At 39.0% G+C, this 71643-nt stretch overlaps 3 protein-coding genes and 2 long non-coding RNA genes across 6 annotated transcripts in view; 2 read left to right on the forward strand and 3 right to left on the reverse strand.

Moving 5' to 3' along the window:
- Positions 1 to 5952: 5952 nt before the first annotated feature.
- rtn4rl2a (reticulon 4 receptor-like 2 a) lies at positions 5953 to 9820 on the reverse strand. The gene is made up of 4 exons (XM_007544410.2): positions 9607 to 9820; positions 8800 to 9026; positions 8454 to 8687; positions 5953 to 8303 (listed from the first exon to the last, which is right to left on the reverse strand). The coding sequence occupies exons 1-4, from the start codon at positions 9803 to 9805 to the stop codon at positions 7449 to 7451; spliced, it is 1515 nt and encodes a 504-aa protein (XP_007544472.2). The 5' UTR covers positions 9806 to 9820; the 3' UTR covers positions 5953 to 7448.
- A 26319-nt stretch (positions 9821 to 36139) lies between these two features.
- Positions 36140 to 43331, reverse strand: LOC103132607 (beta-crystallin B1-like). Its single transcript, XM_007544420.2, has 6 exons — positions 43283 to 43331; positions 41922 to 42013; positions 41482 to 41600; positions 40797 to 40929; positions 40554 to 40696; positions 36140 to 36856 (listed from the first exon to the last, which is right to left on the reverse strand). The coding sequence occupies exons 2-6, from the start codon at positions 42009 to 42011 to the stop codon at positions 36685 to 36687; spliced, it is 657 nt and encodes a 218-aa protein (XP_007544482.1). The 5' UTR covers positions 42012 to 42013; positions 43283 to 43331; the 3' UTR covers positions 36140 to 36684.
- Positions 36866 to 39396, forward strand: LOC103132602 (uncharacterized). Its single transcript, XR_475587.2, has 2 exons — positions 36866 to 37643; positions 38124 to 39396. It is a non-coding gene; the product is annotated as an uncharacterized LOC103132602 (long non-coding RNA).
- A 6949-nt stretch (positions 43332 to 50280) lies between the features above and the next one.
- LOC107834942 (uncharacterized) lies at positions 50281 to 55682 on the forward strand. 2 transcript variants are annotated; one of them, XR_001660780.1, is made up of 4 exons: positions 50281 to 50486; positions 50580 to 50676; positions 52929 to 53071; positions 53970 to 55682. It is a non-coding gene; the product is annotated as an uncharacterized LOC107834942 (long non-coding RNA). The 2 variants fall into 2 exon arrangements; XR_001660782.1 differs by lacking the exons at positions 52929 to 53071; positions 53970 to 55682 and adding an exon at positions 51877 to 52007 and having other exon boundaries at positions 50282 to 50486; positions 50580 to 50692.
- Positions 55683 to 65439: 9757 nt separating this feature from the next.
- unc93b1 (unc-93 homolog B1, TLR signaling regulator) overlaps positions 65440 to 71643 on the reverse strand; it is a 12923-nt gene continuing 6719 nt past the window's right edge. The window contains exons 8-13 of the mRNA XM_007544430.2: positions 71396 to 71520; positions 70537 to 70719; positions 70156 to 70429; positions 69516 to 69637; positions 69311 to 69433; positions 65440 to 68485 (exon numbers count right to left, since the gene is read on the reverse strand). Of these exons, the coding sequence (XP_007544492.1) occupies positions 68234 to 68485; positions 69311 to 69433; positions 69516 to 69637; positions 70156 to 70429; positions 70537 to 70719; positions 71396 to 71520 (1079 nt within the window). The 3' untranslated portion in view covers positions 65440 to 68233. The remainder of the gene's footprint in view (positions 68486 to 69310; positions 69434 to 69515; positions 69638 to 70155; positions 70430 to 70536; positions 70720 to 71395; positions 71521 to 71643) is intronic.

Consider the following 71643-nt stretch of genomic DNA (forward strand, 5'->3'; position numbering starts at 1 on the left):
ATCCAAAGGCATGTAGCTTATCCTTAACCACCATTTTGTATTTTCATTTGTCACTGCTTGACCTTTTCTGCAAAACCAGATCAAAAATAAATTTAAACATGCCACAGAACAAAACTTATGGTTGTAACAAATCAACTTTATTCTCCCGCAGCATTATTGGTTGAGAATTAAAAAAAAAAACATTTTCCCTCACGTCTTCCATCCATCTCTAACTTCTCTGTGTAATCAATTGAAGCCCATATGATGAAACATTGTTACAGCAGAAGAACACATTACCAAAAATGACTCTTGACTGAGGCCACAATGTGGTGACACGGCCGGTCATCGCCAGCAGAACAGAACAGAACAGAACAGAACGTGCGAGAGGATGACATAGGAGACAAAAAGAAGAGAGAAAGTGAAATGTGAAGGAGGAGTTGGTGAGAGAAAGAGACAAAGAAGTGGGAAGATGTGGATATGAACATAAAGCTTAGCTCAGAGCTGTAGGATACAAATAAGAGAGATGGTTTGTGAAAACCCAGTGGAACCGCTCCATGTGAGTCCAGAAAACGTGGCACACTAAATCAAAGAAGAAAGAGGAAGTTGATCCATGATGGCTTTATTCAGCCAAACTCTGAGAAAATCTAGAACCCAGAAGTGCAAGCTGTGGGTGGTCCGATCCTCTGCTGCTGTTTTATGATTATATGATAGAGAGATCAGACATGCCCACCCCCTGCTTTCCACAAATATTCTGGGCTTTTTCAGCTTCTGACGGTTATTAACATTAGCCAATAGGATTTCCTGTGGGGAAAATTGCTGCTGCCTGGTGAACATGACTGCACGAGGAGAGTTAAATCTTACTATGCCCATAGGACATTTGGGCTCAAATTTTACATGATAGCACCACAATACTCACATTTTTGACTCACAGGTTGCAGGTGTGAGGGGAGAGAATGGCAGATAGGGGCGAAGGAGAGCTAGTAAGGCCACTAAAATGAATCTAAGATTAAAGATTGACTAGACATAATGAATAAATAAATATAATTTAGAATCACTAAGAACTAAACTAAGGTAAAACAGAGACAAGGCTGATGTCTCTAAGGAACTAGAAACTAAGGAACACAAAATAATAATGAAACTAGAATCCATAAAATAAAAAAAAACTCAAAACAAACTATTACTAATTCTTTGCATATTAAAATGTTAAAAGTCACGCAAACCTGTTTAGTGTCTATTTACTGATACCCCCTATTGCAGCCATCTGCCTACAGATACCCTCAATCTAGTCCACATTCATGAAAACCAAACTGACATTAGCAATAAGACTTTGAGAAAAAAAAATGTTCACAGACAAAACAATCAAACAAAGAAGTCTAGCAGGAATGATTCAATTAGGGCATAATTTAGCACATGTGCAAACCAGCCATGTATCTGACAATGATCATCATTTCTAGAGAGGTAACACATTTGACAGCACAATAAGCTCTTAATGTAATTTAGGTTTGTCTGCAGCATCTGAGGCATAATGGTGTCAGATTGGTCTTATGTTGGACTCAGTGGGTTCATGAGAGAACCCACACATGTCACGTCATTCTGCTTTACAAAAGCCCAGCTACCCAGCCTCATGGATATCAAACCACTCCTCTACAGTGACACACTTTAGATAGACTGATTTCACATAAAATGATGTTTTTCCGAGCCTTTTTATCTGTTTACATTGATAATTTCCTGCTTACGACATTTAAGATTTGAGCACAGAAACCACATCAATAACACAACGTATTTAGCAGAGAAAACTCAGCTTAATTAAAAGTATGTTTAATACCCGCTTAAAGGTTGTTACCTTTAAAAGGTGCTTTTACTTTGAGTAAGAGCCTCTTCAGATCCCATATTCCAACTTATTAAAGGTGCCTATACATTTGATTATTGCAGAGCTCTTGACCTACCTCCGAATGCTTGTGTTTTGGAAAACACAGCAGATATCTGATATTTTAGGGCCACCTGGTTGGAAAAAAAAATCCTAGTGAGTTTGCCTGTTGATGTACAAGTGGGCGTGTATATGTGCGTGGTTCCCGCTCGTGTGATGCACGAAGAAACGTCTGTCTCCCAGTCGGCCTCTCTTAAGGCGCAGCAGCAACGCAGACCTCTTGCCAATGAGGGTGTATGTTCGCACGTGTTTTCTGTGCTTGCACACTTAAGCCGTCCAAATGTTCTCCACTGAAGAGAGATCCAAGAACATGACTCAAACGTCACACCTCCTCTGTTGCTATCTTACTGTCGCTATCTCTTTCACACAAGTCCTTATTTTCATCCCTCTGTCAGCGGTGAGCTCCGTTTTCCAGTCCTGGTTTGACATCAGTGACTTTTAGGTGTCCTTTTCTTGCACACCTACATATTTATTATCTACGTATTTACACAGTGGCCATTCTCTGTATTCTTTGACAGAAGTGATTATGTATGAGTCCAGCGTTTGGTAAGATAACATGAGACACAATCAGACGTCTTAATTTTTTTTAAAAAGGAAAAGAATGACTGTTGCCGTTGCCCTAAATTCACTTTTATTTGTGTTTTTTTTTTGTATGTGCTCTACATAAGCAAGCTAGTTATTATTTCAAAGTTGGCTATTATTTAGCTTCCCTGCATCTCACACACAACAAACAAACAATTATTGCTCGGGAGCACATCAAAAGATTTTATTCTCTCGGCTTCGTCGTGGAGCAGACCTCAGTTCTTACTGGCTGCTGAAAATGACACAAGAACAACTGAAAGGCAGAAGTACCCTGAGGGGAATTTTTACAGCAGAACATTGTAAATAAATCAAAGAGAGAAAAAAAATTCTCAGAAGATGAGCTTGGTTTAGACAGCAGCTCCAGAGCAAACCTGCAGACAATGTCAAACTGGCTACATGAAAGACTGAGAGAAAAGACCATGAATTCAAACTCTGTTTTTTTTTTGTTTTTGTTTTTTTGCAATTACATAAAGCAGCCTAAAAAGGACTCAAGCATAAGTGTGCAAATGTTTAAAGAAAAACACGGAGCATGACGTCAAGGTGCTGTAGCAAAACAGGAAACGTGTGAAAACTGGAGCACAGACACACTCAAGTAAAATATCTGCGGGGTGGCATAAATTCAACTCCTGAACACAAAATAAGATGAATAACTTGCAAATTGCACTCGCACATGCGAAGGTGAGAACGCATGAATGTGTGTGGGGAGAGGAGGGGAAGCGAGAGCAGCGAGGGCCCAGCAGGTGGAGAGAAGTGTGACAGAATAGTGACGCACTCAAACAAGCGCAGAGCTTTTCCACCCTGTCTCTGCACCGCTCCTTCTCTTCGACAAGTTAAATTGGGAGTCATTAATATTCATCTATTCAACATAACTGAGGCGTCGACAGACACTCGCTCGCAACCGCTCCCTCCAACTCGCTCACATTCCTAGAGATAATGTCCGTTCTGACTGCTGAGTGACATGGATGGCGTCCAATCAAACCCACACAGTTTATATGTACTCTACAAAAAAGGTGCGTCATGGAATTTTTTTCCCCCCTGCCAAACAGAAGCTCAGAGACCAATGGGAATCTAAAAGATGGGGCGAGTGATGCGCTGGTTTCGTCCTTATATAGGCATGACAAACTGGAGTAAGACATTTCTGAGTGAGCTTTATGCCACAGAGAGCAAACTGTGTGTTTGCAGGATGAAAAGCTTGTCTGTTTGCTTGCGATGCAATCTGCCGCAAACATATTGTAACTTTTAATGAAAATGAACTGATAATTTATTTTAGCAACTGCATGTCGTGAACGCATTGGCTTACACGTGCAACGCGTCAGAGTACAAAAGACCTGCTGTATCAATGTAATATGTAGTGCATTGCAAAAGTATTAGTTTGCGGTAAACTTTTTAGAATTTTGTCGAGTTAAAGACAAAAACACGTCCCAATAAATGAATACCCCTTTTTCGGGGTACAAATGTACAAACTCAGGTTTTCGTCCATTTTTCTTCACAAAATATACAGAATGGAGATTGTCTGTGAGCTTCAATTTATAACTTGCGCCACAAATAAATTCTTGATTAGATTCAGATCCATACTTTGACTTTTCCATTTCAACATATGCCTGGCCTTTCTGATTCAGTGGATGGCGATGTATTGGTTTGCAGTTCTGCTATGCCCTTGCAAATGCTGGATTGCACAGTGCACTCAATGCTTTATCCATTGTTTTTGAACAATGTTATTCACGATACTGCCAAAGATATTCCCTCACCCAGGTAAATCATTTCAGGTGCTCAGATCATTCACATATATCCAACATCTAGGCATGCAGACTGCTACTACCTAAGTTTGTAAAACAATTAGTCACTTTCAGAAATCTGATGTTATCTGTGCAATAAATGTCATGGTTTTGCAGATGCCAGGAGAACAGCTCTTGCCAGAGTTGTTTCAGTGAAACACGCCGCTTTGCACAAAATGCAAATTGTAGCTTTGAACAGTTGTACATTCAGTTAGGACAGCGTGGATATTTTTATTCCAAAATGTGCTTTTACAGTTCTAATGGCATATAATTCAGATTACAACAGGTGGTTTTAAAAAGTAGTAGAAATGTGTTTTTACAATGTTAAACCTCTTTGCTAATAATATTGGTTATTGTAAAATATACCTGAAAGCAACAATACTCAGTAAAAAATATATAATTTTCCTGTTGCCTCTGAACCTTTCAGATGTTGTTTGGGAAATGGGACAATTGTTGTCCATGTGTTAATATAGAAGAAACTTTTGTTATTCAACTTCAGCTCATGAAAGTTTAATGAAAAAGTTTTAATTAAGCAGTCTATAAATTGAAGTGAAATTCTTGCATTTCCAAACAGTGCTTGTCAGGTAGATGTATTTAAGCTCATGTTGCACTGTAAAAACTGACAATGAGTGACTTTTTTTTTGTAACTCGTGATGGCATGGCCTCACGTAGAATGACAAGATCATTTTGTCAATAAAATTACATTAATCTGTAAGCTAATAATTTAGATTGAATTATTTACATTATGTCTTAATGTGTATTAGTCCCATTTAAGAGAAAGATAAGATTCCTGCTGCTTGAGTTTGGTTTAGATTCACTGAGCAGAGAACTGCAGCCCTGCTCACTTTCTGTTACTTCTTTTGCTTTTATTAATAGTTGTGTAACTGAAAGGGATGGTCAGCTGCCTGCAAACACAAGGCCAGCAGTCTCTGCGTGTCTGTGTGTCGGTGTGTGTGAGTTTGCGCATGTGTGTGTGTGTGTGTGTGTGTGTGTGTGCGTGCTGTCCTCTTTTTGCTTTGGGTGCTTGACTGGATATTTGCCAAGACATAGAATAAAACTCCCACACGAACAGACTTTGTTAAAACAAGTATGAATTTATTCTTTCAAGAACATGTCTTTTTCTTTTACAGTAAAAATAAATAACAAGTCAGTGTTTAATATATTAATGACTATTTCTCTCTTCAGATACAAAACATAAAACATGCAGACTGTCAAACTAACAAAGGAAACTTTGGGGGGAAATGGTATAACTGGCACTTTGGTCATCTGAAAGTGACGTAATGGTCACTAGAGAGCACCCGGGCTCAGTTTGACCTCCTCTAGGAGACTTACTAAACAGCAAGATAGCACTGAATATTTCCCACAGGCTTTCCTCATTGTGGCGAGAAATATCAAAGGAGTGAAGAGCACCAGCTCTCTGATTGCATCTGTCTGCATGTGTGAAGATTTCTAACATCACCACCTACTCTTTCACTCCTACTACATCCTGGCCTTCCCCTGATAACCTTCGTTGAAGAATCTCTTCCACTACCTTTGAGGGATCGAGATGGTTTGAAATAAAGAGTGTAAAATGAGGTGAGCAGAGAGAGGAAATAAAGGCATCGTTGTACATCAGCATCGCCTTTGTTCCCTCAGTGTGGATGCCTATATTTGGAAACTTCCTGCTTCAGCTTTAACTCTTTCTGCTTCTTGATCAAAATGTCTTTCAGCCTCAGAATCCCCTGCTGAACTTGACTTTTTTGGAAAGCCTAATCTCCGCCAGCTGCAAGGGAGTCTTAAATTACTGGCTCCGGATTCCTGTGTTGCTCTCTTAGTTTGCTCACAAAAAGCATCCAATTTACACCTCGTCTGTCCGTTTGGCGCAACCCCTTGGTGAGTCAGTGAAGTGCTAAATCTAGTGACGTATTTGCCTTTGCAGAGTTGCCAACTTGTGAATCCATTCATTGCCTTTGATGCAACTCACAGATGCCTGTCATAGCCAGCGCTGCCCATGTGACTGTGTGGTCAGTTCTTTAGGTCCACAAGCTCTTTAGTCACGGTTTTGTCACCCAACAGCAATCTGCTACTTTTGTTTGTATCTTATATTTTTTGCTTTACCATATTCTCTCCCACATTCATATTGCTTCAAAATCACCAACGGCCCACAAAAAGAAAAACCGTTCCAGTTAGAAGATATTCATCAAAGAGAGGCATGATGCAGGAAATATCCAGTATATCTTTTATATCAAGATCATTCATTGGCATTCAAGTTAACAATCATCACACATTATATCAATATGTCACAGAAAGACATCCAAAATCAAAAATCTCCAGCTTTCCGAAAGAAAGCATTCTCTCCATGTGGTTGTCGCTAAACAACACCATATTTACAGAGGGTGGCGAATGGAGGACTACAGGTGAACCAGATTTATTACTTATCTCCTGCAGGTTGCTGCTTCTACTGCCAGCACTGACCTTCTTCTCCCACTCTTATTGCTGCTCAAACGCTCTCCCTCCCTTCCGTCTGCTGTCCCTGTCATCTTGGATTCCCCTCTGTCGTCTTTGTCTTCACAGTATTTTTGTGCTCCTATCTCTTCCCTGCTTCACTGTGCATGGTGCTCTGTCAAGTAGAGGCACAAGCCTTCACAGTTTTCCTGGATCCAAATGAAAAGTGATTGTGCTGGACCACAAAGTCAGCCTGAACACTCGCACAACACAAACCTATTTACATGACACTTTAAGTGGTTACAGTAGTGTAATTACTGTACACTGTTTCTAACAGTAATCGTAGTATTCATAGCAGCCAGGTAGCTGGATGCAGTAATAGCACTAGTAGTATTGACTAAAGTTGAGGTGACAGAATTGACAACATCGTACACAACTGCTATCAAATTGCCTTCTTACTGGTGATGGACTCAGCCCTCGTAGCCCTGCTCACAGGGAGTCGCAATGCAGGTAAGGCACAGAAAGCCATACCTGGTGATCATTGTAGATGATTGTAGATGAAGAACTCTTAGCAGCCCTGAATAAGTGTTAAGCCCTATAGGTGGTAGATTAAGAATCTAGCCATTCCCCCAATCTCCCATGCTGTTCCTTGAGGAATACCTGACAGCAGAGTGGGCAAAGGGGGTATAAAGAGTCTAACAGGGTTCCTTCAGCCTCTAAAACAGGCTGGAAGGGAAGGGGTGTGGCACTAAGAGTTCAATTCAGCCAAATAGTAGGTGGAGGCAGATGGTGAACACAGAGAGGGCTAGTAGAGAGAGTAAAGAGGGTGAGGATGATCTGGGAGGAGAGGAAGATGGAGGCAAATCAAACTCAGGTGGACATTCGAGCTCAAAGCACCGCACTGAGACACCTGGTTCTTCATTGCCGTAGTTTGCCCAGTACTCTTCAGGGTCAAGTTTGGGCAGAGCCAGCTCTTCATCCGCCAATTCATACTTGACCACCGAAGTGGTTGTAGAAGGACCTTTTCCATACAAGCCAGCCTTGACAGTCTCTGATGACTTCTCAAAGATGCCTTTTGTGGAGGACTGGGGCTTGTTTTTGTGGAACCACCAGCGGGTCTTGGTGCTGAAGGTGGTGGTGGTGGAGCCAGCAATGGAGCCAGGGTCAGGCAGGGGGCAGAGGGCGAAGTCCATCTCTCGGAGGAAGCGGAGATCCTGGCCACGGCGAATGGAAGGAGAGGCACAGATCACCTCGGATGATGAGACGCGGGCCTCACGGAACCACTCCCACAGGGCACGGGCCTCACAGCCGCAGGACCAGGGGTTGGCATTGAGGCGGAGGAACTCGATGCCCTGGGTGTCCCTCAGGGTCTGGCTTGGCAGCTCGGCCAGGGAGTTGTTGAAGAGGAAAAGCATCGTCAAGCGGCCCAGGTCGCGGAAGGCGCGGCGGTTCACCTGACGGATTCGGTTGTCATGGAGGAGAAGCCGGTCGAGGTTGACCAGGCCACGGAACACGTTCTCTGAGAGGGTTCGGATCCGGTTGCCATGGAGAAACAGCTGGCTCAGGTTGATGAGGTCAGAAAAGATGTCATCTTGCAGGAAGTGAAGGTTGTTTTCCTGAAAACCAAGAAAAGAAGATAAGCAAAAAAAAAAAAAGAACTCACCGTATCTGATCTGGAATGTGGGTAGCACGTGCACAGTGTGGGCAGCTGCATGTGTATGTGAATCAGAAATGTGAGAGCAGCAATGTGTCTCTAGCGCCCCTACCTGCAGGTAGAGGAACTGTAGGCTGTAAAGCTTGTGGAAGATGTCATGGGGCAGGGCAGTGAGCCGGCAGCGGTGCATGTGGAGGCTCTGGAGCTTCTCAAGGCCGCGGAAAGCTCCACCCTCAAGCCTGTGAAGTCCGGGGTTGTCTCCCAGATCCAACTCCTCCAAGTCCCTCAGCTCACTGAAAGCACCTGCCTCAATCCAAGTGATGTTGTTGGAGAACAGCCACAGAACCTACAAGAAGACGTATAAAAATCTTGAGCTATTTTTTTTCTTTAGATTTAAATGCTGGGAAAATAAAATACAATTAAAACACGTTTTGAAACTTTTTTTTTCCCCCTCCTACCTGAGTTCCGAAGCCAAAAGAGCCAACTCTGAGCTCCGTAATCCGGTTGTTCTGGAGGAACACGCGCTGGGACTCGTACGGCACTCCCACGGGGACGGCGGTGAAGTTCTGCGCCTGGCAGCTCACAGTCATGGGCGTCGGGTAACACACGCAGTGGTGCGGACACGCCGACGCCGGATTTGGCTTGCCGAGGATCAGCCAGACCACCAGCCAGAGGGAGAGACCGTCTGGAGGAGAGACAGAGAAGAGAAAGAGGTGAGAGCAGTCCGTGGTGCTGAATTCATCCTCTTTTATCCAGTGCAAATAGGATGGACGGTTCTGACGTTAAAGCAACTGCACTCATTTGAAATATGTGTTTAATTCTCCAGTTTCAATAAAGAGCTTGAATACACGGAAACTTCAGCTAAAAGTTACAGTTTCCAAAAGAATACACACCTCGGAGTTATGCCTATGACACTTACGCACTCGCTCTGACCATTACGCACCACATGGCCACAAAACCGCTCAGTCAAAACACAACATTGAATTCTGAGACTTTAGTAAAATTCGTTTCTACTTCTACCAATACGAAAAACGTGCAATTATAAATGAGACGGAAATTATTAATGGGAAATTCATCTGTGGTTCTGAATAGTAAAACGTTCATCATCCATCCATTTTCTCTGCTTATAATATACATCACAGAAATCACATATATTTTCATATAAAACTTAATGCATTCATGCACAATTTTTATCATAGAGCAAACACGTTTCAACTCCAAGTACAATCCAAATGTCCCCAGCCAAAGACGGAAAAGGAACTTACTTCTGCAGTTGCGCATGATGGAGCTTCGTCGGCTCCGAGAAATAGAAGAGTTGTCCATCCTGAACCAAAGCCCAAAGCGAGTTAGCCTGAGAGGGCGAAGTAAAGCCTTGCTATCTCCGCTGATGCTCTGGTTCCCGAGTCGGAGCGACTGAGAGTGTGCCGGCTGATGGCCACCACTGTCCCATATATACTCCAGCATGCCGTAGTTGCCTACGGCAGTGGGCACCGTGGAATCTCCTACGTCACTGCTCGGGGGTCATGAATGAATGAGGGCGGCGAGAAAACGGAAAGGGGAGGGGCCGACCGCGAGGGGATTCTCGAGAAGAGCTTCTACGCGCGTAAAAGGCTGGTTGGAGACGTGCGCTCAGGACTGGGTGGAGGAGATTTTCTCGACGCACATTGGTGATGGCAGAGAGAAGGAAGGGTGGGAGCATGTGTGTGTTTGTGTGTGTGTTTGTGTGTGTGTTTGTGTAAGAAGAAGATGAGGGAGGCGGGAGCAAGCCAATAAGGCACGGTGCCCGGTAATGATGACTGGGCTTTGTGGAGGAGCGGAGGATGGGTAGCAGAGGCTTGTTTCCTGGCTTGCGTTCACAGAGACTGTTATGGTCTGCTTCCGGCGCGCTGCGCCCAGACAGAGTGATACAAAGAAGAAGAAAAAACACTCCTATAGATGGTTCTGTCCGAGGGAAGGAGGATGCCCCCGAGTTATGATTAAGCCACAAGATAGCGAGTCACACCAAACAACCGCAATTGAAGAGAATTTTGTTGTGCTTAACTGCGGCATGCGCAGTCATCCTGTTTGTGGTTTAATTATAGTGCTGACATAATTACTGATGATGGAGCTCTGGAATGGCACCTACCTTAACAAGGAAGGAATGGACACTTGGAAGGTGTCAGTGTCTAATGCCAAGTGTCAGTCAAATTCTGACATATATGAAATAGAAATGCTCATTCCCATTCAAGTTTTTCCATATTGTGTCACATTATCGCCACATAACTCACTCAATTTTATTGGGATTTTTTTTTAATTATTTTATTATACTGATCGATAAAAAAATAGTGTATAGAGTAAAACTCTGATCCACCTAATAACATACAGTGCAACCAAATATCTCTTCACATCACAGCTGGTAAACATAATTAGCATATGTGTAAAATACTCTCAGTATAAATGCAGCTGTTCTACGAATAACTCACAACGGGCTTGAACAAACAGTGGCCTAACACTCAGAACATGGCACAGCCCATCGCCAAGCAACATGTGGTCATCCAACATAGCTGAAAGCCCCACAATGAGAGCACTAACCAGGGAAGCATCCAAGGGGACTTTTGTGATTCTAGAGGACTTGCTGAGAACCACAGATCAGGTGGAAAATTAGTCAGGTTATTTTTTTTTTCATAAATTAATTCTTTATGAAAAAGAGGCAAAAAAAAAGAAGAAGAAAAAGCCAGTATCCAACAAAAACAAGAAGTCTTGTTGCAGTTTGCCACAAGCCATGTAGGAGATGTGTAAAAAGGAGTTCCAGTCAGATGAGACTTATTCAAATTTATTTCAGCCAACATGCAAAATTAGTTTTATATTTGTACATCACCATTCAGCAACAAGGCATTTCAAAGTGCTTTACATCATAAAAACACAAAAATACAAAGTCATAGGACACACCGTCAACAACAACTTGAATACTTGTTAAGTATACAGCCAGAGCCATATAGCTTAGATTAAAGTATATTCTTATTTTAGGATGGTTAAGTCAAAGTCCAGCATTATTAAGTTGAGAATCTTTTTAAAAACTTTTTAAAAAATCTCTTTCCAGAGGTTCGCCACCAACAAAACTTGATCAGTTCTGAAAAGAAGAAAGGCTGAAAACTTCAGTCTCTAAAAGTGCAAAAGCATGATTAGACAAAAACATATTTAAATATGGTTCCTGATTTTCAGCTGTAATTAGAGTCAAATCCAGTTCTACAACATAACAGGTAAATATAAATGCACAACACAGTTTAGATATTATTTATGTGAAGAAAAGAAAACTTTAATTTGATTTTCCCACCATGTCAAAATCTGAAAATAGTTCAGAGGGTAAAGATGCTTTTGCAAGGGGCTACCTGTTTTTACAGATTTATTTTGTATTATTCAGTCTGGAGTTATTTCACCATCCATATAATTGGCAAAAAAAGTTTGCACACTTAATAGTGCTCGCGTTCTCATTTAAACCAGGAAGACAGAGCACATCACCCCACTTCTAAAGTTCTTACACTGGCTCCCTTAGCTCAGAGAATAGACTAAAATACTGTTGTTAGTTAATAAATCACTGAACGACTTAGCACCACAATACATTAAAGACCTGCTGTTGTTGTATCAACCTTCCAGACCTCTCAGGTCTTCTGGTTTTGTTCTGCTCTGCATCCCCAGAACCAGAACCAAACATGAAGAAGCAGCATTCAGCTTCTATGCACCACAAATATGGAACAAACTTCCAGAAAACTGAAAAACAGCTAAAACACCGAGTGCCTTTAAATCTAGACTAAAAACCCACTTGTTTAGAAATGATTTTGAAACATAATCAAGGACTAAATTAACGATGGCACTTGACTAAATGTAATGTTTCAATTGTTGCCTGTGTGTATTATGACTTTGTGTTTTTATGGTGTGAAGCACTTTGAAATCCCTTGTTGCTGCAATGTGCTATACAAATAAAATTTGATTTGAATTGATTTGATTTAGAATGGAGTAACCAGGGGTTTATTTTTGATTTCAGAAAGTAATTTTAGCAAAGAAAAAAAAAGTTGTCACGGTGACATAGATGCAAGCGATGGCATGTCACTGTTGGTTTTCAATCACAAGCAGTGACAGCTTGAGAGTCACAGCTGAACAGACTTGAAGTGGCGTCCACATTAAGGCATCTGTTGTGTTTTGTCGTCTTTTTGCTTTCCGGAGTCAGTACTTGCCATTTTTTTCTCTCCTCGTTTTGAATGAGATTACCAGTATTTGAAACGGTGTGATAAAAGCTGAGAAACAGGCCATAATAACTGAGATTACTTTTGCTAGACAAGACTGGCTGACATTTCTATGTAAAATAAGTGAGTTCTGATTCAACCTCCCTGAACCAATATTTTGTAGAACAATTATTTCACTGTAGTTTATGTCTATGCAAAGCGTTCTGCATTAGCAAACTAAATTGTTTGCTTTTTTTTCCTATGCAAATTAGCTTCGTTTGTCAGATAAGACGAAGAGCTTGTGTGCACAGCAGCTTTCAAGTTCTGGTTATGTTCAGGTTTACTATACAGCTGGAAGGCGTGCCTCAGCCCCAAAGCAAGTTGTTTTTAGTTTTTTTGTTTGTTTTTTTGCTCAATTTGTTGTTTATATTTTTCTGTCCCTGGTGAGAAAAAGAATTCCCAAAGTATAATGCTGCCACCACCATATTTAATTGTTGGGCTGATGTTTTCAAGAAGCGCTGCAGTGCTCAGTCTTCACCAAAAGACGTTTTGCATTAAGAGAAAAGAAAAAGAAATCAATTTTGGTATGTTCTGAGCAGAAAAACGATCTTCTATATGTTTGCTGTTGAGATGATATTTGTTGGAGCCTTTGCCATACTCACTCATGTGTATTGAATAAGTTAGGTTATTTGATTAAAAATAAGCAAATGTAAAATTTACCCTCTACTTATCAAGTTTGCACTGACTATAAGATCCTAATATGAGAAATTATAATATGTTAGTTTAACAGGAAAAATACAAAAAATGTGTGCTGCATTGTTAAACCTTTTTACATTCCTAAAATATGACACAGTTTACATTGAACTGCAAAGTGGTTTTATTTTATTTATTTATTTTCTTTTTTATTTGTCACAGCCTAAAAGTAACAAAAATGTGAAAACCTTCGAAGTAAAACAGCATTGCATTCTCAGTATCAAATCTAACAGCTTATGAATGTTTAGAAAATGTATTTCTTATTTTCTGTTTATTCCTGATGAGTTTAGGTTATTGGGGCTTCATAGATGAAAGACAGGTGTTGGTATGAAAATATTTTATGTGAAAGGCCTACATGAACTACAGCGTAATTCAAAATTGAAAAATAAAATTTTCTTTACCTATATTTATCCAAAAGTATTTAGATTCTGAACTGACCAGCGGTCAATGCTTAATGTAATCAAGTCTTAGCTTATTTAACCCCAGTTATAATCTTCCTTAATAAAGTCTGTGTTCAAAAATGAGCTCCAACCTCCTGCTGTACTAAAAGATTTTTCGTGTTTCTACTTTTATAACCCACAAAAAGAATTCAATAAACTCTGTAGCTTTATCATGAATGTAGCTTGTCTTCTGAAATAGTGATTAAAGTTGCTTAAACTTCTCTACACTATTACAAAATGCTTGGAGTAATTATTCATTATTTTTTAGCCTGGGACTCCTGTCTGCATAAATCTCTGCAGACAATTCTACGTTTGTAGAAAGGTTTCTAAAGAGCGTGTTTTGTTTTTTTTGTTTGTTTTGTTTTTTTTTAATTGTCTTTCATGGAATGAATACAAGAAAAAATAAAAAGAGAACCATTTACATCACTGATTAGAGTGAAGTCGCAAGAGATGCAGTGGAGTAGGTCAGAGATGACCTTGGGAAATAATTCCACCTCTTTTTTTTTATCTCTCATTGATGGTGAACAAGGAGGACGGGCTGCTCAGACTCGAGCCTTGAGGATGCAGACAACAGAAGTGCAGCCATTCATAGAAACTCACAGGAGGGCCAGCAGATGAGTGAGTGGTGGTGGATGGAGTCACTCTGTGAGTGTGTGGAGCCTGTGCACGGCTGCATGCAGTACGCACACACTCACACACAGAGCTGACACAGTCTGCAGTTCTTTCTGTGCCAACAGAGCCACAGGAATAATAAACAGATGAGTAATTATAGGGGATCCATCACACCACACCCTTCTGTGTTATTGTTCCCTCACACCTCCTGCTTCTGGACTAAAGGTTCTGGTGCCCACTGCCTGTCCAGGGGCCAAAACCTCACTTGGCGTTCCCTTTACACACACCCACAGAACCTGCTGTGATTAAATGCGGTGTGATAATTTGTGTTTGCACGCCTGCCCGCTGTGGTAAACTTTGTCTAAATGCCACCGCGGCCCAACAGTAAGTCAGCGTTGTGCCAGTCTCCCACACAGCAGGTTCGCAGTGCCGTGTGGGCGCAAGTCTCCTCTGTCGGTGTGATTATTACTACGTCGTGTTTGTGCATTCCCCACACAAAAACAAAACGCGGCTTCCCCGGGCCGGCGCCCACTCTTTCACATCTGCCAGCCCCGTCTATCTGTCCGTGTGCGTGTCTGTCTGTCCGTTTTGGATCCACGTGTCATTTTTCCTGGGCTCCGGTCCACTGCTACCTTACCAACCGCTGAGTGCGTCACTGCACCTACTAACATGGCACGCTGACATCTTTTGCACTCTGTGGCGCTAAGAACCCTGAAAAAAGCTGCCAATCACTCGGTCTGTCCTAATGAGCCTCCATGATCCTCTGCTGCAGGTGTGACCGAGCGTCTGAGCGCGGCGTTACATAGGTGATGTGATGGTAGCGGATCAGAGAGGGTGTGAGCGAGGGTGACGGAACACCAGGCTGAAGGTGTTTCTGTTTTCAAAGAACATGGGTGAAAAAAAAAATATCCCTCATGCATATTCAGTAATTTCATTCATTTAAATGTTCAAAGACTTTAAGCTGACCGGCTGAAATTTCTCTTTTAGGGAAAAGGACCGTGCAGTCTGGGAAAATAGCCATGCTTTGGCTGTTGTGGAGGTTTGCTCATATAAAGTCAGCTGCAGCTACATTGGAATGTTTTATGAAACGCAAAGCAAAAGGTCAAAATTGTATTTAATTTGAATGTGAATAGTCCATAATTGGTCATAGAAAGGTTCAATGCTCAAAGTTTGTTACGTTTAAACTCTGTGAATATGTGTTGCGTATCCCAGGGTAACTTGAGGATAAAAGTGAGACTCTTTAGCGTCACAGAGAATGAACTGTAATGATTGGCTAATCTCAGCACCACTGCTCTCCATTGGCTGGATTCCACAACACAGCTCTCGCATCGTCCAAAAGGCTGATTAGTTGATCAGCCTTTAGTTGACTAGTTGATAAAGTCTTGCTTTATGTCATTTCTGATTTATCTGGTCTGGGTTCAAGTCCAATACAAGACCAGCCATCAGTTGTAAAGTCTCATTGAAGCGTTTGACATTTTGTCAGCATTCATTGAGATGAAACAGATTTTATGAGAAACTTGTGAAACGTATGTGATTCTGATAACCAGCTAGTGTAGATGGTTTATGATATTACATTTCTTTAATGTACTTGATTAGTTGCCACATACCAAATATTTCCTGTTCGCAGCATTTCTGTAGAGTAACAGGAATTGTAGGAATTGTACGATTCAAGACACATTAACTAGTCATATGCGATAATTAAGTTAAGTGAGTAAGTATATATATATATATATATATATGTATATATGTGTGTGTGTGTGTGTGTGTGTGTGTGTGTGTGTGTGTGTGTGTGGGTGTGTGTGTGTGTGTGTGGATATAACCTAACCTGATTGGTTAGGTTATATCCTAACCAATCAGATGTTAGGATATATGGGATCTAAGCCCTTTTAAAACAAATGATCTTGATACTGTCACAAACACTTAATTGCGTATTTATTAATTAATCACTAATGCAAATATTTAATTATTTATTCAAGTATCTGTTTATGATAGTTTTACACCTGACAGGTTTTAGCTAAATCTTTTCAAGATGACAAAGGTTCAGTCATTTTTATCTCTTAACTTTGCAGCGTCCTTTAACAAGGGTCATCCACAGAAGATTCAATTAAATTTCTGCATGCGCTTGCTCTGCAGGTGAACTTTTTTGGCCACCTTTGGTTCACGTTAATGAGGCAGAGAATGTGAGTGCGTGTTCAAAGACATCTCCTGGAAAAAAAAAAAAAAAGCTTTTATGTCCATGAGCAGCTTAAAAACCAGCGAGACCACGATGCCTCAGAAAAAGAGCATCAGAAAATCAAACACAGTAAAGAAGCAGAACATGTACTAACTGTAAGTGACTCAGCATGAGTTGTTTTGAAGCAAACTAGCAAACTGCTCACTGTGATGATCATCTCATCAGTCACGAGCATTCTCAGAGACACCAGAATCTTTCTGTCCAGTAATCACAGACAAAGACGCCGGCGCTATTCTTCCTCGTCTTGCTCAGCTCCTCTCTCCTACATCTTGCTTCTCTTTGTCTTCCAGAGCTCCCTCCCTTTTTTTTTTTTATTGTTTTGTTTTTTTTGTTTGCCAGTGTTTTTCATTTGTTTGGCGCCTTGGCGTCACCGCTTCCGCTTAACCATAAACTGCTGGTGTCTTTCCACACATTGGCGCAAGTTCTGTCACACAATGATGTGTTGTCAGTTCTCCTTCTTATAAGGAAACTGCTCTCCGGCTTCGGAAATACGGCCAGCATCTGTTTCCTTTTGTTTTTTGAAAAGTCCCCCCAATATCTTTACAAACAGCTGCTTTAATTTGTAAGTGATTTCTTGTTTGTTTTTTAATCGTTTCACGGATGAGTCAAACTTTTGTTTTTGAGAGAAAGTCGTCAGGGTGTTGTAAAGCCTCTCTCAATTTAGTTGTCCCTGTCTTTATACATGGTGATAGAGATGAAAATCAGATTTTGTTGTGGCAAAATAAAAAAGAAAAGAAACTTTGAGATATACTATAACGAATTCAGACCCAATTCTTGTTTGTGAAAACTATTAAAGTTGTATGCAGTAGAATCCTTGGAAAAGAATGAGTCAAATAAATATTAAAAGCTTAAAATTTTGTATAAATGATGAGTACATGCAAACATGTGATGACATTTATTTTTTCAATTTTATTACTTCTGCTTGAGATAATGCACTGTCTGAACAAAAACATGTTTATTTAACAAATAAAACTGGTACAAGCCTGCTGTTGGATAGTTGCTGCTGTCTTCCAGCTCGCAACAAGTGATGCAATGAGTAGCTTCTCATTTCTTAAACAACCATCTCAAAAGACACATCCAGTGGTTGTGGAAAAGAATGAAATATTTGGCATCAAACTTAGAAAATATCTAAGGGGATTACAGAAACTACTAAACATGTGATAAAAACTGTCCAACACATTATTATTAAAATAGAAGGAAAATGGGGAGCCATAATTTTTGACAAAAAAAAAAAGACCAAATTATCCCATCAGTGGATTATTCTCTCCCAGATAACATGAGAATACTCTCATGTTATCTGGGAGAAAGAGGACAATGGCAGCGTCACCAGGCTCAATCTGTGAAGGAGTGGTTCACAGATATTTAGACATCATTTTCACACATGGATTGGCCACCACAGAGTCTGGGCCTTTTCCCAGTGGGACTCTCCCATTATCAATAAGAGAGCTTGGTGAAAAACTAATCCATCACTGGTTGGGAATAAATCTTGTGATGTTGCAGAAGCTTATCGAAGCAATGCCCCAGTGAATGTGTGCTGTACTCAAAGCTAAAATAAAATATTGCAGTGAAATACTTTTTTTTTTTTTTTTTGTGGTGGCAATGTTTTTTGGCTGTGGAGCAAAGAATCATGCCGAACGACGACACCGTGATTGCGCTTTTTAGTGTGTGCAACTTCTAAGTCTTATCTATTTTCGTTTCTGAAGGAACAATTGTATAAGGCTCAACCATATATGTTCATGCATTCAGATCAATAGAGTCCACTCTCCTTCCTCCTCTTCGGCCTCCTCCATTCCTCTTGCAGCACACTTCTTTAGAGCTGCTCTGTGTATCCTGTCTTTCTCCTGAATTGCATCCTTCAAACAAACATAGAGGGCTAAAAACTGAGAAAAAAATATTCATAGAGTTATATACTGTAATAGAATGAAGTATAAATGCCTGAAATAGGCATGTTTCAGTATGTAAGCATAACAAATATAGATCAATATATTTAATTTATTAGTTGTCATTCACAAAATCCAGTTATTCCCATCTGTTAGTCGCAAGTCAGCATATGTTCATGTCCTCAATACCCCATAAAGGATGTATTTATTTTTCTCATGTTTTTTTTATTATTATTATTATTATTATTCAATGTGCTTAAAACCTGGCATTTCATATGTGTGCCTGCCACAGTATTCAATCTGTTTCTGCACAAAAAAAGACAAATGTCACCCAGGCTTGTCCTTCCAGGTTTGGGGGTGACTGGTGCGTATCTGCAGCAGATCTGATTTTAAAGATATTAATAAATACATCTCTGATATTCCGTTGCTTGTTATTGTGGGATTTTGCAAATAGAAATAATTTTGGTAATTTCAACTGACCTAAAAAGAGAGAAGGCTGGTCTGATTTAACTTCAGACAGTGGGGGGGGGAACTGTCTTTTTATTCAGTATGAGCAAATACCTGGTGTCAACTGTACATTTTGTGCATCAATTGTTCACTTAGCATCTCTGAAACTTTGCATTTTGACTAATTGTTTGTTTAATAAACAGTGGCTTATCTGTGTTTTGTAAACTTGAGATTAGAGTTAGATAATGTCAAAACTTGATAAAGACCAGATTATTTTTTTTTGTTAATATCTTACAACTAACAGAATGTGACATATATTTGTTTTTGTTTTTTTTAAATCCCAGCTGAGATTTTGCATCATTAACTAAATTATGTTGACAGTGACAGTCATTGGTTAACAAATCCATATTGGTCATTAATCTCTCAATTTATCCTAAAGTCTACAGTCCAGTAGTTCTGGTTCTGCTGTTTTTGTCTTCCTTGTCAAATTTATATTTATCATGAGAAGTAAAAATAAAAATGCATCAGCTGCATTTAATTTTTCACGCTCCGGACAAAAAATACGGTTGAAAACGTAATAGAGGGACAAGGGTGGGTAGGTTTTCCTTGGTTTTTAGAAAATGCAATCCTGCTGATTTAGAAAACAAGAAATAACAATAATCTATCCATCCTTTATATTTTTGAAACAGTTTGACACGGATTGTCTTTAAAGGGATCGTGGGTTAAGACAATGTTTTTTCAATAATCTCTGTTTACTATTATTCAGCAGTTTAAAGTTGCAGTGCTGACAAAGTTTCCCCCATCATCATTCCAGGGTATGAAATAAATCTGTTCTGTCACCATGAAGCCAATATTGATGTTTTGAGCAGCCTTCATAGAAGCACTGATGGAAACAGTCTCTGTAGATATTACAACCTTTATTGTTTCTGTCATTTCCCAACAGGTAAACAAACTACCTACTTTATTTCTAGATTAGTTGCATCTTGGGGGGAAAAAAAGAGAGAGAGTCTCTTAAAGAGCAAATACAGCTATGAAACATGTGGGAGCATCAAATTCAAAGTCTTAAATGTGAAAACATCATCATATTAAAGGTTGGGGAGATGCTGGAAGAATGGATTATGATGGCCATCCTTCACAACTGCATTTTCTTCCATAAGGGGAGATAAACTTGTTAAAATGTTTAAGACTCTGCCAGCTTTTTTTGTAGTTTAATGCCAATGTGATGAAGGTTTTAGCAACGCATTTAGAAGTAGTTGGTACATTAACGCAGATTTGGCTGGTCCCGTCCAACAGGATCTGTTCCCCAAACCGTGAGCAGATGATGTTCTCTGTATTTTTTTTTTATATGAAGAGTTTATTCTGATTTACATGTAACCACCATGAATCCCTCTGGGATTCGAACCATAACTTTTCTTTTTTTTTCATATTATTTTGGCTTCAACAACCAAAGATCACAGCACAACTTTTCAAATGTATATTTATAGTGAACCCTCTGGTGACAAATCACAAGCACAGCAGAAAAAGCAGTGACTGACTTTCATCTCTTGGCCTCGTGAATGCACAGGCTCCCGTTTTGTTTTCCTTTGAGGTGAGCTTCGTCTGCAGACAGATGGGGGTCCAATAAGCATGTGTTTGATCAAGGTCAGTCCTCAGGGGTGGGGTCCAGCCTGGGCAGGGCATTTCCTCTGAGCTTAATTTCATTTTATCCTCTGATGTATTTCATTGTTTTTGATTTGCTCTGTTGTTGTCGTGTTTCCATCTGTCTCTCTGGTCGGCTCTGTTCAATTTGCTGAAGGTCTCCTGGCATTGCTGTGAGCTTTATTCTTTTGTCAATTTCTCAGATGTCCTGAACACCTTTTGATCGCATTGTTTTTTATATATATATTAATTGCAGCTCATTAAAAATTATGAGAGAGAGAGAGAGAGAGAGAGAGAGAGAGAGAGAGAGAGAGAGAGAGAGAAAAGGCGGGGTAAAATTGTGATTTTGGCCTCCAGGAGCCTTTAACCCTTTCATACATGAATTATGATCCTTTGTGTCAGGATTTTTTTAATATATTTTCTTAAGGCGTAAAAAAAGGTAGGAAAAAAAATGTTGCAAAACATTTTTTTTATTTTATTTTATTTATTTAGGTGATCAATTGTAATTTTCTTCAAATACGAAGTTAACAAAAATAATTTCTTGCATTTGCAGCTGATGGCCAGTAGTTGATGGTGTATTTTATGATGCATTAGTGTCCACTTCAGCCGTCTGTGTGCATTTATATCATAAAAATCCACAAGAAGCACAAGAAAATGGCTTTTAGCCAGCTGTCCACTGTAGTGACCGCTATGCATGAAAGGGTTAAGATGACATTAAAACGTGACTGATTAAACTGTTGCTGCTGCCAGCACCACATTGTTATGAAACAAATTATTTAAACCGATTTTAATTAACTGTTATTGTCCTTTGGTTAAGTATATTTCGCAAAAGGAACTTTCTTTCAAGATTTTTTTTTTCCATTCTTTAGAGTGCAAAAAGCTTTTCCAGGGACATGATAAGTTCTCTTATGATGAGTTAATATATACCTTGGGATTGACTGATAATTTTAATTTAAATTACCCAGCAGTTAAGGATTTGTGCTCACACTGTTTCAATTAACCATAATAACAGACTGTAGAATATCATCCACAGACAGAGAAAGTAAAAAAAAAAACGAACAGTATTCAGCCAGGCGTACAGGATGTGATCTGTTTAATAATATATTTCAGTAATTGTGTTTACAAAGAGTCCTGTCCTCGGTTTCTCACTTCTTTGCAACTGCAGCCAAACATAAAGTGTGTTCATGTAAGCAGGGAGATTCAAAACTCAAATTAATCATCCATCAAGCTCTTTTTAATCTATGAAGGACGAAATAACACGAGTGATGAATTTCAAGGTATAGCTAATTTATTTACAGAAAAAATGTGGGATCTTTAAGAATGTATCTGCAAAAACTGTCTGCACATTTATTTGTGTTTTTTTTTTTTTCCTTCTAGGAGCAAACAGAAATAGTAAAAAAAAAATTCAACGTCCTGTTTAGCCTAACGCTGCCATGGTGCAGGAAGCAATGCTTTATTCAGCCACTGTCAATGCTGTCAAACCATTGTCGGCATTTGCAAGTACAATATTTTTACCCTGACATCGCTGTCACCTTGTGCAGTCAACACCAGCATTGGCCAATATGAGGACTGCCAGATATAACCTCAGGTATTCATATCTGAGCTAAATTCTTATCTGAGGCTTAATAAGGTGGGTGTCAGTATAGAAGCTGGGAAAATAATCTACACGCATACACACGCTGCACACACTGCGCACACACACTGTCTCAGCAGCTTTTAACCAAGAAGCTGAGTTTGCGTTAGCGCTGCAAAGTTGCAACCACCTTATGTGGATTTTTACATGCATCAAAAAGTTAACAAATATGTCAAACAAAATGTATCACATTTAACACTGTATAAAAATAAACTCATATAGTTATGAGGTGAGCTATATGCTGCTATCAAACAAATTGAGACAATTTTGCTGAGTTTTAATGTCACAATGCTCAGTTGAAATTTATGAAAATCATCATTAAAATTAGTAAAGTTGTAGTTACAAAAAATGTTAAAACCTTTACATAGACTTTCTTTTGTGATGTTTGCAGCCTGTATGAAGAACTTTTTTTTAGATATATATACAGCATCCTAAAGATGCTTAGTAAGCCTTTACATTAATGATGCATTTGTTGTAGTAGCATTAGCTGAAACTAAAAATATTGCTGCAGCTCTCAAACAAAGACATTTTGGACATTTTTCACCACATCATTCTCTCCAGGATTTCAAAGCAGTGGTGGAGGGCAACCTGTTAAATAAATAGATGCAAAAGACATGAACATACTGTAGGAGCTGTACTGAGATGGTTCAAATTAAAGTGTATTCAAATATTAGAATAGCCCAATCAAAAGAATCAGTGGCAGGATTTGGAGTGGGGTTCAGACTCTATCCAACCTGAATGAGCTATTTTTTTTTGTTTTGTTTTGTTTTGTTTTGTTTTTTTTTTCAGGAACAAAGGGCGGAAAGTTTTGTCTCTAAATGTTGCACATTAGTTAGAGACAAACCCTGAAAGTCATTTAGCTGTAAGTTTACAAAAAGGTGGCTCCACACAGCATTGATTCAGGGAGACTGAATATAAAGGTTTGTTGCACATTTTTATTTACAAAAAATTGAAACGCGATAATAATTAATAATGATGCATGATTCTCTTTACTACTGTGTGCTACTTTGCTAAGCAATTCCCAATGAAATACAAGTAAGTTTGTGGGCATAACGTGCAGCTTGACAAAACTCCAGAGACAAACCTGATTTCATTTTTTTGTTATGTAAGCTGGTGAAAAAGAGAAAAGCACACAAACAAGCCTCACAGTTTCACGGTCATTGTGGTCAGTGTCCATTATCTTCGCCTTATTCAGGATTCAGATGCTTTTATTGGACCCCGTGTCTTTGGAAAGCATTCAGCTATGTGTTCCCTCGGTCCTGTGTCTTTTGCTGGAATAGACTATAGAATACTGCCAGTGCATTGTCTATTTATGGGTCATGGATTTTTCAGATTTCTCCTATAAGTTGCTGCCTTTAAAGCAAGTTCTTCCTCCTCTTCCCTCCATCTCCAACTCCCCTAGTCATCAGTACCCCCTCACCTCTCTCCTTGCATCCGTCTGTTCCCCTTTCATCTGTTATTTTTAACCCTCAGGCATGCCTCATGCGTGACGCAGATGGGCGCGTAATGTGGACACAGTAAACTAAAGAGGAAAGAGGTCTCGTCTGTGGATAGATTGCGAGCAAGACAGCGACTGATGTAAAACAGGAAACATGGGCGGACGCAGGGGGTCTGATTAGGGAGACGAGGAGTGAAAAAGATGTAGTTAAACATCAGGGGAGGGGAGGTGGAATAAATGGTAATTCGCACATAACTCACAACTGAGTAATTTCCCAAAAACTTGTCGACCTCTCATGTCTGCTATCAGTTTGTGTTCGGTGCAGTGACACGGACCACGTCCAGAAACTAAACTCCCAGTCAGCACTGCTTTCTTCCCAGTTCTTTTCCCGTTCCTCTCTGCGCCCCGTCTATCTTCCTGAAAGCTCAACACACCCACTCGTTTGTCTGAGCAGAGAGAAGAGGAGTTACATATCAATCTTACGTCACTCAGCAGTCAGCCTCAGACTTTTCATAGAGCCAGTGAATGAGCATCAACACCACATGACGCACACCAACTGTCAGGCCCAACTAGTTGTGCGCTCGCATATGTGTGCGTGAACGGGGCTGCAAATGTGTGGACAGATATTTATTAATAGTCATTATGTGCGGCTGCGCGGCAGATCTGGACCGTGTTCACAGAGAGATCCAAAAATTTGCTTAAGTTTCGTAACACTTGAGCTGTTTAATTGTGAACAATAATAATTTTTTTTTTTTTTTTGCATTACTCAGCATTACAAAATGACGCTAAAAGAGTCAGAACCCACCTACTCAAGATAAATGCTCAAACTTGTGCATCATTCAAATTGCAGCCAAATGTAGTGATTAATGAGGTCGCACGCAGAAATGTGTGTTTTAAAATATGGATGTAAACTGAAATCTGATTACACGTTTTAGTCATCAGGAAAAGATTTGTTAAATTAAAAGAAATAAACGTGGCTAAGGATCATCTGATGGTTTTACTTACTCTGTCTATAACTCTGATTAAACTCATTATGTTTTCTGAGAAGCTGTTTCTGTGCAGTTAGTGGGAAGAAAAGATAATGAGTTCATTACCAAGTGCAGAAGGCTTTGAAAAAGAAATGAACAGGTGAGCACGAATAATAATAAAATAACACTGGATAATAAATGCATCAACTAAAAATTTACCTTGTAAACTAATATGATTTAATGCATTGGGAGAATTAAGTTAAACTGTTCGCCTGCCTGCTGTGCGGAAAGTTTGACGAATTATAGTTCTTGAAAACGATGTAGTGTTTAGTATGTTAATTAGATAAGCGCTGGGAAGAAAATTAGGCTGATTATAACCAAATCCCATTTTAGACCTACCCTGTTTTTCATTTAAGCACAGTTAAACATGTTAGTACTTAATTATCCCTCGGTACTCCTTCCATTACGTTTCACAACAAAAGCCTAATGACATCAGACCAACGTATATGCATCACTTTCAGTGCGGTGCAGGTCGTATGTTTTGTAGCCACATAAAGAAACAGAAGTGGTGGATTGATTATAGTCGCTGTGCCGTCCACATCCACTAGAGTCACCTGGTAAAGATGCAAAAAGCTTTACAAATACATTTATTCCATTTTGGAAAAGGTGCTAATTTCTAAAATTCACTGTACCACATTTGTAGTTTCCAAACCAAAATAATTAAAAAATAATAATAATAACTGTTGGTGAGGAAATGAGTCCACCTGTCTGCTACTTGGACTCTGGACCTTCTATGACATATGGAGACTTTTTTTTAACTTATGCTTCACTTTTTGTTTAAAAAAAAAAAATTAATAAATTTTGAGTGCAGGGACTTGCTTTCTTAGGGGATAATTATGATGTGACACAAAGCCATTTCTATCACTCCTTGAATGAAATATAAAAACATAAACATATTATTCTAGCCAGTCAGACGACTGTAGACCTTCAGGAAGTGGCTACAAGAAAATAGCTGCTTACCACGGCCTGCTCAAATCAAGAGACAGAGAATTATTTTTTATACTTAAAGATTTAAACATTTAAAGTTGCAATAAAAAACTATAGATAGGACCAGAAATTACTTTGACATTAGAATGTCCAAAACTTTCTATTTAGTAACCAGAGGGTTTTTATTCAGTGTGAGATTAGACTACTGTAATAGTTTTTTGTTTGTTTGTTTGTTTTGTTTTTTGCTTGCTTGTTTAAAAATCTCATCACCTGAGGTGGAAACAGATGTGTTCTATAAAACTTACTACACAGCTCAGTGCATAATTATTACAAAAAACCCAATACTGTACTGATTTTACATATACAAACATGATTCATTTTATCATCCCAGACCTCTCAGTATGGTCTGACCATATTTTGTCTTTTTTAACTGATTTTTTTATGTTGTGAAATAAAATCTGTGATTACAGTGTGTTGTTTTTGCCGACTCTTGCATACCAGAGAGCTGCATAGCGCAGCACAGCATGCTTTCCGGTTTCGTATAAATTTTTTATGAAGCTGACATGTCTTGCCGGCTTACTAGGTTTTCAGCGTAGCAGCAATTCAGATCAGACAAACCGACTTGATGATGGAAACCTCAGGAAATAAAGTAGAATAGAATAGAATAGAATAGAATAGAATAGAATAGAATAGAATAGAATAGAATAGAATAGAATATCATTTACTGCCCCACAGTGGGAAAATGCAACTGCAGCAAAGTGATAAGTAATTGAAGCATTCAGATTCACACAAGATAAAATATATGTTAAAATGGAATAAGGACTAGAATAATATACAGTGGGTCAGAAATAAAGTAATCCGATGGAAAGGAATGCTCAATTGAGGAGGTTAATTTAATAATCTCTTATTCTGAAGTTGAAATCTAGACTCATCTCTCCAGGAAATATTGTTCTCATACAGTTTTGTCCAATATTGCCGAGTCTGTATGAGTTATTCCCTCTGTTTGCTTTCCTTAACAGAAACGAGAGCAGCTGGTGTGATCTTTATGTCATCTTGAACCAGTAGAATCATCGTCCTCTGACTTCTGACATCAACAGGGAAAAATTACTACTCTCTGGATATCACCTCTTTTTTTGGACACTTTTCTGTAAAACACAGACGGTTCTGTATAAGAGTCCAGGGAGATGTTTCTAAGACCAGACCGTTTTGTGCCAATGGTCATGTTAAATTCCAAGTCAAGTAAATTTTCCATTGTTCTCTAATCTGATGCTTGGTTTCAACGTCAGCAAGTTTTTTTCTCCACATGTAAATGTCTAAATGCTTTGAGTTGCTGCCATGTGATTGGCCGACTGACTATTTGTGTTAAGGTGCAGCTGGATAGGCACGAATAATAACGTGGTAATAACGTGTTTGAAAGGCTCTTTTACTACTGTGCTCCTCATGAAATACTTCATTCAAATCTCATGCAAATGGAAATTTCTGAGATTAGGTAGATTTTCTTTGTATAAGAAAAGAACCAAAAAAGAAAAATCTAATAATTCCAATGATTTACCAGATTTAAGAAGGCTTTTTTATATATATATATATACGTCTTTGGCCAAAAAACTCAGATTGCTGGTCCGAGTTAATAGCACACATCAGGATCAATCTAAAATCTCACACCAAAGATATAGAACAAACTGAACATGCTCAGTTGGTTTTAAAATAAGTTTCCTCTCTTAAATAATATTTTTTGCCCATTATTATTGTCAAAGTATCTCAAGCTCAGTCAGACTGGATGAAGAGCTTCTGGGAACAGCAGTTTTCAAGTCTTGCTACAGATTCTGAAGTAAATACAGGCCTGTATTTCCTCAAGGCCAGTCCACTGCATGAATATATCTTGATTAATTTATTATCAGGTATTTAATTGTAGTTCTGGTTGTATGTTTGTGTCTGTTATCCTCCTGGAAGGAGTTTCTTCCCTGTATTGAACTTTATCCATCTTAGCATCAACTCTGACATGCTTCCTTGACTTTGCTAAAGAAAAGCATCCCTAGATAATTCTGTAAGCAAACTGTTTTATTTAGATCTTGTCTTCCAAACGTGTTCTGTGTGGCCTTCAAAGACTGTGGAAAACTACAAATAGTATGTATTCATGCTTTGTTTCAATAATAGATGTTTCTTGCTTTTGTTCCATAAAGCCCTTGTGAAAAACACAAATAGTTGTCCTGTCCATAGCTGTCCCTCATAAGCTGTTAAAATTTCTGCAAGCCCTTTAGAGCTACATTAGACCTCTGCTTCTCTAGTTAATCATCTCCTTTTCGGCTTTTCATTTTAGATGGGCAGTCATCTCTGTATGTTTTGGCAGTTGTGTCATAGTCGTCTCAAGTTCAGATGAACCTTCCTCATTGAGATGATGTCTTTATAATCTGATTCTGCTTTGAATTTTTTTCGCAACTTTCTCCCCGACTTGTCTTCTCCTTAACTCCTTATTTGAGCATTGCTCTCAAAAGTAGGACATATTTTCCACAAGTTTTTCAAGGTCCATTGGTATCTAAAAGATGTCTTTCTTTCTGGCCCAGATTTCATCTGACGCTTTTCAAAGCAATGAAAACACGTCCTGAATGCATATATTTTCAAAAGTGAATTTCTTTGACTGATCAAAGACCCTATCTGACGTCAAGATGACTGGACTCCACCGCCTTTATTATTTTTTATTTTATTTTTTTTTTATCAGCAGTGGAGTAAATTTCAAAAGACATTAGCAGAGATCTGAGTGCAGGAATGGTTTTAATGATCAACTCTTTATGAGCCCCGAATAATGGAAACTCTGCACAACTTACCGATAATGCAGGAGTATTATTTGCACTAAAATGGTGTAAATATTCTGTAAAGAAAGCAAAAATGATTGTTTTGTTGTTTTAAACCCAGAAATGAGATGACCCTTTGATGGAGACTGTGGGTCGACCTGCAGAACCTAAATCCTTACATGCTGGGAAAATTTGAACACGAACGTGACAAGCAGGAGATGGATTTAATATGTGTGGCTCTCTGTGTGTGTCTCCACTTCCCTCCCAGTCATTCTCAAGCTGTATTGTAACTTGAGGATTCATTAAGCTCCTATAAACTATCCCATAATGCCCTGCTGCTGAGACAGTCCCAATTCACAGAGTGACGAACCAGCGAGAGCTTGTGTGTGTGCGCGCACTGGTCTTCTCAAATGAACCTCCTCATGTTTGCTTCCCCGTGTGTCCGTGTGTGTGTGTGTCCGTGTGTGTGCGTGTGTGCGTGCGTGCGTGCGTGCGTGCGTGCGTGTGTGTGTGTGCGTGTTTGTGTGCATGTTTGTGTGTACTGGTCTGACGTCAATGCTCCTCCGATCTAATTTTAACAGCACAGTGAGGAAGTCTCACCGCACCTTGTAGGTGTCTTCTATAAATGTATTTATAGGCAGAAGCTAAACTGGGTGTGAGAGTGACAGGTGAAGTGTACCTTTCCCTCTTGGGCATGAGGGGGAAAAAGAGGAAAGACAAAAAAAAGAAACCGGGGTTATTTACGGAGCCAGACTGCCAGGGAATGTTTTCTATTTGGACTGGGTTTTACCACTGGTTTATATTTCAGGCAGCTTGAACAAAACGATAACGAAACGGCTGAAACAGTGCATCGTCTTGTTGCCTATTAATATGTGTTGCAGTTTTAAAGCCTGCTGTGATTATTTAAACACACTAGCATAGATAGCAGTTGTAAAGAAAGGTTTGAGCTACAGAAATGCTGAAAATACTGAAATTGAAACCGTAAACATGAGATGAGATCAGAGGAGATTTCATTCAGTAATAAAAACCGCAGCCTTTTTCCTGTGATCCATAACTAAGACGTGAATTACACTATTCATTGCAAAAAGGATAGTTTCTAATATGTTCAATCTGTATAAATATGCATTTCAAAGCTTTATTATGTCACACGTGTTTGAAGTTTACACACCCTTCAACTTTCTACATTTAGTCAAATGTTTTTCAGTGAGATTTTATGTGGCAGACAAACGTAAAGTTCTGCATAAATATGTAAGAAAAAGATAGATGGTTTTTAGAATTTGTTCATAGAAAAATATATCTGAAATCAATACTTTGTCAAACCTTTGAATGGAGTTACAGCCGTCAAGCCTTTTGGGATCACTCTCACCGTCTATGCACATTTAGAGACTGGAATATGCATGAATTTGTCTTTGTAGAATAGTTCAAACTCAGTTATATTGGATGGAGTCATCACTTCTCTAGATATATGTTTCTTTTGTTGAACATTTCCAGCAGATGGTCTTTGCATCCTTTGTCCTACAGTCTCAAATCTTTTACATTCTAATAAGTTTGTGTTTACATGATTTCCTTTCTGAAAATTTTATCCAACTTCCCATCAACTCTTACCAGCGTCAGAGTATTCCCACAGCATGATACTGCCATAATGCTTCATGATAACGGTGTTGCCTACAGGCTGATGTGCAACGTTAGTTTTTCACCTCAGATGGGTTTTGCTTGCAGCACAAAAAGTTTAGTTTTAGCTTTGCTTTCAGACTCTTGTTGCATCAAGTCAAATGAAGTTCATTTGTATTTCATATTTCAGCAACGCAGCAGTTCAAAGTTTTACATCACAATTACATCATACAGTCATCAATTATGAAACAAGTAATAAGCATTACAGTTTATCAAATGCCATCATCCCAACACAGAGCATAAATTTAAAGTTCTAAACTAACTTAATTAAACTGTGCAATTTATAAACAGTAAAATTTCCCCTGGTTTGAATATAGGAAAAAAAAAAAAACATGAAGTTACATTAGATGAAATCAAACTTTTGAGCGAGTACTCACTAAAAGGCCCAACAAAACAGCAATATGGAATAAAATAATTCTTCAGTTAAAACATTTTTTTACATGAGAGTCTTAAGTTCAGCCAGGGGAACAAAATGCTGGAACTCAACTAATGCGTTTTGCCATTTGCTCCATGACTGTGGGGCAAAATTAAAATGGACCTCCCAACTGCATGAGTGCTAACAAGATATTTAATGCTTTCTGAATTTGCACAAACCTTTGGCTTTTATCGCCATGACAACCAGCTAGTAGTTTAAGAATTTGGGCCTCGATTGGAAAATGAATAAATGCCTTTAGTCGTATTGTTGAGACAAAAACACGTCCACCAGTCTACCAGCAAGTTGTGTGATTTCCTGCCTAAAAACGAGCACCTGCAGATAAATTTGTGCTGCACAACAATTTAAGCATGGGAAGAAATGCGTCTGGGCTCATGAGCCACGAAAGATGCATTTATCTTTTTCTTTTGACAGCTGGTGAGTAATTTTCTTAACTCTCCTTAGAAGCACTTGAAGCCCCCTGGGGATCACACTTTGAAAACTTTTACTCAACAGCTTTCTCTCCGAACTGTAAATCTCCGAGTTGCCAGCAGAGCAGCCGTGGTGAGGGGACTGATGAAAAATACAGGAAAATCAAGTAAAATTTGTTATAATTTTTGTTTTGCTTTTTAACTGCTGATTTCACCGTCTCTCTGCTTTTTGAGCTGCGTCAAACTTTAAAGGTTTTATTGATCCAGCTGTCACAAAATCCTGCAACTCTGAGCCAGAAACATCCAATGAGATTGTGGAAAAATGGGAAAGTCTTCAACACAAAGAATCAGGATGCAAAAAAAAAATTTAAAATCATCTTTTCAAACAGTTTGACTCACGTGTATCTTTTCATGAAGGAGCGACGATGTAATTATGTGACACACACCACCTGGATGTGTCATGAACACTGATAATCTTTGAAAAACAAATGTTAACCGTGGGGCACTGTTTCATAAGCCTCAGGTGCCAAACGAAAGGCCCTCCAAGGATTTCTAAGAAATAATTTAGATAGCCTTTTAGCTGCTTCCATTATGCGGCTACATCAGAGCTCCCTTGGCAAAAGAGGAAACATACAAAAACTCTTTCAGACCAAATGCATAAACCATTTCACAGAAGACAAAAATAGATGGCCACTCCTTTCACACAGTGTAGTTTTGCACACCCGCTCTGATTTATTTACGTATATTTTTGTGTTTTGAATGTCATTAGTCCTTTGAGGTTGAATAGGTTTGTGAGTCTAATCAAACTGTTCCTCCATTAATAATTCAATAAACTTTTTTTATGCCTGTAAATCTGAACATCTTTTTAAGATCCCAGTCTAAACAACTGGATGCACATGAAGAGCTGATTAGTTTTCCTTGGGGGCGGGGGGAAAGGTAATTTTTTTTAGGCATATTCTTCCTGCACTGCTTTTATCTGGAGAAGTGCTGGTTTAACATTGTTCAAAGCAACTCATGAAAGTGAAAGGACTGTTGTGCAATGAAAGGATTGTCAAATAAGCCGTGGGGCAAAATTGAACTTTGATCATGCAAAGAAAAACTACTAAACCGCAGAAACTCATGCAGCCTTTTTCTACCTGTTCCTTGAAGCGCTTTCCAAAGATCCCACACTGCAGATTCTTGTTGTAATTGTTTATGTTCATTAAGAATTGCAAAGTTTTACACTATTTTGTGGAAAGCTGCTGTGCCACATGCACGTTTGGACAGAAGCTATCGACATGTTTTACTTTATCATTTAGAAAGAAGCAGAATGAAGAAGACTGGAGGCTTGAGTAATGAGGTTTACGGTCTGCCTGATAGTGTGTTGCTTGAATTCAAAGCAGTTTTTCACCCGTTCACTCTGCCAGACTCCATAAAGTGTTCTGTGACAAGCTTGAATTTTTAAATACTAAATATTTTCTACAACTCTACACCACTACAAAGGAAAAGAGTGGAGAACAAATTTGGTCAAAGACATAATGATCTAATGGCTTTATTGATGAATAGAAACTGAACTAGTGTGTACTGTAATCTGTGATAAGTACACATTACTCTGGAAACCTTCTGTTTTAATTAATAATTAGGGGAAAAAATCATATTTTTTAAAGTAGTAAATTATAATTCTAAGTCCTTAATTTACCCAAGTACAAATGATAGCCACATTCTTTTTTTCTCTCTTTTGCAATGAATACTTATCTAAACAGTTAATAAGCCTGTTGCTTATAACCAAAACTGGTTATCAAATAAATAAATAAATAAATAAATAAAACATCATTCAAGAATAACCCCTCCTAAAATATATTGAGATCAACATTCAAAAATAACAAAAATCTTCCAAAAATAATTAAAAATATACTGTAAAATATAACGTACAGTGGGTCAGAAATAAAGTTTTTGTATCTGCAGATGTACAAAAATATACTTGCATATGTGTTAAAGACAAACCCCACTCTGTGTTTAAGTTTTAAAAGCAAAGCACTGCAATTGATTTTTGCGCATGAATGTTTAACCACAAGTGTGTCTGAATGCGCATTCTTAGTTCAAGCACAAAGTATAACCCCAGGCATGTGGATAAACATCTATCTGAGAACCTGAGCAGGTTGCATTGCCACCACTCAGCGTCGAGTTGCATCAGATTGTGCTGCTGTTTGGACTTTTTACTTATTCTGCTTTCCATCAATACGTGACTACAACGGTGCTTTGTTTTGTTTTGCTGTTGTAACTGAGAACTGTCAACAATACAGAGTCCCCAAGACAGGACCGCATGTCAGATGTCTGCAAGCATTACTGTCCTCTTCTTCAAGAAAGGGTTAAAAGATTCAAGCTGAGCTATTTTTTGATCCGTCTGCAGCCAAATAATGATTAATATCCCTCTGTAGCTTCCTGAAAGTCACTTTATCACACTTGTATGACTGAAGCAGCTTAAAAGGCTTGTTCCATTAAAATGTAATCATCATTGACGCAGTGTGATTGCCAGGATAACCCACCATGGCCACCTGGCACAGAGTTTCTATAAATTCCCACATGTGTGATTAGATGTATGAAGTTTTGAACATTTAAAGGAAAAGGAGAACATTAAGTCAGAATAATTGACGATTTTGTGCAAGAATGAAAAGACAATGTCAACGCAGAAGTGTGTCTGCATCAACTTCTGCGCTGATGTTTGCAGACCGCATCAATATTTTCTCCAGCGGAATTGATAAATAATACACGAGTGGTTTATCACAAGCTAGAAAACGTAATGTGTTGTTGGAACTCTCTGGAAGCAGGGATGGACTCTTTTTTTTTTTCTACAAATAAGCATTGCTGGGCCAAATTGGTTTCCATCAGTATAAATCAAGTTGAGTTCTTTTGAGAAATATGCTGAGTGAAAACACTGCTGGGCTGAGAGCAGAGCTTCCTTTATGCTCCAGAATATAAGTTATTCATACCATCCAGTTAAGTTAGTGAAAGTTTTGAAGGAGCAACTAACAGTTCGCTCAGTTCTGTGCAGGTTCAGCATGCGAGTCACTTTTAATACGATCGCACCACATTTGTTGCAATGATTTGGCACAGCTGGATTTTAAAGCATAAAATAAAATTGGTTGAAAAGAACAACCAATTTTACATTTACTTTTATTGGCTTTTGATGGTAAAACAGGGATGACTCAGCCAAGTTCAGACATGTTGAAAAGTCAATGTTCTTTTAACAACTGAAATCCCTTTTGAGAAAATATTTGGCACTGATGTAACCCATTTTACGATCGCTATGCCAGTTCCATTACAGGAATTAATATTAGAAAGAATGACGACATTATGCTGGAAAGAGCAATCAGATCGAATCCCCATCTATTTGGAACAAGTCAGAAAAACACTTTCTGTTGGTGTTGATGAGTTTAAATGCAGTAAGATGTGAATCACGTGTAAACACCGTGCTAGAGACGTTAGTTTCCACGTTTCCTGCATTTGTCAAATTTCTGATTTTGCTTCTCAAACCGAATCTTTCTACAATATAAAGATAAGAAGTACCCTATAATGGCCAAAGTGTTTGTTTGTCTGCCTTCACACACACATAAATTTGAACCACATCCTAATTCAAAGCGTTTAATATAATGTGAGCCTGCACTTTGCAGCTCTAATGGCTGCAGCTGTTCTAGGAAGGCTTTCCACAAAGTCTCAAACTACTGCTTAGTTCATTAGTTGAGATACAGATATGATAAGTCAGATTTCTTTTAAGTTATGTACAATATTTTCACGACAACTGAAGGTAAGATATAGTTGCTTGATTTGGCTATAAAATGGCACTAAGTGTCTGGAAAATACATAATATTTCCTCCGTACCGACCTGATGGGTGGACTGCTGCAGAGACGGTTCTCCTTCTTCTCTCCACAGAAGAAAGCTGGAGCTCTGGACAACAGGGAGACCTTTGGGTACCAAGTCACTTTCTTGACTTTTCTGATTGGGACCTTGAAAGCAGAAGATTTTTGTTTGTTTGTTTGTTTGTTTGTTTGTTTGTTTGTTTCTGAATACTTTTCAGAGGTCTACAGATAATTCATTTGATTTCAAACTAGTTGTTTGCCCTCTGACCTGCACTGTGGAGCCTTACATAGACAGGATTAGAAAAACATGTCTAATCCACTCAAATTAGCACAGGTGGACTCCATTTAAGCTGTTGAGGCATCTCAAGGATGTTCATTGCACACAGCTCACTGGAACCTTTGCCGTGAAGTTCTGAGCTCCAGACATGTGAATACACATGTAAATGTGCTTTCATAATCTCATTTGCAAAAATATTTTTTCCACACTTTCGTCGTGGAAATAGAATTTGGAGGAAAGAGATTCACTTAATACAATGATGCTGTAATCTGTACAGCATCATTGTACCCGCGCCTCTCGCCCAAAATGTCTCACATGAAACAGGTGCCACTTCTTCCCACTAGAGACGAGGCTGTAAAGAAAATGGGTGCATGGAGATACACTCTTCATAATGACATCGAATGACTTCAGCTTTTACCTACTGCTATGAAAATATTTTGGACAAAATATTTCCTGCTCTGCTCAGCGACTTCCAAATCTGAAATATAATGAGAGCAAACTTGAGGAGCAAACCTAAGCAATGAACAAAAATGGAATGCTTTGAAGCTCTATGGAGATAGTAATTTTCTTTTTTTTTTTCTTTTTTTTTCAACTAAAGGTTGTGATTTTTATATAGCAACCAGCATTACTTGATTAAACATGGTCAGAAACAGAAATAACACGCAGTGACATTTATTCATGAAAATCTATTAGAGGAAAGAAAACCACTTGATCATGTTTAGTCATCAAAACATCATAGTTAGATCAGTTGACAATAAGTCAAAAATGCTTTTTAACGTCAACTAAACGACAAACACAGCTGCGATTTAATCCGGTTGTTTGGTGAAGTTTACACCCCATCACAAAAACCAAGGATTGCAGCAGGCAGATCTGGATATGCATTTTAAATACCAGAATCTCTGCAGCGCTGTTCATTCCAAAAATGTAAATGGTACAACAAGGAGAACTTTAAACTCAGCAGCAGACAAAAGATTGATAACTCTAGCAGAAGACTCTGTCAACCAGACAACTTCCAGGGGAAAAAAAATGAAATAGATGCATGATGGAGGGATGTTGCAAGCTGGTTGACTTGTTCCTAGGTGTCCATCATTGTCTCCTTGAGTTAAAATATATCTGTAGCAGCACATTGGCTAAGTAAGACAAATCAAAAGAATTAGGAGGAGAGTAGCTTTATTGGAGTTAGGGCTGATGTAGCAGCAGGATGGGAGCAGTGAATTTTCAGAGTTTTTCCATCTTTATTCACTCGATCTTCCTTTGTCCGTCAAACAAACATGAAACAAGTCCAAACTCCTGCCCTCCCTTACTCAGGCTGCGATAGGTTGGGTGAGGGCTGACGTGGGTGAAATGTGAAACATGAAGGGGGAGGAAGAGGGATAGAGGGATGTGGGAAAGGCAGGACATGACAGAGACCGGGAGAGAGGCAGAGAAAAATAAAGAGTTTCTCTAACCAGATATAGTCCCAGTGGTTCTTGCAATTCCTCCTCTACAACTTCCTGTAACTCTCCACTGTTTTCCGAATTGCAACTATAAATAACTCCCTACCGTATCCCCTCTACTCTGCACATTGAACCACCGAGAGATTAAGGGATGAAGGAAGCATCACTGCACCCTCTCTTTCCTCCTCTCCTTCGTTGCCCTCTCTCCTTCACCCCTCCAGACCTCCACCTCTCCCCCACTTCTTCTTTTCCTCACCGAGCTTCACTTGGAGGACGTGGTGTAGCAGCCGTGCGGGTGCCACTGCATGTCGCGGATGCGTCTGATGGACTGCATCTGAGGGCAGGGAGCGCCGAATTCATTGAAATGCCTGTAGTCGCCCTTCTCCAGCAGGTACTGGCAGCCCCGGTACCCGGGGAACTGGTACCCCACCCAGCTGGGGAGGGAAAGAGGGAAGCAAGGCGTGAACAGCTCCAAAGTTTGCAATGAAAATGATTCATTCACTTTGCTTACAAGTGAAGACAAACAGAAGGGTGAAAGACGAGTGAGAGATAAGTGAGAAATGTACATAAAATCTGTTCAGAGACAGATGCAGAGAAATCATAGTGGGTAAACAATCTCTCAGATGAAAACAAAAAAACAAAAAAAAAAGCACATTGATCTGTTTTGTTATGCCGTCAGGCTTCCAGACACGGCCAGGTCTGCTACCCAGCTGTTTGTTTCCACTGGTTCACAGCACCAAGAACAAAGTAATCACAGCAGAGAAGAAGCTTTGTTTGCAACCACACCTCTGCGAACACATCCAGGGACGCAGAGCTGCTGACGTCCATGACACCCTCAGCAAGCTGCTGATGAAAAAGTCTCTATTCCTGCTCTCTCTCTCTCTCTGTCCGTCTCTCTCTCTCTCAGCTCAGAAGAATTGGTGATTAGAAAGCTGTTTCTGCCTGTATGAGAATGACGTCACGGATGTGAAAACCGTCTGACACACGCAGCGGCACACAGATGCTGACTTTTTTTTTGACGCAGTAGTTTGAGAATCAGAGTGCAATGTTTTTTGGCAGCCCTGCTGAAATATGTATGATCTGCCGACTGGAAGATGCAAATGCGGAAAAAAGTGTGGTGTGGTAGTCGGGCTGCAGCCTCAGTCGGGCATACAAAACGACTGCAAAGCACTGCTTATGTATACTTGTAAGATAAGTTAAATAAGATCTCAAGCCACAAAGGTGAGACTTGTGCAATTTCCACCTTATGCATGTTCCACCTCGTGCTGTGAATATTGAATTCACAATGGAGGATGCAGTGACGTAAAAAGAGGAAGGTGATATCAACGCCGTTGTGTCCTGGTGAAATAGGTGCCAGATTTAGACATTTTTCATGACACCTCAGAGTTAGAAGCAAATTCAGCTTGAAGATGTTATTTGTAGAAGTAACATTTAAGAAACTTTCCCTCAAGAGGGGGTCCCGTATAATAAAAAGAAGGTTTTGTAATTTGTGGCTCTGCGAAATTTTTACATAGAAAAGGCTGATTTTAACAAATATTGTTTGTTTGTTTTTTCATCAGTACAAGAAAAAAGTTACTAAGTCAACTGACACTTTCCAAAAAATGCAGAATATTATAACCAATAAATGTATTAATTTTCTTTTTGGAAATGGTTGATGGTCTCTCAAACTGCAGTCTTTTTCATGTGTCCCTTGTCCTACAGGCTTGGATTACATGGTGAAACTGCCTCACTTTCATCCAGTCAAGCTCTGCAGAGCTCTGGCAACGAGTTCAGATTGGACCCAGGTGTGCTGAGGCAGAGTGGCATCTAAAGTTGCAGGACTCTAGCCCTCGAGGAATGCAGTTTGAGACCCGAGCTTTAAGACGTAAAAGAAAAATCAATATTGTGGTTCTTTAGTTTCGTCATAAAACGCATAAAATTCATGTTGCGTCTTTTTCAAATCTCCTGTAAACGTTTTATGCTCTAAAAACACGATGTGACTCCTGACAAAATTTGATTTAGTGTTAAATTTGAAAGTTTTCTATCCAATGTGTACCCTGAAGAAACGGTGGAGCTGATGCCATGTGACCTGAAAGCTGGAGTGGGGATGGAGAGCAGAAGTTGTCTCCTTTTGTTTGTGAAAGCTGCAGCCTCCAATATAAACGCCGTTTTCCTGACTGCACTTCACATGACAGCACTGCCACGTGTCTGTTTGCACATGCTAACGGCTGCCCTTCTTTCAAATAAGCAATGACTTAAAGATAACAAATGTTAAATAGCTTATGTGGCTTCAAACTTTCTTCCCTTGGAGACTGATGTAAATGCAAACAAACTGCAAAGATGCCGTCTTTAACGTCTTTTAGTAGGAGGTTTCCTGGATGAATCAGTGTTTACGTAATTATAAAATCAGAACAACGGCTTCAACAAACTTAATAATGATTGCAAGCCACTTTTCAGTTCACTTGCCCTTTGGTGGCTCCTGTAGCTGTTGCAGCTACTGTGTAGGAGTGTGGCAAATCCACACTTAAACATCAAGTAAAGATTTATGTGAGATGATCCTGGCGTTGTCGATGAGATATCAGATATTTAGAGGAATTCTGGCAGATTTGTCATTTTTAATTTATCGCAAAACTTCATCACCAGCATTTGCAACAAGTGCATCTCGTTAGCTACAGAGCGGCTCTTCGCTGCGGCGCTTCTGCTGGTGAAGAAAAGACAGCCCTCCACAAAATTATTACTGTTTTCCCCTCTGACCAACTCAGTGTCTGTTTTTTTATGAGCAATATGACCCTCCACCCAGTAATACACCAGCGGTTTCATGAGTGTGAGTACAGCAAGGAAATTGGTTGTTCATTGTAGCAGCTAAAGGCACTCTAATTGGTGTCTAATTTGAACTCTCATACTCGCTGCTAAGCTAAAGGGTTATTTTTATGTTTTCCAGTAATACGGGCTGAAATTGATTATCTCTGCCAGTAAATCTGAAATATTGAATCTGTAAGACCTGCATTTGATTAATCTACACTGGACAGAGATTCTTAGTTTGAGATTTACAAGCCATAAATGTAAGCATTTATGAAAGACAAAATGAGACATTTTCACACTTCACAGGCCCGTTTTGGATTACTAACATCGAACCATGAAAAGCACTACATATGGAGAAGATAAATCAGGACCGAGATATTCTACGCTGATTGCAAATTGGGTTTTTCTTCCATCTGAGGATGCAGGCTTAAAAGCAGAGGCTTGCCTAGGGCCACATTCATGCAGGAATCACCACTGGGTCAATATTTATCCATAAAGTGATGAAAAACTACCGAGGAGATAAACTGTGACAAATTATTATACAGAAAACATCCATAAGTTTGACTATTTCTCTTGATCTGAAACAGTCATCTATGTGCTGCACTGTTTAGTGGAGCTGATGAGCAGCAACTAAGCACCCAGAATGCAACGCTGTATGACATTGGCTATCATTCCCCAATCAGGAATTATACAGATTAGCATTGTTAGCTGTACTAATTACTCGTCTCTGTGAGCATTCCTTGGAAAAGGCAAAAGTCTGTCAACATTTCCAAATCCAGCATGACAGAAAGATGTTGAAGACGGAATTAAAGAGAACAACTTTGGTCTCCAAGCCTTCCTGGGATCAACTTAAATAATTGTGGCAAGTCCGACTATACATCCAAAATGACGCTCTGTGGCAAATGGCACCTTTTTAGTTGCGATAAATGAAAACTAAAAGTAGAAAAGGGCAAATAAAAAGGCAGTAAAGTGACCAGTTCATGTTGAGCTCTTTGATGTAGCATCTGGAGGAAAAGCTGTCATGCTTCTGTGGAAAATACAGTTTCCTTATAAATAGCCTTTTTACAGTTTTTGCTCTTCTTCTGACTTTTTTTGTAAACACTGTACCCCTAAAGGTTATTGCTGTGTCTAAGAGTGTTGTGGTGAATGAGATCGGATGGGGTTTTTTTAAACATGGCATAAATAGTTTAAATACTCTTTAATAAATTCAGGGGAAAAAAACTTGCTTGTTAAACCCGAGGTAAAAATCTGGCAGGTAGATCTTGTTATGAACCGTTGATGGTTGGAAACACGGGGTCAACTCTAAAAGCAAGCGTTTTCACAAAGGTAAAATAACTTTAAGATGCTCACGTCCCACAGCTGACCAAGATGCTTCCCACTCTGTCGGTGAAGCCGTAGGCAGGCAGGCTGGGAACATCATCATCCATGATCTCCATCTTACGGCCTTTGTACTCTCCGACCTCATATAAACAGATCTTGTGTTTCTCGGGATCCTGCAACGTGTTGGATGAAACAAAAACAAAAAAAGGAAATGAAGAGGAAGAATAGAAGAGAGCAAGCTTTATTCACGAGTGACAGCATAGCAGAGCTCACCATCCGCACAGGCCTGAAGGACAGAAGGTAATCGTTCTTCTGGCAGCTGCTCCATGAATCCCAGCGGGGGTACTCGCCCTTTTCCAGGATGAACATTTCACCACAGAAGTTCATCTGTTCAAAGCCCACAAATCTGAGGAGTGGAATAAAGTGCACTAAGACGAAAGATGTGCATTGAATCTCTGATTATGGAAGCCTTTCAGTTATTAAGCTCAGAGAGCAGCATTGATTACCCTTCGCGAGAGCGCTGCTTAGCCTTTGATCTCGCTCTTCTGCTTGTCGACTCCTTCTCAAAACTGATTGTTGACATATTCTGGCCTGAGATGCTTCTTTGGGGATTTAGTGGTAAAATGAATTGTATAATGATGCTCTTTATTCTGTTATTGTCTGTTATCGTGTCTTTCATTCTGCTCACACTGCAACTGCAGTTTCTTGGTTAGAGTATAAGCAGAGGAAAGTTGCTTCTGGTCAAAGTCAGATGCTATCTGGAAAACTGAAGCTCGCTCTGCTGCTGCACTCTGTGCAAATCGCTGTGGATAAAAGCCTCCCCTGACTGCCTGAAAGAGCAAAAGTGTCCCATAATGGAGAGGCGCATCAGTGAAATCACCTGCTGTTTGCCCAGAGAAGTGGGGTTTCTGCGTGCAGTGCTTAAACTCGTGGGCGTGCGGAAGTCGGCGGTACTCACGGCCCACAGCAGACGCGCAGGGAGCGCACCCTGTCCATTCCCATGTCACACACGTTCACGCACTCGGCGGTGATGTCAATGCAGCGGCCCTGGAAGTTCTCCTGGTCGTACACGCACATCTGAAGAACACAGAGCGAGGGGGGGGGGAAGGAACTGGTTAAACTGAGGTGGCAAAAGCCTTCCAAATAATGGGTGTAGGGTAGAGATCGTTATGAAGAGCCCATGTTGTCTTCATACAACATGGGCTCTTGTTGGGCTCCTGGAGTATTTTTCAGCCATTTGTAACATTCGACCACCTGCTCAGGGAGCGTTAAAAACCAGGAGGAGCAGGTGAGAGGTCAGGGGGTAAACCGTTAGGTCAGCCGCTTCACACCGTCTAACAAAGAGTAGCAGGAAATGTTTGGAAATCTGCTGTAGATGCGAGGGTGTGCTCTCCGTACCTTGTAGGACATCATGCCGGTCTCAGACGTCTTGCTCTGAGCTGCTTTCCCATCAGGCTGGGACTTGGGTTTCTCTCCTCCAGCAGACATGACTTGAAACCAGGAGAAGAAAAGATTTGTGACAAAGGTATAGTTTTAACATTTTAAAAGTTACCAATCACTGACAAAGCACTCTGAAAAATAATTTTGAAGTCTCACATCCCAGAGATATGTAGAAGCAATTAAAGTAAACTATTTAATTTGGTTGATTTTTCTACAATGTTCTAATATAATCCTTTAAAAACATAATAAACATTTAGTCTGAAATGGACAAAAGTCCAAACTACTTTTTTTTTTTCTTTTTTCAAAATAAAAGCAATTATTTACATATTTGGTAGTAGGGACCAAATTTTTTTGCATTTTTCCCCTTAAAATGTAAATATATGTCCTGATTTAGTGAAATTTGAAACAGCACAGATTTTGTAACAAACAATAAGTTAAACTTTAAACATGCTTTCTGCAAAGAGGGAGATTACAATTTAAGAGGCTTTCACAACGTTAACATAATTTACAATGCACTAAATATCTCTGCCACTTGCTTTTTCTTGATAAATCAGATTTTGTCATTAACATTGCTTAAGAATATAACCATTAAGGGATTAGATTTAATGAAAACAAGCTTCTTCCTGCTCCTGTTCAGATATGTAAATTGAATCAAAATGTACTTTTTTCATTTTGCTTATTTTTTTAATATAACTTTCTCCCTTTGTTCCTCAGTGGTTTTTTTTGTATGTAATTCCTACAGGTTGTTGCTGTTACTCTGTCTGATACATTTTAAAATCCCTTTTTTCTCTCTGTTTTTGACTGGAGTCATAAAAGCTGGGTCACCTGAGACGAGACCACAGAGTCCCACGTTAGCAAACATTTAACTTGCACAGCAGAACAAAAGCAACGCAAAGTAAAGTCTGAGCCGTTTTTCAACAGATGGTACAAAAAGATCCATCAGTCTGTTCAAACTTTGCCACACTTGTTCATCACTTGTTGGAGCTCAGAACAATCGATGTCTTTTATCCGCAGTCAAACAATGAAGAAGCACAAAAGACAAAGTGAGCTGCAAGAAAATCACTCAAATTAATTCAGTTTAACAGTATGGATCTGTTCACTGGCTACTGAAAATGCTTTCTCACCATGTGCCAGCACAACATTTGATTTTAAAACCTGCCATATTCTTTATGTTTTTCATTAATAATGCTGGATTTTCCCATTCTAAGGTCACATTAATTCATTTATTTTATAATTCTGACTCCCACAACCATATCTGGACTCTACCTCAAATCCTTTCTTCTCTTCTCTTTTCTGCGGGGTGTTGACCACTGTCTTACCTGTGGCAGTGTGTGAGTAAATGAGCGGATTGGTGGTCAGTGTGGGAGTACAGGGGGGCCCACGGTAGCTTTTATACGCTGGCGCCTGGAGTGAGGGGATTATGCTGATAGAAAAAAACTCGCTGAGCTCACAGCCCCCACAGAATAGAAATACCCCATCATCAAACACAGAGAGAGACACGGGATACCAGCTGATATAAAAGAAAACTACAAGGAAGACACATGACCTCAAAGCTTTTTGTTAGATCAAGAGGACTTAATCAAAGATAATTGAGGACGTCGCTGTTGAATTTACAAATAACCTGGCTGAAAACACCAGCGGTGGGCCCAAATCACTTAAGAAAAACTATTACTAATGTTGAAAATAAATAAACGTCACCTAATGTCAAGTTATTTAAAGTAGAGACACTTTGTTTGCTGTGGAAACTACAACCAATTAGCAATCATTTGGTATTGTATTTGTTTTTATAAAGTAGAGATGCTGCTCAGAGTGTGTTTAGTAATTAATAAGGGCATAAATAGGAAAAATATGACAACTAGAAACAAATATATCTACTTATTGTTAGTCTTCCTGTAGCTGCAGCAGCATTAGTTGCTATAGAAAGTTAGAAAAAGTGCATTGCAAAACTATGTTTTCAAAAGTGAGGCAAAAGACTCAAGGTTTTTAATTATGACAGTACAGGAGGTTCTATGTGTAACTTTTTATGTCATATAAAGTGTCTTCTAAACAAAATAGTTTCTATGTTTAGGGAATTTTATGTCATCGATCAACTTGAAGCAATGTATACTGTAATTCTGTGAAAAATGAAACATTCTTCATTTTTCTTTTACAAGTGGTAATCTGAAAAGTGTGGCGTGCATTTACTTTTAGAACTCTTTCACCTTATTCTGTATTCATATTTTGCTGCAAGTACCACTGGTCATTAGACCAGTGGTACCTGCATTAGACCAGTGGTACTTGCCACTGGTTCTGGCATTAGACCTAATGCCAGAACCAGCTTTGGACGTCTAGATACAGACATGTTTAATCAATTATTTGCAGCTCAACCTCAGTTTTATAAAATAAGACTTGCATGTCATGAACATGGATTTTGGTTTGAACTTTGAATGCATTATTCTAATTGATTAATCCAAACCACTCCATTGTATTTATTGCGTTGGTTGAGGTTGTTGTCCTGCTGGAAGGTGAACCTCCACCCTCATCTCTAGTCTTTTTCAGCCTCAACAGGTCTTCTTACAGTGTTGTCCTCCTTTTCCCCTCCACTTAGCTAAAATCATCTTCCTAAAAACTATGACCAGCTTCTGTATCTCTGCTTCACAAAAACTTCCCAGTTGTTTTGCCAATAACTTGAGTCAGCAACCACAACTACTGGCTAATGGTATATTTTCATAAACCATACCCAAAAATCTGTTCAAAATTGTAGTTTGACAAAGACGGAGCAATCTTCGTCTGTGTTTGCTGTCATACCTAAATGGTTTCTGTCCAGTATTTTCAATGTAACAGCAGGGCAGGTTTTCTGGTTTTATACAGTGAGGCTTCTCACAAAAATATTCTGGCCTGCTTCTGTCGGCGCTCTAATAAAAACAAGTTGGGTAAAACAATAACGAGAGAAGCAATAAGCTGGGAGAAGCAATAACCTTATTATACCTTTGGGTGAGCAAAGGGGTTCTGCGAATGCAAGGACAAACACCCATCTAAATCTCTTTCATGAACACTGTAGGAGGAGGTCATTAAATTAACGGCCCTGAGTGTTTTCCTTCCAGTGTGGGTGAGGGTAATATTACACTGGGTGTGGGCTGCAGAGCATGGAGGAAACACACTGGCCATATGTGAAGCATGAGCTGGCAGTCGAGTTCATGTGATGTGCGGCATCACATGAACTCAGAAAGGAGGCTGAGGCCACAGCTGTGCTCCAGCTGAGACACCGGTGGCTGACGTAAAGCAAAGAGTTGTTCAATGGCCAGCCTACTTCCTGTCCTTTGAATATGGTCAAGAAAGAGGCAGCGAGAATCAAGAGGCAGAAGAGGGCGCATTATGAATCAAACGTTGCACATCCTTTGTCGCTGCAGAGAGCCTGATAATCAAATAAAAAGAGCGGCGAGAGAGGCATTCAAGTTACTTTACAGAACAGCTTTTAACTGTAGAGTAGACGCTTGTTTTCAGGACCATCAAGAAATGTCAGTCATACTTGAAAACCAGTTTATTTAGAAATAACAAAGTGCAATGAGTAAAGGAAAGACAAAAAGTATTCTGTTATGTCAGGTTTTTCCAAATTTGTTGGAATTACGTTTATATTTCTAAATACATAAAATATGAAACTCTCATTACCATATTATGATTTTTAATTGTTGTTTTAGTTTTCATCTGTATAGGACGGATATTGAGTAGACAGTTTGATCAGAGGATGATGATCTGCTGCCATTTTGTGTTTTATTTACAGATCTGGTTTAAAGTTCCACATTAACATTATGGACATGAATAATGATACTAATCCTATAACTGCAAAAAGAGTCTGTTTAATTTTTTTTGTACTCATAGAACAGCTGAATTTAATTTAAAACACACAGGCATGATATCACCCAACCAATTTGAATTATTTGTTGCATCAAATTAATGGGGATTGGTGCTGCCACAGTTTCACATTTAATTTGGAGACGATGCATAATTTTGCTTTCACTTAAATTTGTGATACCTTGCATTAGTCTGTGACAAAACTTCAATGAAATACATATGCGTGCAAGAAACTGCCTCTGTCTTTTGGAAATTGCTTCCTATAGCATTGAACTGAAGGTAAAAGTCACTAACTCTCTTCACATCAGCTCATGAGCAGAGAGAGAGAGCTTCATGAAATGGGTTTCAGTGACTGATGCAGTGGTGCAGAGCGCGCGGCCACTGCACTGAAAAGCAGTGGAGGGATGTTTTCTGCAAGAATAAATTATGCCTCTTTGCAATTCTAATGGATGAATCTGAATTTGGCAGTTGTTAGGAGAACAGTCTTTGCCGGACTGCATTGTCAGGTGTGAAGTTTGATGCAAAGACAGTTATGTGGAGGGGCGCTGAGGGATTGTAGCTAATTGTTTTCAGAGAATGGAACTCAACATTGTAGTTTTTCAAAATATTTTTCAGTTTTACTCTTGACGTGTTGGTAAGAGTTTGGGTACGATGGTGTCAGTTCCAACACGACTGCACCAATTGACAGAGCGGTCCATAATCCAGAGATGAGCTTGGTTTGGTGTAGAAGAACATGACTGACCTGCGCAAAGTCAACTCAACCAAACAAAACATCCTTGGGATATATTAGAGCAGAGACTCTCGTCTAACATCAGTGTCTGACCTCGCAAATGTTTTTCATGAAAGACTGTAGAAATATTTCCAAAACACAGCCCTACATTTGGGGAGAGCCTAGTCGATGTTAAGCTTAACTCTGGCAAGCTTTGCAGCTTTAAGGTTCCCCAAAACGTGTTGGAATACATTTTCAACAAGTTTTGGCCAAAATCATGTGAATTTAGAATCAGAAGTCATTCAAGTTCAAAGGTCTTTTTAAATGCGCTACATGAATAAAATGATGAGAAATGATTCAAAGAACCGATTATTAGACAATTTTTTGCTTCATTTTCTTAGATTTTACATTTGGCAATAAAGCATTGATGTGACTTAAAGCTCAAAATAGAAACATTATCTGAAAAAAATGCTCACTCAAAATCATAAGTGTTAAGGTTTTCTTGTTATCATTTCCACTCAGGATTGTCTTCATTTTTTGTATTCACTGACTATTTCCAACCCACATTATTTTCCTACTTGAAAGGCTCTGTGATATCCTGTCTTACTCAAGGTCAAGGTATCTTTATTACTCTCACATAGGAGACATTTGTGATCAAAAATGGCAGTGCTGCTGGAGAACACATCACTATAACAAAGCAAGCAATAACTAGAAAAGATAGTAGTAAAAATCTTAGAACACATACCATCGTTTATGTCTGTTTCTGTTCATCCCCTGCCAAGCCGTGGTTTGTTTTACTCATCTCTCTGAATTAAAGCTGAGTCTGCTCTGACTTCATCTCTACAACTCATTCATCAAACCCATTTGTCCTTCACTTCATCAAACTATTTGTAGCACCGCAGGGTTCAGTACAACCATGCAAATGTGTCACGAGACACATTTATTTCTGCAGCTCAAAATTAGAAACAGTTCAGCGTGTGCAGCATACAACCCAGGTGATGCTACATGGTTATATTGTTAGATAAAACTTTCGTATGCTAAGGGAGAGCCAGCAGGTCTAAAGGTTAACCGACAGCCTCACCCAGTGGTAACAATACTTGTCGTTTCTTAAGGCAGCATGAAAGCATGCACAACTACATGCCTCTTTTGAAAGCACAGGGTTTCCATTCAAAACTGACCTTTCCGTTGGTTTTTCAAAGCAGATATTTGATCATTTCTAAAATGTGTTTTTAGCAAAGAAATGCCTCCCAAAAAACAAAAAGACACCACGGTATATGGAGGACGAGACATAAGGAGAAACTGCGTATCATTGTAAATAGAAAACTGATTCTCTTACATGACAAAGAAAAACATTTTAACAGGAATATGTCAAGTAGCTGAATCTACTTCAATCTATTTGTAGCTAATGTTTAGAGTAAGCATTCTTGCTTTCACCAGAAATCATGTAAAGAGGACGCGAGAGAAATTTGTGACAGCAAAGTCAGTGGACTTCCCCTTAACCTCTGGTTTGAGACAATTTGTACCTCAGGATTTGAAACAATTAGAAATTTAACTTCAAATGAAAAGACGCATCTGAGACTGAGGAACAGGGACACAAACAAAGGTTATGTCTCAGAGGCAACACATAGCTTGAGAGAGGTCAGTTGCTATCCCATCATTTTTAAGAGGGTTGTTTGTGAGCATAAAGTTTGTCAGCTAAAAAATGTTTTATTTTCTTGTATTTTGTTTTGTGTTCTTCTTACTTTTTGCCTCCTCTCTCAGAATGAAATTTCTTTTGTCCCCTCTGTTTCTGAGCAAGATAAAATGGAGAATATTTCACTGCAGCTGCTCTCTGATTGTATGCCACAATTTTAACTTCATTTCCACACGTGTAGCATCAATCTGCAGAATCTTTAGAGCAAAGTGAAATCTTGTGAGAAAAACTAATTGTAGATGGATTTTGATCAAGATGTTCTTACAGCTACAATATTCTAGTGAAGAATTGTAGCGTTTTCCATTCCCTGCCACCATATACTACCCTTGCTTGACTTAATAATAATAATAATAATAATAATAATAATAATAATAATAATAATAATAAGTTTTTGTATGTTTTTACAGGCAACAATTTTAAATGAGAGAAACAGAAAAGCAGAACAGTGTAGATAGGTCAAACCTCCATTTAATTATTTTTACTCTAATTAAAGATTCCTTCAAATATTTGGATTCATAAGTCATAGTTGTGAAAATAAAAACACTGAGACTCTTTTTTTTTCCCCATTAAAAATAAAGCTTTAAATCATCTCCCGCCTTATTTCAGAGATCCCAATATTGTGCATTTTCTTGGGGGGCACAATGGGGTCACAGCACCAAGAACAGGCCAGGCATGAACAAGATTGCACAGGAACATAACAACAGCCAATTAATAGCAGTTTCTACAGACAGTATTATGCAAATAGTAAGTTCAGCTACTGCTAAAGTTGGAGAAATGTATTTTGAAGAAGGTGGAGCATTCACAGTAAACATGCCTAAAGAAAAGGTTTATGTCACATCTAGGTGTGATCTAATGCAAAGACTTAACAGTGTTGTCTTTAAAATATTCTAATCCTTGATAAATTATAATAATGATTAGAACCACAACACTGGCTGCATCTTCATTAAAGACATTTGAGTTTGGGAAGCCATCACCCCTGATGGTATTTCAAAATCCTGTTTATTCTCTGCCTATAGTCCTCCTCCATTGTTGCTCTATACGATGGCACTGCTGACCTATACGATTAGACCAAAACAGCCCCGGCATTCATAAGCCGAACCTCTGTGGGTCCTGTCTATATGATCTGCTGAGTCGACAGGGCGCTCAGGGTTAACAAAGACAGAGTTGGATCCTAACCGCTGGTGTGCACGCTCAACCCTCAACCTTCACTTTACGCACAGATTTGAGCTCAGAAGCGCCTCTTTCCGCAACCTGCGTCAAGTTGATCAATGTTAGTTAGAGGAACCCCGGAACTTTCCCGTCACTTAAATAGTTGCCTCTCAAAAAGTGTTTTTTCAAAGTTCATTTTCTCTTCTGTCTTCAATAAAAGAATAAATAAAAAAAAATACAAATGAATGTGAAAACCTGAAACAACAGAGTTTGCCATATTCAACAAAAGTCTTCCTGAAATAGGAAGTCAAGAAATATTAATTATAAAAAAAAAAAATAAAAAATAATAATAATAATAATAATAATAATAATAATAATAATAATAATAATAATAATAATAATAAACTTTTCATTAAACATATTTGTCACTTTCATATAAGACATAATGATCATTTATGGAATAATACGTAATAATAGTATGTTTTTAATATTCTTAGCAATATCTAGTCAAATATCTTGTCAAATACTAACTTTTGTATTTCGACAGAAATGCTTAAAAAATACAAAAAGTTTTATTTTTTACAAGTATGCTGGTACTGCATTACAGTGTCAGGTTGGTATGTAGAGCACGATGAACTTTTATTGTGAAGGTTTCGGCCAGCCGGAAGAGGTTGGTCTTATTTTCATCACACTTGACAGGCTCACCAAGCCAAGTCGCGAGAGCTCATGCGCGGCACGAGCACGGCGCGTGGCCGCTCATATAAAACAGAAGGTCCAGTTTGAGACAAAAGTCTAAAGAGGATTTGTTGCGTGAGAAGTCAGAGGAAAACAGTCTGGTAAGATTTAAATTACTAATTTTTTCAAGAGGGAAAACAGTCAAACTGGAACTGTTGTTGTTGGGACACAAATGGTTTATTTGATCATTTATGTGTGTGTTTTGTGGGAAAATAAGCTTAAAACGTAACATTTTTGTATTTATTGTATTTACTTGTTTTTATTCAGTTATCGTTTAATAACTACAAAACTTCCCTTGGGTTTTTCCTGACCTTTTCTTATTTTCTAGCCATGAATAGATTGTCCAAAACCTACAGGAGCTCACCCATGTCCTTCAGGGCCATGGGCACAGCTCCCTTCTTTAAAAGTAAGATCACACTTTTCTCACTTAGACTGAAAATACTTGTGGTAAACAGGCTCAGTTTCCTTCCATTCCCCATGTGCTGCTCCCCCCCAACAGGTGACTGTGTTTGAACAGGAGCACTTCCAGGGCAAGTGTCTGGAGTTCATGACCGCGGCCTGGACAACATCCGCTCCATCCGAGTGGAGAGTGGAGCGTGAGTCACACAGCCTGTAGGTCTCAGTGAGCAGCTGATTGTTGTGTGTCTGGTTGTATCTGTATATATGTGGTGTGTATTCTGCATTCACCAAAAAGTAGAGGAGAAAAGTGAGTGATGTGAAATATGTTCAGCATCACCAGAGGAAAAAGCTTGTTTGTATAGTGACTCCCCATTAATTTGCAGTTAGTCAATTTACAACCTCAAACTTAAATGTACTTTATTAGTATTTTATGTGATATATTTCTGAGAGAAAACCAACAATACCTTGCTGACAGAAGCTAGAAAGGGAGCGTCATTATCCAAAGTAAAGCGAGTCCTGTTCTGTCACAAGCCGAAAAGCTAATCAAACAGGAATTACTTCAAAAATAAATATAAAAACCCAGATGCTTGTTTGCAAATGCACTCAAAGACAGTTAATAAAACTAAAACTGAAGAGCTTGGCAGGAAGATGGAGCTTGCACGTGAGATAAATGTATCGTAACTTTGAAGTACAGAATGGCAGCAGCATGTTGTGTTGATGTTTTGCTGCAGGAGGGACTAAATAGATGGCATCATAAAGATAGAGCATTATGTTGTAATGCTGAAGTATTTACATGCTGGGTAATTCACAAAAAAGATCTAAATATACAAACAATTACATTATTGTTCTATCTTCTATTGTTACATAAATCCCTTCTAATAATCACAAAAAAGAAATCAGTTAATATTTTAAATGTATGCTATTAGATATTTTGTAGATATTTAATGAAACATTTTTTAAAATCCTTTCTGTGTTAAATCAACTGACACATTAGCTTTTACATGTTTAGCCAGTGTTTTAACTCCTGAAACAAAGAGGAAAAAATGCATTTTGTGACATGTCAACACCTACTTCTCACCTTGTGTTATACTTTGAAATAATCACCTTTGCAATTTTCTTTCACAGGAAATACGAGGCAGATTTTACACTGCTGTCAGCACACTGTTGTTTTTGTTCATGAGAAATCTTAAAAAAATCATTTAAGAGTGAAAAAAAATGTGGGGGAAAAAGCCCCCATAGTTTCTTAAATGTTTCTGTCAGGTGTGCGCTGCCCGGTTCATGTTCACAGTTTTCATATTACATATTTAACCTTCTTTTTGCTAAAACATCTGGAAATGTCACATTCAAGGCTTTGGATCTTGCTTGCAGGTCTGCGAATGGTAACATACACTTCGCAGTTTCATCAAAGTAGCCACAGGATGATTTTCGAGAGGGAGAACTTCATCCGTCCCTGCAGGCTGCGGGCTGGTTCATGCCCGAGGTCAGCTCCACGCATGTGCAGAGCGGAAAGTAAGTGAGTCTACTGGCTTTTTTTTTTTTTATCATAAATGAAGTTTCAGATAATCTTAAAAGACAGGGTAATTAAAAAAAAAAGAAAAAAGGCAACAATCCAAGCTGGTCGTTATCGCTGAGTCACTTTTCAACATAATGAAGCTCAAACACTCTTTTATCTACAAAGCGACACTCATTAAATTTGGTGAGTTTAAAACAAAAGTGTCTTTATGAGTATTTTGAGAGAATTACTCTAAGAGAAACAGACAGTGGATACAGAAAAGAGGAAGTTAATGCACAAAACAATTAAAATGATATCTCTCAGGTGTCTTGAGAAAGCAATCAAAGCCCATTGCATTCACATAATAAACTAAAACTGAGGAAAAGAAATTAAAATTTGGTGCAGCTGCAAGTTGTAAGAAGAAGACCAACATTCACATGTTTATTGCAGCGTTACATAAGTTAATTGAATTATGAACATTCACTTCCTTAGCCATGTTAAGAACCACGACTATTTGATTGTTTGATAGCAAAATTATTAAAGTAGACCATTACATGGCAGCACAACTAGGCATTCTGAAAACCTATCATCAGAATAAGGAAGAATAAAATATAATTGACTTTGAAGGTGTCATGACTGTTGGTGCCAGACGTGCAGGTCTGAGTGTTTCAGAAAATGCTGATCTGATGGGATTTTCATGTACAAGCATCCCTCGGGTTTGCAGATGACTGTCTGATTGCTGTGTGAATGGAAATGTCTTGTTGGTGTCGGGAAAATAGGTCAAGAGGATATGAAGGCAACAGTAGCTCAAACATCAACATCTAAACCCTGTGAAAATCACACCAAGTAACTCTCCTGTCAGCTAAAAACAGGAAACCGAGGCTACAGTTCTCCAAATTCAGAAAATTACAGATTAGATAAATGTTACCTGGTCCAATAATTTTTTTTTTATTTCAGGTGCGACATTAAGATTCCAGAGCCAGAATTTGGTGTAAATAGTACTGCGACTAGCGACCTGTCCGGGGTGTTCCCCACCTCTCGCCCTTTGACCTCTGGAGATAGGCACCAGCATCCCTGGTAACCTCTCCAGGGATAAGCCTGTAAGATGATGGATGGATGGATGGATGGATGGATGGATGGATGGATGGATGGATGGATGGATGGATGGATGGATGGATGGATGGATGGTGCTGCTTTGTGTCAATGGCTCAGCTTTGAGAAATCCTGATTATTTGATCATGTTCATCCTACAGTTTACCCATCATCTGACGACTGCTTCCAATGCAATAACGCACTGTGTTGAAAAACAAATTCATTTGTCCTAGTTTTAACTTTATTTTTGTCGGTATCTGCCCCTTTGCTTTGACTTCTCAACAAACAGAACACATTTTCAGTTCTGAGAGAGATCCTGCTGTTGAAGCTCGTACAGGAGTGGAGGTGAAGGGGGGAAATCTGCTCATCCAAAACAAAAACCACTCAGGGGAGAAGATACTTAAAATATGTTTTCATACATACAGTGGAGTCAACATATTTAGTCATTCAGGGAATACGGGTTTTTTGGATTTCGATTTCACCGGTGATGGTATCTTTCACATAGACCCAGAACCTCCAAACAGCCTGAGCAAGTGGCTTAAGAGGAAGGATAGATATGATACATTCCTATTAAAATCTAAAAAGATTTCAGTCAGGATAATAATTTATTTTCCAAAAGCCAGTCTTTGAATTTGCTGATTTATGATGGAGAGCTTTGAACACAAATGTTCCTGCTAAATGTTTTACATGTGAGAATGACAACATCTCTAACTTTTGCAATGGTATAACAGAGATGATAAAAATAACTTTAAAAACTAAACAATTTTTTTACAAATATAATAAAGTGAAATAAATAAAAAAAATCACATTTTCGCGCTGAAACTGCTTCAAAATTCTAAGCTTGATCAGACTGAGCCTGTTGCTGTCTGTTTAATCATCCCCCTTTGTGGCTGTGCCTCTCCTTAGCTTTTTGTGCTGAGTAGCCGGGCTCCAGGGTACATCATGGAGTGTGAGAGGCACAGTGGAGATAATCAGCACTGGAGGAACTGGGGCTCCCACTGCCAGACACCAAACACCCAGTCCATCAAACGCATCAGGCACCGAGGAGCCTCGTATCGAGACCAGCAGCAGGTTGGACTTGAGCAAAAGAACCCCTGAGCTCGACCTCAGTTTGGTTCAGAGGGCTTTGGACCATAACTACAAAACAAACCATGTGGGATCTAGCATCTACCTCCCAACCCCACCCATAGTTTCTTTGTTTTAAGGAATATTTTGATTTTGTACAAGTTAAATAAAGTTTAGGCTGAGCAGATAAATAGTGCGGACATGCAGGAATGTGTTTTGACATTTTGCACTGAACTTCACATAATATTTTTGCACACTGTTACCTCAGTATTGAGCCAGAATGATATCAGAGTCTGAACATTAAAACTTAAACCACGGCTTCAAATATGAGGAGGCATCAGAAGAAAATGGAAGAACATGTTGCCAAGCATGTACAGGTTTAGGGGCCACTGTGGATGAATTCAGCAAGTTTTATTCTGTTACACATAAAGAAACTTTTGAGAAAATACCTAATCATTCAAAAAGATATTATAAACACCTGATGCATATAGAAGAAAAAGAAAACATATAGATAAATAAGCTTCTTTCTCAGTTGTTTTGTTATTCTAAGTACTGGCAACTGACAACACAAAGAGTGGGACCAATATTCTTAAAAGAAAGAAAAATTAGCTTCTCATTTCTAATGACTAATTTATGTACTATATTTCTGCAGATCATCACAGCAGACAGGCTTATTAAAACATAAAAAGCCCCATGAGCATCCTTCGGGAAACTGTTTTTATTCAGCTGTGGATTCATGCAATAAACATCTGCTTAATGAGCATTTCTCGCATTGCAAACGGTCACGAATCCTGTCTCGAAGCGAAACTAATTAACTTTAATAGCTGCACACAAAACGGAGACAGGTGTCTCAAGAGTAACTTAAACAATTTTTGATTCGCAAAAATTAGTGAGTATTATAATAATAACTATGGAGCAAAAATAGATCATTTGTATTTAGTATAATCTTCCACCTTCCCTGATCCTTTTGTATCAGCTTGTGCTCATTGTGCTTTTTTTACACATGTAATTATCTTTAAATAGATTATTTTTGTTTTATTTATTGTTTCAGTAACAGCGGTATCACTTGTTGCTCCTCTCTGTCTCTAGTCTCTCTTAAAGAGAGTTAATTTCAAACGGCCTAAAGAATAAGACAAACTTATTCTTTAAGAGTTTATTTTAGGAGAGATCAACCATCAACCATCTGATCCGCTCTTCTTGATTAAACAAGTGAACTCTCTGTGCTTGTTATGTGAATGCTGGTATTTGAACATACTCTTTGAGGAATAATTTTTATCTCGTTCTTTACTTGCTGTTCTTCAGAGTTTCCATGGAGATACGTGTTTTAGTTTTTTTTTTTTTTTTACCCACTTAATTTTAAAAGAGGGTGAATAGAAAACACAATGCACATCTTGTAAGCAAAACATAATCGCTTTCATCCATTTTAAGCTCCTGCTTCAGTGTATGGAGAAAAGAAATACCAGTAAAAACAACATCAACTATATATTGTTGCAAACTCTCAAATATATGGGGAACAGTGCAATAAGGATGTTTCTCAGTTCACTAAAATACGTGTTGTGCATCAATCAATCAATCAATCAATCAATCAATCAATCAATCAATTGTGCATAATAGTTAATACGCCACAGAATATAGATAACATGTTCAGGTATAAATTCAATCTCAAATTGACCAAGAAATGTGATCTCCTAGTGTAAAACCAGCCAACCAATTTTTTTTAATTTTTTTTTAAAATCCAGCCAATAATGTTTCCTTACAGAAACGGAACCTCGCTTGGAGTGGGACAGATTCATCATTGGAAGCACCTGCGCTTCACTGCAATGACATTGAAAAATCTCCTGCAGAACAAAACATCTCTATAAGACCTAACAGCAGGTCTAAAAAAAAAAAAAAAGCAAAAAGCCAACTTGTCGTCATTAACAGGATATTTCTGCACTCCAGATATTTTCCCGTCGCAGCAGGAAAGATTCAGGCATAATGAAGGACATTAACAATAAATCAGCTCTACTTTAACGCTCAGAATGTGATGACGGCATTACAAAGAATAAGCACAATATCTGGACCAAAGCTGCAAATTAATGTTATTATCTCCCCTCGGTGATTTTCTTCCTGTGACAGGTCAAGCTTTCATCTGGGAGAAGGGAGCCCATTAGGTATAATCATACAGCACACACAAAGCTGTTTCTGCGTCACGGGAAAGACTGAAACTGCACTTTTTGAATGAAAACTTTTAACACTTTTCAATAGTTGGATAGACAAATTCAAGTGCAGCTTTTCAGACTAAATCCAGTCAGTGATACAAGTTAGATGCCCCTTGCAGCATTTAAAAATCCTGCAGAGTTTAGTGTCTGTTTAACTGTGGAAAAGCAATTAAGGGCGGCATTCTTTTGCTCAAAGATAGAGGAAGGATTTTACTAAAAGTGAACACACAAGCGAATGCCATTCATCCATCCGTCGTCTAGACCAGCTTGTCCTGGCTGGGTCGCAGAGACCCTGGCGCCTGTCTCTAACGGACATCGGATAAAAGCCGTGGACAGATCACCAGTCCATCACAACATGCACACACACACACTCACCCATTCAGACCTATGTGTAATTTGGAACAACTTATTAATATAACTTTTTTGAATTGTGAGAGGTGAGAACCCACATATGTACCGGGAGAAGAGACAAACTCCACAAAAAAGACCCCGCAAAATCAAGTATTTGTTGTCTACTTTCTAGTGCAAATATCTTAGTACAATTAACTTTTCAGGGTAATATAGATGCTTGTTTTAAGTCAATAACTCCGTAATACTGATGGAAAAGTACTAGTGATAAATGAAATAATCTGCCCGTGGAACAAGACATTTTCCCTACAAGTTAAATGTTTTTTTTATTGTGTTTTTGCCATGCCACAACCTCATTGCTGTTCTAATCAGGAGTTTGAGTTCTCTTTGAACAGTGTGTGTGCCTGTGTGTGTGTTTGGAAATACAATGTTTTCTATAGTTCAACACAGAAATCTGTAGCGGAACTTGTTTGCAATAAATCACCTCAGCTGTTTATTTGCTTGGTGTAGACGAATCATTGCACTTTTTTAGAAAATGAGTGTAGCTTCATTTACGCATTTTTGCAGATTTTATGAATTTTCCAATGGCAATAAAAGCTGCTAACTAAACAGCCATCCGTCTTGGTTCACCTTTGGAACTGCTGAATACTGAACTGTATTAAATCTAAGCGCACATTCATATTCTTCTCTGCTATCCTTCACATTCAACAGAATAAAGCAGGCTCTCTTAAAATTGCTGCTGTTAATACAAAGTTTTCAAGCTGCTATTCAAATGATAAAATCAATTGCTAATTTTTTTTTTATTATTATTATTCAAATCTGTCTCTTTCAGATCTTTCTTTTACAGCCAAGTACTCTGCAGATTCAACAAAAGATCCTGCTCATCGACAGCTCTGGTAAACATGGAGCGCAAATTGAGCGGATAGAAAACTGAAAGCATTGTGCTCTAAATTGTTGCCCCCCTGTAGACAGAACATGTTAACAAGAAACATACAGTCTCATCCAAAAACATCAAAATTACATAAAAAAAACATACATTTAAGATAAAAAAAGATTTTAAAACTTTCCTTCCAACAAAATTTTATAAAACACTGATATCTGAAAAATATGTGTTTTTTATCTCTAAGGCTTTATCACCCTTAAAGACTGTCATGGCCTCCTCAAGGCAGCTGCTTAGGTTAAAAATAAGAAAAAAAACATGCATAAAACTGTGTATGAATTTTAAGCATCTGCTAAGATACATGTGGTTAAGAAACTGAAGAGATATGCAACTGTAGACTCAGAGTGTGATCAAGCATTGGAAAGTACAGCCCTCAATATACTGCAAAATATTTCTACACATGTAAAAATATAACATTTTAAGACATGAGGGGGAAAACATCTGTTTGCCCATAAACTTATGAACATTTTTATGTTTAAAAATCGACCAAACAAGAGCTGTAGTTCCTTGTTAAGGTGCTTATTAGCAGGGAAATTGTCCAGACTTCATCAACCAGAACCTTTAATGTATTTCCTTAGGATTTGATGTGATAGACCAACACAAAGTATCACATAATTGTGAAACAAACAATCACCATGGTGAAGCATGATGGTGGAAGCATCATGCTGTGGGGATGCTTTTTTTTCCCAGAAGGGGCAGTTAAACTAATCAGAGGTTGTGGGATGACGGATGGAGATGAATGTGGGGCAACAATGTGAAGTAAAAGTGTTGGTCTGTCACATAACACACCAGAGAAATACATAAAAATGTGTAAAATGTCGAGGCGTACGCCACCTTCCCACTCCAATGATCTGAAAAAGGCAAAGCTGGCCGCACTAACCAGCTCTTAGGACGATCCACAGACGATTCTACCCAGATGTGACCATAATGCAGAACGTTTCGCTGCTCAAGGCCTTCTTCCCTTTGAGCTTTAAACATATAGCCAGTTAACATTATGGTAGCGTAGCGCTTCCACGTGTTCCTCATTCTTTCATTTTGTCATATCTCCCTCCCGTCGTCCTCCGCGTGGGCCCCCCGACCTTCGGCCCCTCTTCTCCGGGCTCCGGGCGAGTCAGCGCCCTCGGCTCTGGCGTCCCGGCCTCCTTCCTCCCTGTCCCCTGCTACCATCTCCTCCACAACGCGCTCATCCTCCTCCGTCCGCTCTTCCTCGTCTTCGTCGTCATCCTCCTCGCTTCCCTCTGAATCTGACTCATCAGAGTTGTCCTCTTCCAGGTAGCGGTAGCCTTTCACCTGAGGGTAAAAACAGACGCTTTTATTTTTACTCTCCACTTGGATGTCTTTACAACCCTGCCGTGATTTTAAGACCTCAGTCACTCCTGCACAAGCAGATGAACAAGTTTTCATGTCTGCATTAGGAGGCATCAGGAGCATGAAACAAACAGAAAGGATGAGACTTTTCCAGTCTCATGAATGATTTATTCACACGGTTTAAAATCACCACCAAGCTTCTCACAACAGTTTGCTGGAGTTCTGGTCCTTTGTTCACACACATCTTTTCAACCCTGTCCTCAAATTTTGAGTTCATGAGTTCGGTACTTTGTGATGACGACTCCAAAAATATTGACCCTGTTATCTTTAAGCACATTCGTAACCGATGTGGCTCCACGTTTAGTCTATTTGAAAGACACAACTGAACCCACGCTCCATCTTCATGGCAGATGTCTCTACATTTGTCTCTGCNACATAATGATCATTTATGGAATAATACGTAATAATAGTATGTTTTTAATATTCTTAGCAATATCTAGTCTACATAAAATATCTTGTCAAATACTAACTTTTGTATTTCGACAGAAATGCTTAAAAAATACAAAAAGTTTTATTTTTTACAAGTATGCTGGTACTGCATTACAGTGTCAGGTTGGTATGTAGAGCACGATGAACTTTTATTGTGAAGGTTTTGGCCAGCCGGAAGAGGTTGGTCTTATTTTCATCACACTTGACAGGCTCACCAAGCCAAGTCGCGAGAGCTCATGCGCGGCACGAGCACGGCGCGTGGCCGCTCATATAAAACAGAAGGTCCAGTTTGAGACAAAAGTCTAAAGAGGATTTGTTGCGTGAGAAGTCAGAGGAAAACAGTCTGGTAAGATTTAAATTACTAATTTTTTCAAGAGGGAAAACAGTCAAACTGGAACTGTTGTTGTTGGGACACAAATGGTTTATTTGATCATTTATGTGTGTGTTTTGTGGGAAAATAAGCTTAAAACGTAACATTTTTGTATTTATTGTATTTACTTGTTTTTATTCAGTTATCGTTTAATAACTACAAAACTTCCCTTGGGTTTTTCCTGACCTTTTCTTATTTTCTAGCCATGAATAGATTGTCCAAAACCTACAGGAGCTCACCCATGTCCTTCAGGGCCATGGGCACAGCTCCCTTCTTTAAAAGTAAGATCACACTTTTCTCACTTAGACTGAAAATACTTGTGGTAAACAGGCTCAGTTTCCTTCCATTCCCCATGTGCTGCTCCCCCCCAACAGGTGACTGTGTTTGAACAGGAGCACTTCCAGGGCAAGTGTCTGGAGTTCATGACCGCGGCGTGGACAACATCCGCTCCATCCGAGTGGAGAGTGGAGCTTGAGTCACACAGCCTGTAGGTCTCAGTGAGCAGCTGATTGTTGTGTGTCTGGTTGTATCTGTATATATGTGGTGTGTATTCTGCATTCACCAAAAAGTAGAGGAGAAAAGTGAGTGATGTGAAATATGTTCAGCATCACCAGAGGAAAAAGCTTGTTTGCATAGTGACTCCCCATTAATTTGCAGTTAGTCAATTTACAACCTCAAACTTAAATGTACTTTATTAGTATTTTATGTGATATATTTCTGAGAGAAAACCAACAACACCTTGCTGACAGAAGCTAGAAAGGGAGCGTCATTATCCAAAGCAAAGCGAGTCCTGTTCTGTCACAAGCCGAAAAGCTAATCAAACAGGAATTACTTCAAAAATAAATATAAAAACCCAGATGCTTGTTTGCAAATGCACTCAAAGACAGTTAATAAAACTAAAACTGAAGAGCTTGGCAGGAAGATGGAGCTTGCACGTGAGATAAATGTATCGTAACTTTGAAGTACAGAATGGCAGCAGCATGTTGTGTTGATGTTTTGCTGCAGAAGGGAGAAAATAGATGGCATCATAAAGATAGAACATTATGTTGTAATGCTGAAGTATTTACATGCTGGGTAATTCACAAAAAAGATCTAAATATACAAACAATTACATTATTGTTCTATCTTCTATTGTTACATAAATCCCTTCTAATAATCACAAAAAAGAAATCAGTTAATATTTTAAATGTATGCTATTAGATATTTTGTAGATATTTAATGAAACATTTTTTAAAATCCTTTCTGTGTTAAATCAACTGACACATTAGCTTTTACATGTTTAGCCAGTGTTTTAACTCCTGAAACAAAGAGGAAAAAATGCATTTTGTGACATGTCAACACCTACTTCTCACCTTGTGTTATACTTTGAAATAATCACCTTTGCAATTTTCTTTCACAGGAAATACGAGGCAGATTTTACACTGCTGTCAGCACACTGTTGTTTTTGTTCATGAGAAATCTTAAAAAAATCATTTAAGAGTGAAAAAAAATGTGGGGGAAAAAGCCCCCATAGTTTCTTAAATGTTTCTGTCAGGTGTGCGCTGCCCGGTTCATGTTCACAGTTTTCATATTACATATTTAACCTTCTTTTTGCTAAAACATCTGGAAATGTCACATTCAAGGCTTTGGATCTTGCTTGCAGGTCTGCGAATGGTAACATACACTTCGCAGTTTCATCAAAGTAGCCACAGGATGATTTTCGAGAGGGAGAACTTCATCCGTCCCTGCAGGCTGCGGGCTGGTTCATGCCCGAGGTCAGCTCCACGCATGTGCAGAGCGGAAAGTAAGTGAGTCTACTGGCTTTTTTTTTTTTTATCATAAATGAAGTTTCAGATAATCTTAAAAGACAGGGTAATTAAAAAAAAAAGAAAAAAGGCAACAATCCAAGCTGGTCGTTATCGCTGAGTCACTTTTCAACATAATGAAGCTCAAACACTCTTTTATCTACAAAGCGACACTCATTAAATTTGGTGAGTTTAAAACAAAAGTGTCTTTATGAGTATTTTGAGAGAATTACTCTAAGAGAAACAGACAGTGGATACAGAAAAGAGGAAGTTAATGCACAAAACAATTAAAATGATATCTCTCAGGTGTCTTGAGAAAGCAATCAAAGCCCATTGCATTCACATAATAAACTAAAACTGAGGAAAAGAAATTAAAATTTGGTGCAGCTGCAAGTTGTAAGAAGAAGACCAACATTCACATGTTTATTGCAGCGTTACATAAGTTAATTGAATTATGAACATTCACTTCCTTAGCCATGTTAAGAACCACGACTATTTGATTGTTTGATAGCAAAATTATTAAAGTAGACCATTACATGGCAGCACAACTAGGCATTCTGAAAACCTATCATCAGAATAAGGAAGAATAAAATATAATTGACTTTGAAGGTGTCATGACTGTTGGTGCCAGACGTGCAGGTCTGAGTGTTTCAGAAAATGCTGATCTGATGGGATTTTCATGTACAAGCATCCCTCGGGTTTGCAGATGACTGTCTGATTGCTGTGTGAATGGAAATGTCTTGTTGGTGTCGGGAAAATAGGTCAAGAGGATATGAAGGCAACAGTAGCTCAAACATCAACATCTAAACCCTGTGAAAATCACACCAAGTAACTCTCCTGTCAGCTAAAAACAGGAAACCGAGGCTACAGTTCTCCAAATTCAGAAAATTACAGATTAGATAAATGTTACCTGGTCCAATAATTTTTTTTTTATTTCAGGTGCGACATTAAGATTCCAGAGCCAGAATTTGGTGTAAATAGTACTGCGACTAGCGACCTGTCCGGGGTGTTCCCCACCTCTCGCCCTTTGACCTCTGGAGATAGGCACCAGCATCCCTGGTAACCTCTCCAGGGATAAGCCTGTAAGATGATGGATGGATGGATGGATGGATGGATGGATGGATGGATGGATGGATGGATGGATGGATGGATGGATGGATGGATGGATGGTGCTGCTTTGTGTCAATGGCTCAGCTTTGAGAAATCCTGATTATTTGATCATGTTCATCCTACAGTTTACCCATCATCTGACGACTGCTTCCAATGCAATAACGCACTGTGTTGAAAAACAAATTCATTTGTCCTAGTTTTAACTTTATTTTTGTCGGTATCTGCCCCTTTGCTTTGACTTCTCAACAAACAGAACACATTTTCAGTTCTGAGAGAGATCCTGCTGTTGAAGCTCGTACAGGAGTGGAGGTGAAGGGGGGAAATCTGCTCATCCAAAACAAAAACCACTCAGGGGAGAAGATACTTAAAATATGTTTTCATACATACAGTGGAGTCAACATATTTAGTCATTCAGGGAATACGGGTTTTTTGGATTTCGATTTCACCGGTGATGGTATCTTTCACATAGACCCAGAACCTCCAAACAGCCTGAGCAAGTGGCTTAAGAGGAAGGATAGATATGATACATTCCTATTAAAATCTAAAAAGATTTCAGTCAGGATAATAATTTATTTTCCAAAAGCCAGTCTTTGAATTTGCTGATTTATGATGGAGAGCTTTGAACACAAATGTTCCTGCTAAATGTTTTACATGTGAGAATGACAACATCTCTAACTTTTGCAATGGTATAACAGAGATGATAAAAATAACTTTAAAAACTAAACAATTTTTTTACAAATATAATAAAGTGAAATAAATAAAAAAAATCACATTTTCGCGCTGAAACTGCTTCAAAATTCTAAGCTTGATCAGACTGAGCCTGTTGCTGTCTGTTTAATCATCCCCCTTTGTGGCTGTGCCTCTCCTTAGCTTTTTGTGCTGAGTAGCCGGGCTCCAGGGTACATCATGGAGTGTGAGAGGCACAGTGGAGATAATCAGCACTGGAGGAACTGGGGCTCCCACTGCCAGACACCAAACACCCAGTCCATCAAACGCATCAGGCACCGAGGAGCCTCGTATCGAGACCAGCAGCAGGTTGGACTTGAGCAAAAGAACCCCTGAGCTCGACCTCAGTTTGGTTCAGAGGGCTTTGGACCATAACTACAAAACAAACCATGTGGGATCTAGCATCTACCTCCCAACCCCACCCATAGTTTCTTTGTTTTAAGGAATATTTTGATTTTGTACAAGTTAAATAAAGTTTAGGCTGAGCAGATAAATAGTGCGGACATGCAGGAATGTGTTTTGACATTTTGCACTGAACTTCACATAATATTTTTGCACACTGTTACCTCAGTATTGAGCCAGAATGATATCAGAGTCTGAACATTAAAACTTAAACCACGGCTTCAAATATGAGGAGGCATCAGAAGAAAATGGAAGAACATGTTGCCAAGCATGTACAGGTTTAGGGGCCACTGTGGATGAATTCAGCAAGTTTTATTCTGTTACACATAAAGAAACTTTTGAGAAAATACCTAATCATTCAAAAAGATATTATAAACACCTGATGCATATAGAAGAAAAAGAAAACATATAGATAAATAAGCTTCTTTCTCAGTTGTTTTGTTATTCTAAGTACTGGCAACTGACAACACAAAGAGTGGGACCAATATTCTTAAAAGAAAGAAAAATTAGCTTCTCATTTCTAATGACTAATTTATGTACTATATTTCTGCAGATCATCACAGCAGACAGGCTTATTAAAACATAAAAAGCCCCATGAGCATCCTTCGGGAAACTGTTTTTATTCAGCTGTGGATTCATGCAATAAACATCTGCTTAATGAGCATTTCTCGCATTGCAAACGGTCACGAATCCTGTCTCGAAGCGAAACTAATTAACTTTAATAGCTGCACACAAAACGGAGACAGGTGTCTCAAGAGTAACTTAAACAATTTTTGATTCGCAAAAATTAGTGAGTATTATAATAATAACTATGGAGCAAAAATAGATCATTTGTATTTAGTATAATCTTCCACCTTCCCTGATCCTTTTGTATCAGCTTGTGCTCATTGTGCTTTTTTTACACATGTAATTATCTTTAAATAGATTATTTTTGTTTTATTTATTGTTTCAGTAACAGCGGTATCACTTGTTGCTCCTCTCTGTCTCTAGTCTCTCTTAAAGAGAGTTAATTTCAAACGGCCTAAAGAATAAGACAAACTTATTCTTTAAGAGTTTATTTTAGGAGAGATCAACCATCAACCATCTGATCCGCTCTTCTTGATTAAACAAGTGAACTCTCTGTGCTTGTTATGTGAATGCTGGTATTTGAACATACTCTTTGAGGAATAATTTTTATCTCGTTCTTTACTTGCTGTTCTTCAGAGTTTCCATGGAGATACGTGTTTTAGTTTTTTTTTTTTTTTTACCCACTTAATTTTAAAAGAGGGTGAATAGAAAACACAATGCACATCTTGTAAGCAAAACATAATCGCTTTCATCCATTTTAAGCTCCTGCTTCAGTGTATGGAGAAAAGAAATACCAGTAAAAACAACATCAACTATATATTGTTGCAAACTCTCAAATATATGGGGAACAGTGCAATAAGGATGTTTCTCAGTTCACTAAAATACGTGTTGTGCATCAATCAATCAATCAATCAATCAATCAATCAATCAATCAATTGTGCATAATAGTTAATACGCCACAGAATATAGATAACATGTTCAGGTATAAATTCAATCTCAAATTGACCAAGAAATGTGATCTCCTAGTGTAAAACCAGCCAACCAATTTTTTTTAATTTTTTTTTAAAATCCAGCCAATAATGTTTCCTTACAGAAACGGAACCTCGCTTGGAGTGGGACAGATTCATCATTGGAAGCACCTGCGCTTCACTGCAATGACATTGAAAAATCTCCTGCAGAACAAAACATCTCTATAAGACCTAACAGCAGGTCTAAAAAAAAAAAAAAAGCAAAAAGCCAACTTGTCGTCATTAACAGGATATTTCTGCACTCCAGATATTTTCCCGTCGCAGCAGGAAAGATTCAGGCATAATGAAGGACATTAACAATAAATCAGCTCTACTTTAACGCTCAGAATGTGATGACGGCATTACAAAGAATAAGCACAATATCTGGACCAAAGCTGCAAATTAATGTTATTATCTCCCCTCGGTGATTTTCTTCCTGTGACAGGTCAAGCTTTCATCTGGGAGAAGGGAGCCCATTAGGTATAATCATACAGCACACACAAAGCTGTTTCTGCGTCACGGGAAAGACTGAAACTGCACTTTTTGAATGAAAACTTTTAACACTTTTCAATAGTTGGATAGACAAATTCAAGTGCAGCTTTTCAGACTAAATCCAGTCAGTGATACAAGTTAGATGCCCCTTGCAGCATTTAAAAATCCTGCAGAGTTTAGTGTCTGTTTAACTGTGGAAAAGCAATTAAGGGCGGCATTCTTTTGCTCAAAGATAGAGGAAGGATTTTACTAAAAGTGAACACACAAGCGAATGCCATTCATCCATCCGTCGTCTAGACCAGCTTGTCCTGGCTGGGTCGCAGAGACCCTGGCGCCTGTCTCTAACGGACATCGGATAAAAGCCGTGGACAGATCACCAGTCCATCACAACATGCACACACACACACTCACCCATTCAGACCTATGTGTAATTTGGAACAACTTATTAATATAACTTTTTTGAATTGTGAGAGGTGAGAACCCACATATGTACCGGGAGAAGAGACAAACTCCACAAAAAAGACCCCGCAAAATCAAGTATTTGTTGTCTACTTTCTAGTGCAAATATCTTAGTACAATTAACTTTTCAGGGTAATATAGATGCTTGTTTTAAGTCAATAACTCCGTAATACTGATGGAAAAGTACTAGTGATAAATGAAATAATCTGCCCGTGGAACAAGACATTTTCCCTACAAGTTAAATGTTTTTTTTATTGTGTTTTTGCCATGCCACAACCTCATTGCTGTTCTAATCAGGAGTTTGAGTTCTCTTTGAACAGTGTGTGTGCCTGTGTGTGTGTTTGGAAATACAATGTTTTCTATAGTTCAACACAGAAATCTGTAGCGGAACTTGTTTGCAATAAATCACCTCAGCTGTTTATTTGCTTGGTGTAGACGAATCATTGCACTTTTTTAGAAAATGAGTGTAGCTTCATTTACGCATTTTTGCAGATTTTATGAATTTTCCAATGGCAATAAAAGCTGCTAACTAAACAGCCATCCGTCTTGGTTCACCTTTGGAACTGCTGAATACTGAACTGTATTAAATCTAAGCGCACATTCATATTCTTCTCTGCTATCCTTCACATTCAACAGAATAAAGCAGGCTCTCTTAAAATTGCTGCTGTTAATACAAAGTTTTCAAGCTGCTATTCAAATGATAAAATCAATTGCTAATTTTTTTTTTATTATTATTATTCAAATCTGTCTCTTTCAGATCTTTCTTTTACAGCCAAGTACTCTGCAGATTCAACAAAAGATCCTGCTCATCGACAGCTCTGGTAAACATGGAGCGCAAATTGAGCGGATAGAAAACTGAAAGCATTGTGCTCTAAATTGTTGCCCCCCTGTAGACAGAACATGTTAACAAGAAACATACAGTCTCATCCAAAAACATCAAAATTACATAAAAAAAACATACATTTAAGATAAAAAAAGATTTTAAAACTTTCCTTCCAACAAAATTTTATAAAACACTGATATCTGAAAAATATGTGTTTTTTATCTCTAAGGCTTTATCACCCTTAAAGACTGTCATGGCCTCCTCAAGGCAGCTGCTTAGGTTAAAAATAAGAAAAAAACATGCATAAAACTGTGTATGAATTTTAAGCATCTGCTAAGATACATGTGGTTAAGAAACTGAAGAGATATGCAACTGTAGACTCAGAGTGTGATCAAGCATTGGAAAGTACAGCCCTCAATATACTGCAAAATATTTCTACACATGTAAAAATATAACATTTTAAGACATGAGGGGGAAAACATCTGTTTGCCCATAAACTTATGAACATTTTTATGTTTAAAAATCGACCAAACAAGAGCTGTAGTTCCTTGTTAAGGTGCTTATTAGCAGGGAAATTGTCCAGACTTCATCAACCAGAACCTTTAATGTATTTCCTTAGGATTTGATGTGATAGACCAACACAAAGTATCACATAATTGTGAAACAAACAATCACCATGGTGAAGCATGATGGTGGAAGCATCATGCTGTGGGGATGCTTTTTTTTCCCAGAAGGGGCAGTTAAACTAATCAGAGGTTGTGGGATGACGGATGGAGATGAATGTGGGGCAACAATGTGAAGTAAAAGTGTTGGTCTGTCACATAACACACCAGAGAAATACATAAAAATGTGTAAAATGTCGAGGCGTACGCCACCTTCCCACTCCAATGATCTGAAAAAGGCAAAGCTGGCCGCACTAACCAGCTCTTAGGACGATCCACAGACGATTCTACCCAGATGTGACCATAATGCAGAACGTTTCGCTGCTCAAGGCCTTCTTCCCTTTGAGCTTTAAACATATAGCCAGTTAACATTATGGTAGCGTAGCGCTTCCACGTGTTCCTCGTTCTTTCATTTTGTCATATCTCCCTCCCGTCGTCCTCCGCGTGGGCCCCCCGACCTTCGGCCCCTCTTCTCCGGGCTCCGGGCGAGTCAGCGCCCTCGGCTCTGGCGTCCCGGCCTCCTTCCTCCCTGTCCCCTGCTACCATCTCCTCCACAACGCGCTCATCCTCCTCCGTCCGCTCTTCCTCGTCTTCGTCGTCATCCTCCTCGCTTCCCTCTGAATCTGACTCATCAGAGTTGTCCTCTTCCAGGTAGCGGTAGCCTTTCACCTGAGGGTAAAAACAGACGCTTTTATTTTTACTCTCCACTTGGATGTCTTTACAACCCTGCCGTGATTTTAAGACCTCAGTCACTCCTGCACAAGCAGATGAACAAGTTTTCATGTCTGCATTAGGAGGCATCAGGAGCATGAAACAAACAGAAAGGATGAGACTTTTCCAGTCTGAATGCACCGTCTCATGAATGATTTAAAATCACCACCAAGCTTCTCACAACAGTTTGCTGGAGTTCTGGTCCTTTGTTCACATACATCTTTTCAACCCTGTCCTCAAATTTTGAGTTCATGAGTTCGGTACTTTGTGATGACGACTCCAAAAATATTGACCCTGTTATCTTTAAGCACATTCGTAACCGATGTGGCTCCACGTTTAGTCTATTTGAAAGACACAACTGAACCCACGCTCCATCTTCATGGCAGATGTCTCTACATTTGTCTCTGCGGTTTTGTGAAGTGCACCAGTCCCTCCTGCAACAAAGCAGCCCCACGATACGATGCCAACACCTCTGTACTTATTTTAAATAAGACATTTGTTTCAACAGAAATCACACTTCATGTTCTGTTCTCAGTTTGTGTTTCACACAGGAAGATCATGAGAGGTACACAGCCTCTTACTTCATTTTCCTGTGTTAAAAAGTATTAACTTCTGTTTAACACCCCGAGGCAAACATGAGGAAACTGAAAACAAGCATTAGTCTCAAGGACTAACTAATCTGGATTATCACTACTGCAGATAAGATTTCAACTGCTTACGTTTACGTTATAAAATCTGTGCTTTCCCTTTAAGTAGCTGGACATGCGCAGAGAGATGGGTCACCTTGTGTCTTGGCCGAGGGATGCGAGGCATTCTGGGCTTCACTTTCTGTGCCACGCGGCGCTCCATCACCCAATAACAGCAGCACGCCAGTAACAACGTAGCCAGCAGGATGGACAGTTTAGCCTGAGAGGCAAAAGGATTAATAAAATGACAAATATTAGCATATAAAATTACATCCAGGAAAACACTACTAGCTAAAACGTACCCTCATGGGCATCTGGGACCAGAGGTAGACAACAAAGATGGCGATGGCCTGCCACCAGTGGTAGATGGTGTAGACGAAATCCAGGCGCTCTTTTTCCTCAGCGTACAGAAGGCCGACAACAGCTGGGGCACACAGAGACGATCATACGAGAAAAACCATTTTAAGAGCAACACAAGAATTCAAAATCCTTTTTAAAAAGAATCTAAGATAGGATCAATTAAAAATGTTAAGAGTGTATTAGTGTTTCTTAATGTTAGCCTGTTCAATATTCCTATTATCATTAAAAACACGAAACCAAACGATCTACAGTGAAAAGAGTGGCTGTGCTGTGACTAGGGCCGCAACTAACAGTTATTTTATTTGATTGATCTATCAATTATTATTATGATTAATGGATTAATTGGATAAAAAAAAACAAGAACGTTCTGCAGATTTTTAATTTAACCATTTAACCCTTTTTTTACACAGTATTAGAAATACATACAAATATGCAAATACAAATAAATTAATTTTTTCAATAAGAAAATAAATGTAGGGTGAAGCTAAAAATACACAGAAAGATAGACAGAAATAATTTCAGTAGTCGATTAATCGTTTAAGCCCTAGTTATGATGTTGGCTGGATGATCACAGATACTCACTGCTGACCCCTGTCTTGTTCAGGGCGCTGCCGAGTCCCCACAGCACCATGATCACCAGCAGGGGACCCAGATACTCCGGTGAGTTTGGCTTAACAGTCATAGCGAGGAGAACCACCAGCAGGACTCCATGCACCGCAGCGCCCCCCATCAGACACACCCATCGTGGGAGGCGCAGGAGGCTGAGAGAGAGGAGGGAGAACACGGAGCAGGAGAGGCCGTAGACCAGGATGAGGAGCCAGAGGGTTTTTATGCCCAGAATGCAGACGCCATAGGACTGTTGGGGCGGGGGTTGGGGGGGAAGATAATTATACAATTTATTACGATCAAACCTGGATGTAACCGGCAGGTCACTGTAGAAAATCAGCGCATTCACTTCAGTACCAGTGAGAATCCGCTGATGATAAACAGCATTTCCAGGCCGCTGTAGATGAAGAAGGGGCAGAGCAGCCGCAGGCGGTAATCCCGCAGGTGCTTGAAGGGCAGCTGGAAGATGTTCCCCCAGCCGATGCTCCGGAGGTCGATCTCCTCCGTCGGTCGGTAGGCGGGGCCACACAGCAGCAGGAACTGTGGGAAGAAAACACACTGATTATAGGTCATGCTGAGTAAAGATAACGCTGAGTAACGTAAATATTCTCTGCATCACGAGGAGTTTGGACTGTTTGGGAAACCAGTCATGACAGCTACGGCCACTAAAGTTGTTGAAGTTAGTGGTTGCAACATGACAAAATGTGATAAAGTTCTCCAGGAATAAATACTTAAGGCTCTATTTCTATTTTGCAGTGAATAATTTACGTTTTTCCGATTATGTCTTATTATTCCTCTTCGGTGAGAAAGCTTGAGGTCAAATGTTTGACGCCAGAACAAGAAGTAACCACACACAAGACCAGCAGCTTTCAAATGACCTGTTATTGAAAACAGTGGGTAAAACAGGAAGCGGTGCTGCTGCTGCACACAATGAATAATAACCATGCTGTCTAATGGGATCTCGACAAGAACTGAATGTAGGAACTGTATTTGACTTTTGCCGCTTATAAGATGCAGATTCAAGAAGCATGCAAGGAGTGGAGAGTAAAAAAACTAAAACAACTTATTAAATAGCTACGATCGTTCTTCAAATAATGACTCTTAGTACGACTATCAAAGAGATTTTTGTAGTTGAAAAGAACCACAGCAAAAAGATCATATTATTGATCTAAACTCTAAAGAATAATGTAAAATTGTCCCCTGGCGCATCTCTTACAATAATCATGGCGAGGAAGGCGAAACCCATCAGGATGCTCTCCACCTCGATGAGCAGCATGGAGCGGGGCAGGTTTCTCAGAACGGTGCTGTTGAAGCCCGGGATGATGCCTTTGATTGCAGCACCTGAACGTCGGATAAAAAGGCAGGTTTGATCTGCAGAAAACAGCTGCAAATATGAAGATTTACACCAAAGGCGTTTGGAAAATTCTGCTTTCAGTTTCTCAGAGATATAAATAAAGTTAGTTT

This window comes from Poecilia formosa, unplaced genomic scaffold, assembly GCF_000485575.1.
Source record: "Poecilia formosa unplaced genomic scaffold, Poecilia_formosa-5.1.2 Scaffold11, whole genome shotgun sequence".
Taxonomy (NCBI): Eukaryota; Metazoa; Chordata; class Actinopteri; order Cyprinodontiformes; family Poeciliidae; genus Poecilia; species Poecilia formosa.

What these genes read in the sequence shown, in the direction of transcription:
- rtn4rl2a (XM_007544410.2), bottom strand. Translation starts at nt 9,805, where the DNA reads ATGCTGGAGTATATATGGGACAGTGGTGGCCATCAGCCGGCACACTCT. An exon ending in CTTTTGGCTTCGGAACTCAG is followed by an intron (nt 8,688 to 8,799) that starts GTAGGAGGGGGA and finishes GTCTTCTTGTAG; the next exon opens with GTTCTGTGGCTGTTCTCCAA. An exon ending in TACAGTTCCTCTACCTGCAG is followed by an intron (nt 8,304 to 8,453) that starts GTAGGGGCGCTA and finishes CTTGGTTTTCAG; the next exon opens with GAAAACAACCTTCACTTCCT.
- LOC103132607 (XM_007544420.2), bottom strand. Translation starts at nt 42,011, where the DNA reads ATGTCTGCTGGAGGAGAGAAACCCAAGTCCCAGCCTGATGGGAAAGCA. An exon ending in CCGGCATGATGTCCTACAAG is followed by an intron (nt 41,601 to 41,921) that starts GTACGGAGAGCA and finishes TGTGTTCTTCAG; the next exon opens with ATGTGCGTGTACGACCAGGA. An exon ending in CCTTCAGGCCTGTGCGGATG is followed by an intron (nt 40,697 to 40,796) that starts GTGAGCTCTGCT and finishes AACACGTTGCAG; the next exon opens with GATCCCGAGAAACACAAGAT.